At 44.6% G+C, this 60,948-nt stretch overlaps 1 protein-coding gene across 1 annotated transcript; it reads right to left on the bottom strand.

The window, feature by feature from the left end:
- Nucleotides 1-342: 342 nt before the first annotated feature.
- glra1 (glycine receptor, alpha 1) lies at nucleotides 343-30,310 on the bottom strand. Its single transcript, XM_042340149.1, has 9 exons — nucleotides 30,219-30,310; nucleotides 26,259-26,386; nucleotides 13,643-13,710; nucleotides 8,951-9,174; nucleotides 7,541-7,623; nucleotides 6,188-6,325; nucleotides 5,670-5,884; nucleotides 5,191-5,337; nucleotides 343-1,076 (listed from the first exon to the last, which is right to left on the bottom strand). The coding sequence occupies exons 1-9, from the start codon at nucleotides 30,272-30,274 to the stop codon at nucleotides 792-794; spliced, it is 1,344 nt and encodes a 447-aa protein (XP_042196083.1). The 5' UTR covers nucleotides 30,275-30,310; the 3' UTR covers nucleotides 343-791.
- Between the last annotated feature and the right edge of the window lie 30,638 nt (nucleotides 30,311-60,948).

Raw genomic sequence — 60,948 nt, 5'->3', positions numbered from 1 at the left:
AAAAATTCAAACGCGGAATGTCTCAAAAGGTCTCGCGCTCCCTTCCCCGCGAAAAGGACCGATTCCCCGGAAACGACCGTGAAGGAATCGGGAAGGATTCAACATAGGGGCACATTTCAGTACTGAAACACAACGCTAAGTTTCAGGTTGAGAAAGGAAGTCTTTCAGTGCAATTTGAAATGGGATTTAAAATGGGACACAGACCCGCATTATTGTGCAAAAACATCTCGATGTATGATAAGGAAAAGCACCACAGGGGAACAACGGCAGTATTTAAAGAGCTTAAACATATATATATATATTTTTTTTTTGGTGTGACCTTAAAATGGAAGATTTTAGATCAAGCACATGAGGTTTAGTATATTAATATAAGTCATTCCATTTTTTTTCTCTCTCTCTGATTTTATGCAGCAATCCGATGGTTGCATGGAGGAGTCTGATGAAGCTGATATATATATAATATATATATATATAATATAGTTACTTATATGAAAGATTTTTGTTTTCACTGACTGATTGACTGCATCTTCTCCTCTCGAAATCAGTGATGCGTTTGCGGTGATGGTTTCGAAGATGAATCCCTTCAGTCTGGACGTATATAGAAATTCATTCTTGTTTCGTATATTGCCATGGTTCCATTATAATCATGCTTAACTGCATTGCTCAAGTGACCAGGTGACCGTATTCTTTCTCTGGCAGCGCGGAATGCTTTGCTCTCCCTCTCACTTCCTCCCTCTCTCTTTCTCGCTCTCTCTCTCTCTCTCTCTCTCTCTCTCTCTCTCTGTTCGGAGTTAGTCTTTGTGGATATCTTCGCTCCTCACGATCTTGTAGATCACCCAGTAGAAAATATTAAAAATCAGGAAGACAAGAGGGAAAGCCACGCGTGACACTGTGTCGATCTTCTTCGCCCGTTGGATGAAGAGCTTCCTCATCTCCTCCGTCGTTTTGGCCGGGGCCTGAGAGGATTTGGACGTGTTGTTGTTGCCCTTGACTGCGACCCCGTCCTTGGCTTGGAGGCAGGCAGGTCCCATCCCGTAGGCGGTGAAGCTGAAATGACCTTCTGCCACCTCGTCCTCCTGCAACAGACGCACAATTGCTTTGAGCCTACGAGAGACTGGAGCCGTTGAAGAAATAATACACTCACCCCCCACCCACCCCACCAACCTCGACCCCCACCCTGACATCTCCGATCTGCCCCAGTGCCTACTGTCGACAGGCCGGCCTACCCCACTCTCTGGAGAAAAGAAAATCTCCCTCCGCTTTCAAAACCTGTCTTAAGTCTCTAATCGGACCTTTTTTTTTAGGTACTTTTCCAGTCTCCTCTTCAGCTTTCCTCCAGCTTTGGCACGAAGTGTTTTGAGGTTTTCGCCCACAGTTGATTCACTTTACAGTAATATCAACGACGCCATAAGGCGTTAAATCAAATCCAAGGATTATTATTATTATTATTTGCCCTGACGTGAAAAACGTTACATAAATGTAAATTGCCGGTATCATTTGGTGCACCGCCCCCTTTTTTTGGTTATAAAAATCCTCGCGTTCAATCCAGCCCCTATCACACTGCTCAACAATGTCCCACAAAACAGCCACAAAGCGATTGACCGATTTATTGCTGGGGGACTGTTGGTTAGGACATTGGGAAAAACTCCCTTCTGAATATCGTCATTGGACCAGGCAGATGGGGTCTCAGTTTAATGTCACGTCTACTACCATGCCTAAGCCTCTGACTCCAAGGCACAGACTGCAGACAGAGTAGCGAGCTGCAATGTGACATCTCGTCCTTACAAATATAGCGTAAACGTTCCAATTCCAGCCTTCTTCTCTGCTCCCGTGTCCTTGTCTGCTCCGCCAACCATTTATATCTATTGTCGATGAACAATGAGATGCCCTTGTGTTGGCGACTGATTTATGCTGCCTGTCACCTCTATGATGTGTGCCTATAAATAGCCTCAAAGCAGGCAGTTCATTTCCAGAAGATATTCATTCAGACCCTAATTTTGATGCATAGCCTCACCTTTTGATTGAAATCAGAATTAATCTACTCTGCAGCACCTGCTCTATATGACTGCCACGTCCACCGGGATAGAATTCCGCAGGAGTGTGTGGCGAAAGAAGCGGAAATACCAAAATAGAGTGGAGATACCGAGCACGGAGGCCTCAAATAATAAACCCTGCAGTTGATACAAGACCTTTCAAGACAGGGAGGGGGTGTGGGGGTGTCCCAAAGGGCTTTCCCGGGATTTACAGTGTAGTGTTGTGACTGAGTACGTTGTTGGTAAGCGTGCAGCCAATTTGCACACAGCAATGTCCCACAAAAAGAAAGATGAACTCCCTTCTCATTTTGAATGGCAACACGAGATCCTTTAACTTGAACAGGCATCTGATCCAGCAACTCCTTCCCCTCCCGCCCCCACACACAAACCCCCCCCACCCACAACCCCTCCCCGGGCCCCCCACCAGTGTCATATTGGAATGTCAGCCTAAACTATGTGGGTTCAAAGAACTGACGTGGGACTTGAACCCATAACCTTCTGACTCGGTGGTGAGAGTGCCACCAACTGAGCCGGGATGACACATCCCAGAAATAAGCAGCAAAGGATTGCAGTTGGGGTGAAATCCTGGGAAAAGGCAGTAATAATAACGACATGATAACGATCCTTGCATTGGATATAGCGCCTCATCAGTGGTTTCGAGACGTCTGAAAATGCTTCACAAGTAAAGTGAATTGACTGTACGTTTTGTGGGTACTGGAGAATATCAGGCGGAAGCTGAAAGCTTGATTCTGCTTCACTGCTTGTAGGTCAAAGTTGATTAAAGCTTTCGTTTTAACTTTCCATCCAGGCTTCGCTTTGTAAAAACAAACCAATTAAGGGTTCTTTGTCGGAAGAAAAAAAAATCTCTCATTTATTCTTCCTTTCTTTAGGCCCTTTGCCCTCGCTTTCAATTCCCCCACGAAACTTGACACAGCCCGCCAGAAAATGTACACAATTTAAAAAAGAAAGTGGGGATTGGAAATGGGAGCATTCAGCAGATTAAGTCTACTCCATCTCACCGACCGCTCAAAACTTACGCACTTAAACTCCAGCCAGTTATCCCCATGTTACACTGCATAGCGCGTTCCCCTCAAGAAATCCATCTGAAGGAGGATAGGCCATCCATCCGTCCTCTGGCCAGTTATCTCCGGGAAAGGTTTCAATCAGCAACTCCGCCCGCACATTGGTAACTTGACATCGCGGAGAAGTCAAGGGTTTTTTACTGAAGGCACGGTCAAGGAGTTTTTCATGTTGACACAGGGAAAGCAAGGGCCAAGGAATTATCGGGAGAGGTGTCCGGAGAGATCAGTGGCATCGTGACCGACAGGAAAATGGTGAACGAACACACTTGGATGAAAACGTACGGAGGTGATCTGTTGTTAACGTAACCTGTAGCTGATGTTAATTGGCTCACATTGGTCAGGTCCCATTGATGAAGGAAGGGAAGGAATGAGGCTCAGGGTTTCAAAGGTAATGTTAAAGGGCTAATTTAGAATAAACCTTCGCTCAATCTTTTTTTAAACCAGATGTAGAGAGAGAGAGAAGCCTTCATGTTGCAGACACTTCACTTACCTCCCTTGATGTGGAGATGAGTACGATATTATCATGCTTCCCTTGCGCTGTAACGCATTATTACTTATGTTGTCTCCACATCCAGAACCTTTCACGGGAAACTTTAATCATAAAAGCTGAACAAGACATCAATCACCAGAGGAAAGATGGCCTATCCTCCTTTAGATGGATTTCTTGAGGGGAACGAGCTATGCAGTGTAACATGGGGTGCCTCAAAGAAATCATTCAGACCCCCCCTGAGGTGGAAAGTCACAAAATTTCAGCTAGTCTTAGCCTTTAAGTCCTATTTCATCTTGAAACTTAACCCCAAGCTCGGGTGCAGTCCTCTGACTGTCCAGCGCCTTGGGACGTCCTCCTGACGCGAAAGGCGCTATATAAATGTAATTTGCTGTTGCTTTTGTTCAGAGCTGCAAACTCGCCAAATCCTTTCTTGACTTTGAAGCTGGTTCCTTTTTAAGGAGCGCCAAAAAAAAAACCAGCTTCAGAGAGAATTCAACATAACAATTCCGTGCATTAATTCATCTTGGTCTCATGCGCTAAGACCGTGTAGAGTTTCTGAGCCTATGTTTTTGCAGTTGTCACCAAATTACCGACAAAAATGGAAGAGGTTTCATAAATAATGGTTGCTCGGGTTCATTTTCCGCATGTATTAGGGTAAATTCTGATCAAACTTACGAAAATGCAAACCCGGGCTGCCCTACCACAGGGTCATCTATTAATAATTCTATTAATAATAATAATAATAATCTTTGCATTTGATACAGCGGCTTTTCATGTCGTCAAGACATCTACCTATTTTTAATACGAGTAGAAAAACGAACTCATCGCATCAATCTGTAGCAAAGCAGCAAGTATGAGCCCCAGCAATACTGAAATGTTAACAGACATATATAACAGTTGTCAAACTAGGAGCCAGAGGCTATGATTCAGTGACCGAGTGAGGAGTGGGTGAGAGGAAGTAAGGGAGATGGGGATGACTCATGAACATTCAATTGCAAGGATTATTATTATTATTATTATTATTCGTAAACCACAGGAGAGCTATCAGAACCTTCAGATTGAATTACTCCCGAAACTCCTTAGACAGCCAGTTTTCTAGATTTTTACTAGTCTTTCAAACACAACAGCTAATATTGTTGGTGAAATTTAGAGTTAGTGGGAGCTGCTAAATGATAATAATAATAATCCTTAAAAAATAATAATAGTCATCGTAATAATTTGGTCACTCGATCCACGACTGTTTGTGGGACGCCGCTGTGCGCAATTGGCTGCCGCGTTTCGCCCACAATATATACGGTCAATTCACTTTACAGCTTATTGTGTGAAGCGCTTTGAGACGTCGAGAAGATGTGAAAAGCGCCATATCAAATGCAAGGCTTATTATTATTATTATTAATTCCTTTGTCCTCGGTGAGAGGGGAACGACTCAAGTAAACATCTGTGTACACCCAGGCTAGGTACGGTCAGTCTTTCTGCCCTGCCTGGTAACCCAAGTTCACACCTGTACCTGTGCTGGTGTATATGTACTTACCTGGGGGTTATAGGAAGGGCAGGTAAGGGTGTGTGTGTGAGATGATGGTCATACCTTGTGCAGACGTCTTCGACGTCGTAACCTCAGCAGTTCTTTATGCTGGCGGGATACAAAGTTGACAGCTGCGTATTCCAACAGCGCGGAGAAGACAAAGAGTAAGCAGACGGCCATCCAGATGTCAATGGCTTTCACATAGGATACCTGGGGTGTGGAGAGGCAGTTGTTATTCACCGCGCTCTGGCTCATAACCTGTTTTGCTCTTCACGCAAGTGAGCAGCGGGCACACAAGCGCGCAGCCCTGAATCCGCTCTCCACTCCCATTCGAGGGAGTCTGATTAGTATGTACATGTTTCGTCAAGGTATTCAAGAGGAAACTCGATGCATTACTTAGAATCATACAGAATCATCGAATCTAACAATAATTAAATAATAATGGAGCTGGAAAGAGAGGGGTTTGGAAGAGGGGATTAGGACGCAATACGAGGCCTGTTGTTGTTGTTGTTAGTAAGTGACTCAACGAATAGCCCACTTACCTTTGGTAGGGAAGCTCGGGAGCCTGAGCTCTGAGTGGTCATGGTAAGCACTGTGGTGATCCCCAGACCAACACGAGCCGGGGCTGCGTCCATGTTAATCCAAAAGGAGACCCAGGAAAGGATGACGATAAGGAGACTAGGGATGTACATCTGGATCAAATAGTATCCCATCTGTCTCTCCAGGTGGAAACGTGCTTCTATGCAGGTAAATTTTCCTGACCGGGACAGAAAAAGGTAATGAAGGCCACATACGAGGTTAAGTTGAAGCTTGAACACTTTTGACTGGACCTCACTAGACATTATTCTAACAGCACGTTCAGCGACGGAGAAGAGACTTGAGTTTGAGACTTATATAGTTAGTGTATGCGATTTCCAAGGTGGTGGAAGGTGAGCTGAATGTCTTCTTTTGCCCAGCAAATTCTTATGTTCTTATATGGGGGGGGGGGGGGGTGCAGGAGGGAGAAACTCAACCTAGATTCTACCCTATTTTTATTGTGTTTCCAGGCGCTCCACCCCACCTGTATTGTAGTGCTTTGTGCAGTATCTCAAATCCTTTTCCTCTTTGAGAATAAACTGTGGCAAAGTTAACCCCTCCGAGATCTGCACAGCAGCCAGCTCATCCCATTCGAAAATCAGGTCGTTCATGGTGTATCCGACTGGAAGACACGAAGCAAAAGATGGGGGTTGGGAGACAAAAAAAAAAAGTTAACGCGTGTAAATGACAAACGCCAAGCCGGGGGCAGCTAACGAGTTTGGAACAATTCCCAGTGTGTGACCCGGCGATGTGACATTCCCTTTTGCTTCGCGGGCACAAGGATAAGCTTTTAAAACAAATGTCGAATTGCTGAGAGGAATGACTAACCCTGGCATCTGATACAGATGCGTCAAGATGCCTCAAAGCGCTTCAAAGGATTGAAATGTCAAGGGTAATGACTGCATGCTCGAAGGCGGCAAATAACTCCTTGCACTTGATGGAGCGCCTATAATGCTGAAACGTCTCAGAGTGCTTCACAAGAGTTGTTCGTTGTGTTGAGGCAGTCGGATGTGAAATGCTGACAAAACGCACAGTCACTGCACTTTACAGTGAATCCTGTGAGGTGTTTCGGGATGCCCTCCAGTTGTGAAAAGCGCTCTTTCAAATGTAAGGAACTCAGCCTTCCAGAACCCCGCCCAGAACTATAGGAATTAACAGAACCACAAGAAGAAAAATAGTTGAACCAAAGAGTAGACCGACATTATTAAGGATAGTAATAGTAATCCTTGCACTTGTGGAATTTGTGGAATTCTCTACCCCAGAAGGCTGTGGATGCTCAGTCCTTGAACATATTCAGGACTGAGGTTGATAGTTTTCTAAAGGATAGAGGGATTAAGGGATATAGGAAAGGGCGGGTAAATGGAATTAGGTTAGAAGATCAGCCATGATCTTATTAAATGGCGGGGCACAGGCTCGAGGGGCCGAATGACCTACCCCTGCTCCTACGTCTTAAGGTCTTATGGTCATTTGATGTAGCGCCTTATCACGTCGTCAAGACGTCTCAAAGGACTTCACAGAACACACTGTAAAGTGAGGGTGATCGGAGATGAAAAGAGACAGCAGCTTTAACAACTCTCTGATCATTGTTAGCAACGTAACGTGCTGATAAATTGATATCAACCCGACACTTTACATGCAACTGCTCAGAAGTAACACATTAATAAAATGTTTTACAACCGACGCTGCAGGAGTTGATAGAGAGAAGTCAGCCACAAGACACGGGGTCAACTTCGGTTAGATTAGTGGCTCTTGATGTCGATGTGAGAATAAAGTCATCAAATTACAAATTGTAAGCTGTAAATTTCTCCGATTCTAAACAGGAAAAAAAAGCACTTACAGCTTTCCAGCTGCATTATACATGTTTGCACGTCCATTGGGAAATTCTTGAGATCCATGGGGCAGGCTAAGACCAGGGTGATCCTGTAAAAGAGGCAAAGAATGACAGCATTTCCTATGGGTATCTGTATACTTCCTGCTCAGCCGTGTGTAGTGCTGATTATAACAGTTCTGCGACGTGAACGGTGATACAAGAAGTAAGAGATCGAAACACAGTGGCCCTCACACTGCAGATCTGCAGCTCCGCGTTAGAATCATAGAATCTTACAGCACAGATGGAGGCCATTCGGCCCATTGTGCCTGTGCCGACTCTTTGAAAGAACTGCCCAAGTAGTCCCACTCCCCCCGCCCTTTCCCCATAGCCTCACAAGTTGTTCCCTTTCAAGTAAACATCCAATTCCCTTTTTAAAAATGTTATTGAAATTAAATTTGCAATAAATCCGTAGGCAGTTAACCTCTATTGGTGTACGTTACTTATTGATGCTGCAAAGAATTCTTTTCCTCTGGCTCCCCCTTTCTCTGTCTTTAACTCGAATTTTCAGATGAAGTCCTCTTATCCTGCTTTCATCATCCCGATTGAAGCGCCGGGCCCTATTTGATTTGGCAGCACTTTATCGCAGAGGTGGAAGTATAGCACCTGATCACGTCGTCGAGAAGTCTCAAAGCGCTTCACGGATTATACCGTAAAGTGAATTGACTGTAAATTTTGTGCGCAAAAAAAACAGCAGCCAATTGCACCCAGCAGCGTCCCACAAACGGTCGTGGATTGAGTGACCAAATTATTATCATTTCTTTATTAATGTGGAAGGGATTATTATCCCCCGGAAAGCGATCCTACAATCGACTACCAACCAGGTTCCTATTTACCGCTCAGTAAACAGAAGCGCGTGTGCGTGTGGAGTAAAAAACTCTTCGCCCTGCCCGGGAATCAAACCCGGGTCACTCTCCCTTGCGAGGCGAGCACTCTGACCAACAACAACAACAACAAGATTACATTTGTATAGCGCGTTTCATGTCGGGAGGACGTCCCAAGGCGCTGGAGAACAGCATTTCAGACCCGAGCTGGGGTCAGGGGGGGAGAAGGGAGGGGAGGGGAAGGGGGGGTGGCCGATGGCACGGTCGAAGAGGAGGGTCTTGAGGCGGGACTTGAAGGAGGCTGAGGAGGGGGCGAGGCGGAGTGACTGGGGGATGGAATTCCAGAGGTTGGGGGCAGAGTGGCTGAAGGCTCTCCCGCCAATGGTGGGGGCGGGCGTGTCGGGGGACGTGGAGCAGGCCGGAGCCATTAGCTCAAACGCATCATTCGTACCTTAACGTGGCGAACTGTGCGCCGTTTACATCCCTGTACGAGGGTGCCCGAGCCGTGTATTGAGTGGCGTAATCTACTGTGCGTCCAGACTGGCCGGTGACTCACCTGATGCTGTAGAGGACGTTACCATTTTTGAAGATGCGCAGTAACTTGTTGTCGGTGGTGATCTCGTGGAAGTGAGCTCCCTTCTCGTTGGCGAAGAACAAATCCGGCTTCCAAATGGAATCCAACATGGAGGGGTCCAGATCCAGCGAGTTGTCGGGGAACTCGCTGTACGCCAGGCGGGGGTCGTTCCACTGCTGACGCAGGAAGATGTTGACTCGATAATCCTGCGGGGAGGGAGGGAGGGAGGGAGGAGGAAACGTACAGGAGTTCACCACCCAATCACTCCGTGTCGGAGCAATGCCGGGGCTTGACTGCAAACTCCTGGAAGTGGCTTGCGTCGTGTTTCAATTAATTCTCCCGGAATTATATTACGCGCTCAGTCTATCCACTCGGGTCTGCTTCCCGTGTCCACCCCACCCCCCCCCCCACGGTATTTATCTTGTTTCACCCACAAAATACACAGTCAATTCACATTATAATCTCCTGTCAAGCGCTTCGAGACGTCTCGAAGACGTGATAAGGCGCTGTATCAAATGCAAGGATTATTATTATTATTATTATATACAGTATCCGCTTCTATCTCAATGTCAGTGGGTAAGATTCCAGCCATTTTGACTCTCTCTCTGAATCTGTCTGTCTCACTCTCTCACTTACTTCTCTGGTCACCCACCTAAGCAGCAGTCTCTTTGGTTCTTCATAACACTCCTATCTCCTTTCTTATCATAGAATCGCAGAATCCTACAGCACAGAGGGAGGCCATTCGACCCATCGTGCTCTGTGAAAGAGCTACCCAAACAGTCCCACTCCTCCCTGCTCTTTCCCCATAGCTTCGCAAAATCTTTCCTTTTCAAGTAAACACCCAATTAATCCCCTTTTGAAAGTTATCATCGAGTCTGCCTCCCACCACCCTTTCAGGCCGTGTGTTCCAGATCGTAACAACTCGCTGCGTAAAAAAAAAACAAGACGCGAGTGACATTTACGATCAGGATGAGTGACAGGGGCTGTTGACCCATTCAGTCATCGATAGCTCTGTTTATTTATGAGCAAATGCATCAACGAGTGATCATCAGGCCCTACAGAGAGGCACTCAGGCCGATCTGTTAATCAGGATCCGATCTGAGCTGGATCAACCTCAGACTCGGAGCCAAAGGGCAAAATACTGCGGATGAGGGAAACCTGAAATAAAAACAGAAGTCACTGGGAACGTTTTCCTCTCTCTCCCTAGATCCTGTCCGACCTGCAGAGCGTTCCCAGCGACTTCTGTTTTTATTTCAGATTCGGACTTCGTTCCTCACGGGGGTCTAGTTTTGGAAGCTGCATCCCATCCAAATCTTTTCCTTTTCTCCCTGAACGATTATAATAATAATCCTTGCATTTGATATGGCGCCTCATCGCGTCATTGAGATGTCTAAATGCGTTTCACTGAATGTATAGTAAGGTTTCGCCCACAAAACACCCAGTCACTACACTTTACAGTGCGTTCGGTGAATTGTTTTGAGACGTCTCGACGACTTGATAAGGAGCTATATCGAATGCAAGTACAAACATTAGGTTTGTAGATGATAATAACTATAGGCATTTGATGGAGTGCCTGCAAACGTCTCAAAGTGCTTCACGATAGTTGTTCATTGTATTTATGTAATTATTATTATCACATAAAGTGGATGGATGGTGTATTTTGTGGGCGAATCATTATATAACTTTGAAAACTCTTTGAGCTTGCTCACTTCAGTGACTCACGTTGCGTAGTGAAGAGTTGGGTCATTACGGTCAGCAATAAGCTGCTGACTGACCTTCTTGTGCAATAACCTGAGCACGTACTCTATGGCAGATGACTTCAGATCCATTTGGAAATGAATTGTTCCTCTTAAGAATCTCCATTTGATAACAGGAGAAAGCCACTTCGCCAAGCGACTCTGAATCATTGTTCCTTTCTCACCACGTGGAAGCAAATCGGTCACTGTGTTCTTGGCATCAAACTTACCTTACGTCCGTCTCCTTTTCTCAATGCTCACACCTCAAGGTCGGCAGAGAAGACAATGCAAGCTTTTAAATGGGTTCGAGGAAGTAAAACCCGGCAAAAAAAAAAACTACTACTGTAATAATAATAATCCTCCCATTTAGCATAGCACCTTATCATACCATCAAAACGTCTCAGGATTTTAACGTGAAATTCAGTTACTGTGTCTTTTTTGGTCAGTTTGTACACAGCAACGTCCCACAAACATCCATTGAGGTGGTCAGTTTTAACTGGGGGATTGCTGGCCGGGACACAGTGAGAAACTCTCTTCTCTTTTCAAGTCGGACGTATAATTTCCACCTGTACAGGCAGACAGGACCTCAGTTTAATATCCATTAACACCTCCGACAAAAATACAGCACTGCTCCAATACTGCACTGGAGTGTCATTCTAGACTGTGAACTCAAGAGAGAGGATAGTTAACGGTTGTCACAGGTGGTTGGGACCAGGACACTGCTTAAGAAAACAGCTTTGACGCTGTGATGGGAGGTTGGGAGCTCTGGGAGGGTGAGATCTGAACGGGCCCAAGAACTTTCTCCATCTGAACTTGGTCTTGCGATCTTCAGTTAACCTCACGCGTGTCACTTATTCAGAACCAGCATAGCAGGTCACGGAACAAGCAACGAGTTGCAGCCGTCTATTTAGTTTAATTTTTTTTAAAAGAAAAGGTTCGGGTAAACAAGATGACGAATTTCTTGGCAAATTAAGATCAGTTGTAAAAAGAAGAGACAATAACATGACAGGTTAGGACAACGCTGATGAAATTCCTGCTGAGGTCTGAGGCACACTATACAACATGCCATCTCTCTATCAGCAAAAGGGGTTTGACACCGAGCGATGCTTTTGTAACAGAGATTAAAAATACCTCCCATCTTTCAGATCGCATATTTCTACATGTCGGGGTAAATGTTCACCTCAGGGACTCCTCATGTCAAGGTCAAATCTAACCGTTGTGATACCTCTGTGCCCACATTTTCCCATCAGATTAGAAGCAGAGACTTTTAACGTAATCGACTGATTTAGGTGACGTCAAAAGGCAAAAGATAGTTCATGAACAGAATGAGTTAAATTAGTCATTCGCCTCCGAGCTGTACGCAGATTGGCTCCTGCAGATGCCCACAAACACTACCCTTTACAGTCAATCTTGTATTGCACGTTGAGACGTTTTAAACGAAAGGACTATGAACATTAATATTATTCTCATTTATAATCTGCGGTTATAAGGTGTTATAATAAATAATAATCCTGGCATTTGATACAGCACCTTATCACATCAGTGAGCTGTCTCAAAGCGCTTCACAGAACACACTGTAAAGTGAATTGACTGTATATTTTGGGGGCGAAAAACGGCAGCCGATTTGGCACAGCAGAATCCCACAAACGGTCGCGGTTTGAGCGATCACCGCGTTTTTGGAGGAATTATTCCCCTATTTTTATAATAGTTATATATATTGGTAATTTGAAGTAACACATCAGGCTGCCTGCAGACCACAGGAGGGTATTTGTTTGATTATTACTGCAGCTTTGTACAAGCGATGCAAGTTTGTTTGCTTTCTTTCCCTGCTGGGTCGAAATACTATTTCTGGAGTGTCATGTTAGACTGTGAGCTCAAAATCCCAACATGGGATTTCGAGCGCTAGCTGCTGAGCCAGGCTGGTACCTGGGATTAATCAACCAAAACACAAGTGAATTTACATTGCAGAGAGGTTAAAACAAACTAAATTTATAAACCACCAAAGCAAAAGTTTTGCCTCTTCCGAAACCAAATCTCCTCCTTCAATCAACACCGTTTATAAAGAATATATGCGATACGTGGCTGGTGTATTGATTTTTTTCAACTCCACAAGGCTGGAAGGCTGAAGGTTAAGTGTTCATCCTGATTTTATTGGGAACCATCACATCACCACAATCATTTTGAGCGCAAGTGTCTTATAACATCATTTGAGGTTGGTTAGACTATTCAGAGGGAATAGTTCTCCTCTGCAATCCATTATTCAATGCTGTGTATTAAGTGCCTTAACTTTCCTTAACAGTGGATAGCACGAGGAAACTCAATCATTAAGCCTCAACTATTGGGCTGATTCAGTACTCTACTCTAAACAGGTCTAATGTTGAACGGAGGAAATAATCCACATAATTTCTTCCCCCCCACCCCAATCCCACCAGCCACGCACCTCCACTACACACATGAAACCTTACCCTCGCAAACAATGATAGCAAGAAAGTTAGAAATGTGCGCTTCACACTTGCTCAGTTGGTGTTTGTACACTTTCAGGCAACACTTTAATAATAATAATAATAATAATAATCCTTGCATTTGATATAACGCCTTATCACGTCGTCGCGACGTCTCAAAACGCTTCACAGAATATACTGTACAGTAAATTGACTGTGTATTTTGTGGGCAAAACTATCACACAGGCACATTCTCAAGCATCAACCGCTCTCGAGACCAGGAATTTTGGTGCAGATCAAAGCCCAGATAATTTAGCGTTGCTCTTCATCTCCGTGCATTAACTTGTTTTCAAGTTGTGCCCGATAGTGGAGAGACATTTTATCTGCGCAGCACATCTACTTTATGTTCAGTTGCCATAACACACACACACACATCATCACACTCACTTACAGAAAGGCACTTCAGTCTTTAATGCAAGGAATTTGGAAACACTTACCATGGTGGTTTCTGCTATTGAGCCAAAGCTGTTAATAAATATGTTGCACGTAACATTGACTGGAGGGCCTGCAAAAAAAACACACGTTAAAATATATTAATGTTACATGATAGAAATGAGAGCTACATATTGCACTTACTCCCACTCCTGCGGAGACAGAGCTAATGGGTGTTTTATTTCATCCTCTAACTGCAGGAGCTGTCTGGGGTGAGGGAATGCAGTGTTCTACTAAAATGGATCAAGTCTTGTTTGATGCACAAGCAGCTGAATGTCTACGCACTGCAGAGAATAATAACACGACACTTATTGATAACGGATGGGAGGATTTGCCGAGAGAGAAAGAGACAAACACGGGGAAGCATTGGGAACAAAATATTATCTTCATAAATCCTTCAATGTTACCAACCAAACCAAATTACCGAACAAACCAAATTAGGTGTAATTGACTCACGATGGGTAATCATCACCATGCTAACATTTTCCCTCTCTCTTCGCCATGTGTCATGTGCAGAAAAAGTCTCTGTCCATATCTTGCCAGATACGTCCCTATTTCAAGGTCCTTTACACTATTTGGCGAATGACTGATTGGTGGGGGGTTGGGGTGAATGGATGGATGGATGTACACGATGACGAGTGATGGTACAAGCCTAGAAATATAGTGGACCCTGAATTGGGAAAGTTCAATTTCCGTGTGGAATGGAGAAACAGTTGTATGCGGTTGTTACTGTCCAGTGTGGAGTTCTGTAGCTCAGTGGTTAGAGCACTCGCTTTGCAAGTGAGAGACCTGAGTTCAATTCCAGGCAGAGGGCGAAACCTTGGGCAAGTTTCCTTACTCTAGAGCCTAATAATAATCCCTCCAAAAAAACAAAAACAATAATAAATTGGTCATTTTCAATCCATGACTGTTTGTGGGACATTGCTGTGCGCAATTGGCTGCCGCGTTCGCCCACAAATATACAGTCAATTCACTTTACAATGGGTTCTGTGAAGCGCTTTGGGACGTCCTCTCCCGACGTGAAAAGCACTATATCAAATGCAAGGATTATTATTATTATTATTATAGATGCACTAGGCTACCAAACCATAAATTGAGTGGAGGAGCATTGCTGGTGGGAAGTGCTTGAATGAAGTCTCTCTCTCTCTGTCTCTCTCTCTCTCTGTCTGTCTTTCTCTCGGCCACTGCTCCAGTAAGGAGTGAGATAAACTGAGAATGTTCCACTGAACATGTGGATGCTGACGTATTTTATTTATATTTGTTCACTGCACGAACCAGGATTGGAGTGCCAAGGATAAAAACAATTAGATTTGGTGCTGGAGCTCACAAGGTCACCACATGTATTAATCCGAGTGCACAATTATTGCTCCTAAACAGAGAGAAAGAAAGAGAGAGAGAGAGCGAGGGAGAGAGAAAGAGACCGACAGAGACAGAAGATCTGAAATGCCGTCTAGCTTTTTCCTGTAAGACTATTTTTATCTTAAAAATTAAGATAATAATAATCCTTGCATTTGATATGGCACCTTATCACGTCCTTGAAACGTCTCAAAGTGCTTCACAGAATGTATTGTAAAGTGTATCGACTGTATTTTGCAGGCGGTCAATTGCGCACAGCAGCGTCCCGCAAACAGTCATGGATTGAGTGACCAAATTCGTGCGCAATTAAGCAAATATTTTTTAAAAATGCCATCAGTCTTAATTTGGACGTCGGATCTTGCTAAGATTGGCAGGAAACCGGCTTTCAAATCGAGACCGTATTAATTAAGAATTTTTTCCGCAACGCTATGCATCCTTACATTTTAAGATGAAATGGTTGCACAGGTTCAGAGCAGGTGGAATTTGGGTTGAATCAAGCGAAGTGTTCAGCCCGGGTTACAGTTAGCATTTGTTGTTCAGTCCTATGGACAGGGAAGCAGAATCACGTATACCCATCGTAGAACTGTAAGAATATATTCTTTCAAACTGTTTTAAGACAAGGGGTAAATGTGTGTTTAGAGGTTTCTTCATTCTTCTCGTTGATAGCGATGAAGGAGAAGAGATTATGGAAATGTAAGAGACGTATTATCCTGCCACAGACTGGCCTGGGGCTAAGATACTTTGCTGGTTTTGAATTCGATCCTCCACGGACCACGGCCATAGGGAACAAACACCTGTGACTGTACGGGCAACATTTGATTGACGCGAGCGTGAGTGACAGGAGTGGAAAGAGGTCTATGTCGAGTCCATCATTGACACATTTCCCCACTCCTAGATTTCCACGGCCTGACTGGAGAGCGATGTTTCCACTCCCCTGGCTTTTCTGCAACACCTTATACCTTGGGCTTCTGTATCGAGCCGACACAGAAATGAAAGAAATGTGTTAAGGGAACAGCGGTGCAGGAAATTAACCATTGCAGACAACCGCAGTGTCACATCAGAGGTAGCCGAGCGTGAAGACGTATAAAGTCAATGCAAATTTATGAGCACTAAGCTCTGGCTGGAGAGGGCTGGTTGGACTTGTTGTACAATAATAATTTGGTCACTCAATCCACGACTGTTTGTGGGACGCTGTGCGCAATTGGCTGCCGCGTTTCACCCACAAATACACTTTACAGTCTATTCTGTGAAGCGCTTTGAGACGTCATGAAGACATGAAAAGCGCTACATCAAATGTAAGGATTATTATTACTTTTATTATTAAGATGTGTGATTCATTCCAGTAAATCCCACGCACCAGTGTTTTGCGTGGTACAGACATAAGTTTTGATGCTAATATAAATACAGGGAGAAATCTGGGCAAATAAGAAAAGCCTGGAGTTAACTGTAAGAAAACAGCATACTTTGAATACAGATAGTTCGATGATTTAGGTTCAATTCTTGGACAAACCTGTCCCAAGAATACACTGTATTTGGAGGGAAAACTTTTGGTTAGCAAAAGAGAGAGAGAGAGAGAGAGAGAGAATGAATTAAAGGGGAAAGAAAAACGTTATATAATTAGAAGGTAAGAGAGAAAGACAGCTGTTAAAGCCACTTAAAAAAAAAAGTTCCTTAAAAATAGATATTTTCCAAAGCAGATTGCAGATTGAAAACCTATGCTGCGATCACCAGCCTGTAATAACATCCTCGTTCAGCCATCACGGATTTCAGAACATTTATTTCTGTTGTTACTAACATTTGATGTAGTTATCAGAGGTCTGAAATCCCACTATGTCTTAGCCTGCAAGCCCCCTGAAAGGCGCTATGCCAAATGTAAGCATTATAATGATTATTATTATTATTATTAATAATAATGAGATTGCGCAGGACTTCAGAGAAGTCTTACGGTCTCCCTTTGGAAGCTGGATCTTTTTGAGGAAGCAACCTCTCTCACTTACAAAAGGGATGACTTGCAGCGAATGTTTTTTGCACGTCACAAGAGCGTTTGAAGCAGGATTTAATATCTCCCATTCTATTAGACAAATTAAAATCTCCCACATAGAATTGACTGCGCACGAAACTGCTATGATTTATAGAACCATTAAGATTCATCATCATTCACCACAACACCATCACACTGGTGACTTCCAAATGACTTTTAGGGATCATTTTAAGCAATCTGGGACTTTCGTAAACTACCAACTATGTTTTGGTCGTGTTATATAATTCACCTAAGGGACAGGATCAAATTATGCCGGGCATAATTGTAAAGTATTCCTTATACAACTGTTTTTAATGAGTTATTGTGCCTAGCAAAGGGAAAGGCAAATTGCCTCTTGTAATAATAATAATAATCCTTGCATCTGATATAGCGCCTTATCACTTCTTCGAGAAGTCTCAAAGAGCTTCGCAGAATATACTGCAAAGGGAACTGACTGTGTATTTTGTGGGCGAAGCGTAGTTTATATGTTTATGTGCATACATCAAGGAAATAAGCCCTTGAGAATTTACAGCATGTGCTGTGAAGCGCTTTGAGACGTCTCGAAGACGTGATAAGGCGCTACATCAAATGCAAGGATTATTATTATTATTTTCATGTTCCACTTACAGTTGTCTTTTAGAAAAGTAAGAATCGGCTTTCTAACATTTAGGGGAAGGCAACTGTTTTTTTTATTTAGAAAGTCTTCAATGACCAAAAAAAACATTTTTTTTTACCTTCAGCCGTAACAAAAGAAATAATCAACTTCACTGCTGATCATTGTTGCCGATAAATAAGTTTGGAACAACTATGGACGTACAACTTTGAACGGAAAAATCACTGCATTGATCTTCCAGTGATTACTTCTGTGTGGTGCAGAACACAGTGCGGAGCTCAGCATTGCTCAACACTTCTACCAGACTGGTCGATAGAGCACTCAAAGGGCATTGGGGGTCTAATAGCCCGTGGACTAACCATGTTAAAACATAAACAGGTTCCCTGAATTATGTAACTAACCTTCAATGAAAAGGATTAATGTTCCTATGCATTCATTAACTGGACACGTACATCATGAACATGGTTATCATGTGGCTGTTTGGCCAGGAAACTGAGTGAGAGAATTTCGCTTCTCTTTTCGAGTAGTGCCCTGGGATGTTTAACATCCACCTGAACAGGACGTGAGACAGGACATCAGTTTAACATCTCATATGAAGGACGGGACCTTGGAGACTGCATTGCAGCATCAGCCTGGACTGGGTGAGTTGAAAGTCCGTGATTTCTAAGCGTGATAAAGAAATGGCTTTATCATTTTATGGAGGGTCGTGCAACTAAGGTACCATCCTCTAAGCTTTCTTGTTTCCTTGTTGTGTTATGCCCTCGGATGTGGGATGTATGACGCTCCTTATCTTCACCTTTCTCTTCAATCTTCCTCCGTCTCCTCTGACACAACAGTGGGATCTTCTGAAGATTTCAACCATGGATAGGGATTTGGATGAACATCTGTGTAGATATGAATATATGATTTCTGAACATGTGTCTCAGGACTGTACGTCATTTGCTGAGTTTTTTTTTTGTTGTCTTACGTCTTCCTTTAAGACATTGAACACCAGACTTTATGATGTGCAGATAAAACAGCAGTGAGCATCAGATTAATGTGCTTTTCTTTATGCATTGCATTGGCATCCACATCATGTCAGGGTAAATTTGCATAGGATTGATATCTCTATTGCCCGAAAACCGTGTTAGTCAGTGATTGTCTTTTATAGAAGGGCAAAACTTACCAACTTACAAGAAAGCAAAGACTCCTATATCCATCGGACGCATTAAGATGGCCTTTGGGACTACTTTTTGAAGCCATTAGTATTATATTCCAGTGGTACTGATCCACTATTCTACCACTATTCCTCATAGATATTTACCACACATCACTTTCAACATCTTTTACTATTGAGTCTATTGTAGTGCGTTCAGCCCAGTGGTCATTGATCACTGTCTTGAGAGTGAATGTTAGCAGGATATTTGACTTAAGAGGACATCAGGAACCCTGGCTGGTTTTGCCCTCTCTAACCCTGGAGAAAACCAGGGGTAATAATAGTAATAATAATAATAAAAATCCTTGCATTTGATATAGCGCCTTATCACGTCATTGAGTGCTCCGTCAAACATATTGTAAAAGCGTGTATTTTGTGGGTGAAACGCAGCAGCCAATTGCCTACAGCAATGTCCCACAAAACCAGCCTTGGATCGAGTGACCAACATTTTTTTTTGACAGATTATTACCCCAAGGAAGCGATCCGCCAATCGACTAACAACCCGGCTCCTAGTTATTGCTGGGTAAACAGAGGCGTGTGCGCGGAATAAGGAAACTTATCCCCGCCCGGGAATCGCACCCGGGTCCTCTCGTTTGCGAGGCGAGCCCTCTACCCACAACGCAAACCCAGCACGGATCGGGGAAATGAAGCGGCGAGCCGTAAGTTGAGGCTGTATCCGTTGCTGCCACCCCTACCCCCCCACCCCCCACTCCCTCCCATCCACCCAGCCCCCGAGCGCACACGCTTAAAATGTGGCTTATACATTTGTAATTTTGCACATCATTTGCCGACATCTGTTACCACTAGAAGTGAGGTGCCATTTGTTCCGATTCCTAGATATTTCAATTTGCAATATGACTGGTTCTGCCAAATGGCGCGTCTCCTCATTAGTGCTATATTAACGTTGAAACACAGAAAAATGACAATCTGTAGTTTTAGCACAGTAGCTGCCGAAACGAGGCTTAATATCATGCAGATGGACTGTGACTTTCAGCTTGCAATTTAAGGGCATTATCTTCCCTCATTTCTTCTATTATGTGTGGAGTATTGTGCCTCCCCCCCATCTCTCTCTCTCTCTTTCTCTCTCTTTTACTCTATCGCACCTCTCTCTCTCTCTCTCTCTCTCGAAACGCTGCTTTCTGCATTCACGGCCTGACTTCCCCAATTCTCTGCCCCTTCCACTGAGAAGGTGAAGCGGTGTGTAACAGATTGTCGCGATGGTGTCGAGACGTCTCTGTTTCTGTACGTCTAATCTAGCTACTTTATGCCTCAACAAGCATCGGAGGATAAGAATTAACATCAGAGGGATAGTTAAAGGCTATAATCGAATTCCAGGGTTCAAGTGGTTTGAGATGTCGAATAATGGATCGCCAGGAATCAGCTACAATCTGATTTCAGAGGATAATAGATGATTTAATGACAGGCACTGAGAGCAATACAACAATGTCTTATGAGCATCCTATCAATTGAATTACAGCTTGGGAACTCATTCCCAGGCAAACACGCTTGCCACGCTCTAATTTACTCCCGTGCCTTGCATATTCTGTACAATAATATTTAATTGCTTAGTTTGTTCCGGCTCAGAAAAAAAAACTGCCTTGTGTGTTTTTTTTTTATTTTCAGGAGAGTACCCTGTTCGTGTCGTTTCTTGGCGAGTTTTTTTAGTATCGCAATGCTGGGCCGGGCAGCAGTCAAAGAGGGATACTATCACGTCGTTAACATGGGCCGACAAGACAACAGTTACAGGGGAATATTCCACACTTTCTGCATCTGGCAGAGAGAGCAAGACACAGGCCACTGCTGAGCAAAACGCACGAGGCATTGCAAATCCACAAACCAATTTGGTTCAGTTAGTTGACCCCTTGTCATAGATGCTGAGGTATTTTTAAACCAGCAGCCCTGAATAAGAAGTGGCAGTTCCACAGCCCAATTCAGCAGTCTGACCAAAGCCTGTGGGCAAAAAACATCCTCACATCATATCCGCAGTCCACAGAGGCTTCCGTTTGCAAGATCACAGCATTTTACATTCGTGCGTGTGTCTGTGTGTGCTTTCGCAGCAGATCTCTTTGAATGTACTTCTATATCCTTTTTTTAAAAAAAACAAATAGACAAACTACGGCACATCCTGAAAATAATAATAACAATCCTCGCGTTTGACACAGCGCCTCATCACGTCGTTGAGACGTCTCAAAGGGCTTCACAGAATATGCTGTAAAGTGGATTGATTGGCTGTGCATTTTGTGGGCGAAAAATAATAATAATAATAATAATTCCTTGCATTTGACATAGTTGTTAGTCGATTGGCGGATCGCTTTTCCAGGGGTAATAATTCCTTCAAAAAAATAATAAGAATAATAACTTGGTCACTCAACCCACGACTGTTTGTGGGGACGCTGCTGTGCGCAATTGGCTGCCGCGTTTCGCCCACAAAAATATAAAGCCAATCCACTTTACAGTATATTCTGCGAAGCGTTTTGAGAAGTCTCAACAGCGTGATAAGGCGCTCTATCAAACACATCGACTATGATTATTATTATACAGTGTCGTCCATCTCGGGAGGACGTCTCTAAGCACTTCAACGGATAAGATCAGACGGGCGAAAGGGTCTCGCTCGTCACAGCCAACCTTGTGATCTTGTGATATTCCAACGTATTCGGTACCAAGAAGTATTATCGGATGCTACGAGAGAACCACACAGGTCCAGGCATGAACAGAGTGTGGGACATTTACGTAGGCCTGTGAGAAAATTCGCACAGTGCTTTCCGAGCAATAGTTTTCTGCAGGTGACAGAAATGAGCAACCGAGCTGACGCGAGGGTTTCTCTTTGCCGGTAAACAGAGTGAGATTGATGGCTTTTTTTTTTAATGTGGCTTCGCGGAGATGGAGAGAGTCGGTGTCTACGCAGAATCAGCTGCTGCAAGGAGGAGAAGTGCAGAGTTGCAAAGAAAATGGAAACTTGCACCTGCAGTGACTCTCGTTCGACACACAGCCGGCGTAGGAGTTGGTCTTTGTGAGAAAATGACTCGCGAAACACGGCAGCAAACAGCAGTGTCCCACAAACAGCCATAGCGTGAGTGACCGATTGTATTTGAGGGTAATAATAATAATAAATAATAATAATAATAATAATCCTTGCATTTGATATAGCGCTTTTCACGTCTTCGGGACGTCTCAAAGCGCTTCACAGAATAGACTTGGAACGACGGAAACAGTCAGAGAGCGGTGTCAGCTAACCAGGCCCTGTTGCGGAGGAAGGAGAGTGAGGGAAGGAGCGACTGAGCCAATTTAAACAGACAAGAATCTAAAGTACCGCAGATGGCCGGAAGCCAAATTCGAACCCAGTCTTCAGACCATGAAAGCCATTGTGAAGATTTGACGCTGAAATTTATAAATGGGCAAAAAATGCAAAAACGCACCGCTTCAATTTGATTACACAGTTTACTCCCAGCCCGTAACCCAAGTCCTGACGCCAGGTAAAAGATATTAACACAAAAACAGTCATCAGTGAAAGGCAAAATGAGGAATGCTGTATAATTTATCAGGTGCACATACTGTAGCAGAGTTGAGCTCTGGGATTTCATCGCTGGGTGTAACCTTAATGATCAAAACCACAATGTATTATCTAGACTCTGCCGGAACAGATTTAAAAAAAAAAATATGATTTGTTGCTTTATTTTTAGATGCCCCACAATCCGACCCAAATAGAATTTCATCAATAAGCGATCAATTTTTTTTTACAGTGTCGGGAGAAATTTAAATGAGCAACGACAGCGTTTACTCAGCGTTCTTATAACAGTGGCGGAGCTTGAGCCCGAGCCCGAGCCTGGGGGAAGGAGGAGGTGACCGTAGGCACGGTCAAAGGGGAAGGACTCTGATCGTGATCCAGATAAGAGGTGAAGGAGGGGCGAGAGTTCCAGATCTTAAGGGCGAGGCCGCTTTCATTAAAATGAATTAAAACACGGCATGGTGTTATGAATTAAAACACGACACAACACAAGGTGTTATATCAAATGCAAGGATTATTATTATTATTATTAATATTATTCCACGCATTTGTGGTTTCGGGGAATACGCTGCATAATGGATGATGCCATCATCGATCATTTAGTGGCCGTAACTCGGGTCGTTGCAAATTTATTTTGTTTTGGGCTCTTTCTCCGATTTTTGGTGGATTATTTCGACGATTAGTTTTATTTTTTTTAAACCAACTTTTTTTTATTTTCTACCACAATTTGAACCGCACCGAGGCGCTATCCTGTGTGGAGGGCAAATGGCTGTGGTGGGTAGGAGTCTAAAAACATGCACGGGTAGTGAGAAAAACTCACCGCGTGCCCGACACGTCATGTTACAGTCAATTTCATTTAGTTTTAATTCAATATTTTCAGCAAGACAGCAAAGAGCATCTGTGCCGATTGCTGATTGATTCCCTGTATTGTGACCTCCCAGAGCATTAATTACAACAACAGCTACACCAGCACCAAACACCGACAACAACTTGCATTCATCTGGCGCCCACCTTATCATGTCGTTAAAACGTCTCTAAGCGTTTCCCAGAATAAACCGCGAAGGTAATCGACTGTATATTTTGCAGGTAAAACGCATCAGCCAATTGCGCGCGACGGTGTTCTGATTATTGTTACGATTATTATTACTGTTGTTATCTTCACACAAACAGCCAGCCCTTCTCCGTGTCTCGCAGTTATAGATATATATATATATTCTTTTTTTTTTTGTCGGTTCTACAATGCTAGAAAAACGCACGTTATTTTATGTGCATCTCCCTGAATATCAATGTGACGAACGTGGCAACTCTCTCGCACGCACCCGCACACGTGTGCGCACACACACACACACACACACACACACATCATTTAGACCCTCCGAGGCACTCCATCAGAATGCTGATGTGAAAACTTTTGCTCCGTCCATCACATGCTTACGCATTACGATTACCGTCTGTTTCTGCCCATCTGTGATTGTCATTCCGAGTTCAAACGCAGACCATTTCATCTCTACAGCTGGATCTTAATTTTAAAGCAGTGATTGATTTTTAAAGATCGCTGAACAGTGTACGTGATAATAATAACAATAATAATCCTTGCACTTGACATAGCACCTGATCACGTCTTCTAGACGTCTCATAGCGCTGCACAGAATATACCCTAAAGTGAATTGACCGTGTATTTCGTGGCCGAAACGCGGCAGCCAATACCACACGGCAGCGTCCCACGAACAGTCGTGGACTGAGTGACCAAATTATAATTTTTTTTAAAGGAATTAATGGGAATAATTTCGGTCAACACATTGTTTCCCCCCCCCCCCCAGGCCAGTGATTGTTTTAAACACGATGCAAAACAGACCTGGACTGCCACGGTAGTCTCAGTCCCCCTCACTTCATTGATATTTGACTTCTAGTAATCCTTGCGTTTGCTCCAACAGTTACTTTGCAGTTAATTAATTACGATAATTCTTGCATTTGATTCAGTACGTCATCGAAATGTCTCAAAGCATTTGGCAGGAATATTGTTTTTATTATTATTATTATTATTATTGACACTTGCATGGACAAAGCCCAATTACGATCCTTATATATAGATCTGCAAAGTCAAGCTAAAGTGATTCAAATGATTTCTGGCTTTCACATGCGCTACAAGTGAAGATCAAAGTCATTTCACTGGATTGCTAATGAAAAGCGACGGAAACACCAGTGGCTGAAAGAAATGGTAAATTCACCTCGAACATCTTACTGACGTTGAGTGGCTGAACCATCTTCGCTACATCCCTTGACGGAGAGAATATATCTTGACAAGAGATGGAGGGAAGTGGATAAGATGCCAGCATTAAGATTATTACCCCTGAGGAGAAGAAGAGCAGCAGCCACCCTCACAAAAAATGTCTCTGGTAACGTGTGTCGCACTAAGCCAAACTGGGTTCCCTTATGCACAAAAGTATGGCAATGTTACTCTTATAATGGTTCCTTGCAGAAACATAACAGGCAGTGTGTTGGTAATCAGTTACCTGGGATTGAAGAATGCCAGTCGAAATATAGAGTAAAACCTTGTATAAGACACTACTCCCTTATAATGCTGGTTAGCTAATAATAATAATAAACTGTAAAGTGAATTGACTGTATTTGTGGGCGAACCGCGGCAGCCAATTGCGTACAGCAGTGTCCCACAAACAGTCGTGGATTGAAGTGACCAATTTATAATTTTTTTTCTTGAGGGACTATTAGCAGGCGTTTGGCGTAAGGTGACTTGCCCAAGGTTTCTCCCTGCCGGGAATCGAACCCTAGGTCTGTCGCTTGCGAGGCGAGCGCTCTAACCACTGAGCTACAGGACTCCACGTCCTGTGGAGGATTATGACACTGAAATCACAGTGGACTTGAGGGAGCAGGCGTTTAGGAAAGGCCAACTTGCAAGTCAACAAGCTGCTGCAGTGACAATGCTGTGCAAGGGCTGCCAACGATCCATATACTGATCGTGCCTCATTATAAGGCTGGTTGGGATTTTATGCAGCTGCAACTGCCACCTTAAAGGGGTTCCTAAGGTATTTGCCATGATCTCCGTTGCAATGACTAAGGCACATTACAAAGAGTATGAATGGATGTCGTTGGACCTACAAATGACAAAAATATTCAATCAACAAAATCATCTCCAATTATACTGTGTTATAAATAGAATATTTAATTCTGCCAAAACCAGTGCTGATCAGATGCGACAACCCATATCATAACATATCATAACAGATCATGTCATAGCATATCAACAGTCCAGAGGACAGCTATGAGGATAATCCCAGTGTCAGATGAATGAGCTATGAGCAACGATTGGACAAGATAGGGCTCTTCAGTCTTCAAAGATGTCACCGAGTAGATCTCAAGATGCTACAGGTTTAGAGTTGCAAAGGGTAATTTCGGGACAGACACCAGGAAGTATTTCTTTCCCCAGGGTGGAATTTAATGGCTGGAGCAGGTTACAGGGAAGGGTGGTTGAGGCCAGCACACTGGGACTCATTGAAGAAACAGCTTGGTGCTGTGTCGGGAGGACGCTGGGGTGATTATTCTAGAACAACAACAACAACTTGCATTCTTATAGCGCCTCTCAGGAAGGGCAACATCCCAGAGCGCTAGAGAGACGAGATCAAATGGGTTGAAGGGCCTTCTTTATCGGAACCAATCTTGCGATATCATGTGCCGTGCTGCCACCTAAACCTTTCTTTCCCTCCTGAGTAAAATATTCCCCAAAAAGTAGCATTGTTGAGAGGAATGAACTGTACAGTTAAGCTTAATATATGGGATATAGAACTCAGTCCATTGGTGACTGATCGGTCAGGTCAGGCCTTTCTGAGTGTCTTTATTTTGACTGTGTCGTTTTGTGATGTGCCATCATTGCACTGCAATCTATACATCATCCAGCAGCTGAACCAAAAAAGTACCTTTAAAATTCGGTCTGATTCTGGCATCGTATCCCGAAGTCCTGCCCATCAGCTTGTCCAGGAAGTCGGAAGGTGACGTGAGTTTGTCTGTGGCTCTTGCGGCCTCCACTTCCTTAGACGCTGCCAGGCTGAGGAACAGTGAGGGGAAACGGCAGAGAAATTAGGGGGAAACCACGGAGCAAAACACTTCCTGCCGTCAGGAAATTTCAATGCAGGATATCTTTAAAAACATCAGAGCGTGAAGAGATCCCAAATTTCGTCCACCAAATACACAGTCGATTAACTTCACAGTATATTCTGTGAAGCACTTTGAGGTGTCTCAAAGGCATGATAAGGTGCTATCTCAAGTGCAAGGATTATTATTATCATTAATAATAAAAGAACAGCCTCCAAATTAAAACCAAAATGAACAAAGAAATACGTCAGATTATTAGTTGATAAGCGAAAGATACTGTAATCAATTAGACAGCCCTTAAGTCCGTGGATTGGTTCCATTGCATTATTACTGATTAGTATAATATTATTAATATTAAATAATTAAACTAATAAAACAACTAACATTTGATGTAACGCCTTTTATATGAGGCCGATGTTTCAAAGCAGGATTGCAGCTGTGAAGTGAAGTGTAGTGACTGTGTATTCTATTTGCGTAGGCAAACATGCATTTATATAGCGCCTTTCGTGTCAGGAGGGTGTGCTTCGGACAATTGACTGGGTACCGGAATTGGAGGGTGGGGCTTTGCTATGGAGCGTGAGGTGTGTGTGTATGTGTATATGTGTGCGTGTGTTGGGGTGATGCTGACCGGATGCAAAACGGCAGGTCTTAAGGAGGGCTTTAAAGGTGGGGAGGGAGGGAGGGAGAGAGGGAGGGAGGGAGGGGGCGAGGTGGAGAGATTCCAGCATGGAATTCCAGAGCGCGGGGGGAAAAAAGGGTAAGAGCTCGGCCACCGATAGTGGTTTTGGGGGAAGACATGAAGCAGGTCCCTGTTTGAGTGGAGGGAGCGGGTGAGGCGGTGGGGTAACAGGGGGTAACTGAGGTGATTGGGTGGGGGGGGTGGGGGGGAGGGCGAGACCGGGGAGGGATTGGAACATGAGGATCTCGAATTCGATCTGCTCGGGGGAGCTGGAGCTCACACCCACCCACCCACCCACCCACAGCAACACAGCAGTCAGCTTCTTGAAGGGCTTTGAGGCATCCTCACGGCGCGAGCGGCGCCGTGCAGTCCAAATGCAAAGGGGACATGGCAATTGTAAAATCGTCAACCTCAGCTGGGAATCACACGGGGATCTCCAGGGTCACGGCAGAGCGCAAACGGTTTCGGGAGCTGAACTCACAACCCGTAAAAAAAGATTAAAAAAAATAAAAAAATCCTCTCTTGCCATCCACAAACTGACGCTGCATCAAAATGCATCAGCGTCGTAATGAAGGAGAATGCATTTCATATACAGCTGTCTCTTAAATGTCTATCAGTCTTGTGGAATGATCCCAGTAACTCACTTTAGCACGTGAGCAAATGACAGCACATTTTGCCTTCTCTAACCTTACGCGTTTCACCAATTTTCCAGCTCTTTATATACACACACACACACACACACACATATATATATATATAAAAACCCAACCTGCTCCCCTAAACCCTCTCCCCCTCTCCCCTCCACTACACGTTTCACTGTGAGTGAACTCCTCGCTTGCAGATAGCATAAGAGAAAAAAAAAAAGTTTGATATAATTGCCAACTCGCAACACCGACTTGGCCAGTCTAACAGATGTGTGTGCGTGCGTTTGTTTACTGCTCTGATCGGAGACATTATGGTGCGTTAGCTGGGCCAAGGTTTAGTGCGAGAGAGAGAGAGGGAGAGGGAGAGAGAGACACACAGAGAGACCTGCCGGGATAAAGAACTAGATCTTTTCCAATTTGTATTCCTGAGGCACAGTGCCTTTGTCAAAGTGATCAATGTTCCCGCTACCAAAATCTCCATTCCAAATGAGAAGCGCTGTTGAGGGATGGTTTGTGGGGATAGATTTCAATTGGAAAAGGGTAAGTAAGTAAATAAGTAAGTAAGTAAGGGATTATGCAGATGGCGGCAGTGTATGGTTGAGAGAGAGTGTGTGTGTGTGTGTGTGTGTTGCAATTTCTTGACCATTCACAGCAACTTAAGCGCGTGCAATAAATATCTGTGTGCGTGCAATGCGTTTTCTCTTGTGATGCACCATTTGCTCCTTTCAAGTCAATATCACACCTTTTAAAACAACACTGAAAGGAAAGAGGGTGTAAGAGAACTGAGCAGTCATAATCTGCAACTTTCTTCTCACTTCTTCGCAAGGCAATCACTGCATTGACCACCCCCCCACCCCACCCCCAGTCAATGAATTAAACCCCAGTGTTGATCTGGCACATCTGTCAGCACCGTCTAAGTAATATAATAATAATCCTTGCATTTGATATAGCACCTGATCACGTCTTCGAGACGTCCCCAAGCGCTTCTCAGAAAATACCGCAAAATGAATTGACTGTGTATTTTATGGACGAAACGTTACCACGGCAGGTTCAACGGACAGGTCTAAATGCTGAGCAGGTATAAATCCCTGTCTACCCCTCCCCAAATACACACACGACACACACACACACACAGGAGATATCAAACCAAACCAAGCGCGACAGAAATAATTAAGCAGCAATTTCACACCATCTGCCATTGCACTAAATAATAAGAATAAGAATATTTCTTGCATTTGATATAGCGCCTTATCAAGTCGTTGAGGGCGCCTCAAAGCGCTTCCCAGAATATACCGGGAAGCGGACGGACCGCAAAGCTGATTCGTTGGTGTGTTTTCCGGGCGAAAGGACAAGCGATAACATTCCGCCGAGATGGATTCACTTAGGACGTGGATACGCAACCAGCGAACGATGGCGGTTGGGGGGGTGTGTGTGTGTGGTGGTGGGGCGGGCGGGGGGGGAAACTTGCCCACAGCAGTTGCTAATCTAGCGGTCGGGTCAGAGACACAGAGCTAAGAGGTCGGGTAAGGGGGCGCCGTGGAGGGTCTGGAGCGGAGTGTGGATGAGGGTAGTGTTGGATGGTGAGTTGGGTGGGGTGGATTGGTGGGGTGGGGTGGGGTGGGGTGGGGTGGGTTGGTGTGTTGGAGCTTGTCATCACCTCTAGTTGGCAGTGTGGACACATTGGTGCTGAGCCACAGAGAATGCTAAGTTTCTAACCAAACACAGATCACTGCGGTCTCACCCAATGCAGCACAATTAATATTGTGGATGGTTACAGTCATCAAACCCCAACCACATCAGCAACGTCTGTGCAATACTTTCCAAATATATATATATATACATATATGCACACACACACACATACACACACACATACATATATATATATACACACACATACACCCCCCCTTCTCTCTCTCTCTCTCTCTTGCAAACTGCACCCATTTCTCATCACCCACCAAATGCACAAATCCTTTTATTTCTCTCTTCCCTCTCTCTCTGTCTCTCTTTCTTTCTTTCTCTCTCTCTCTCTCTCTCTCTTTCACATTCAGTCTCTGCATCTCTCGTCCGTCTCTTTTTTTTGTAAAACACACATACCCAGATAGACAGATACACACATATATATATATAGATAGAGAGAGAGAGAGAGAGAGGATTTTTTCAAATATATATATGGGTCCAATTTGCGCTCAAAATGCGCTCCGCAATAATATCAATGCGTTGCCTTTGCATCCAGTGAGAATAAACCAACAGCAACCACTGCAATAGCAAAAAATCATTCTATACATCTGTATTAAAACATAGGAACAACAATAAGAAGCAGAGAAACTGACCTCCTGAAAGCCACAGACACACACAGACACAGTCACAGAGAGACAGAGAGAGAGAGAGAGACACAGAGACAGAGACAGAGACTACACTACACACTACACACTACACACACACAAAAAAAATATTCTTACCTGAAAAATACAACTGTCTCCCACAGGTAGAAGCGTAGAGCTGTTAAACTGTACATGGTCGAAGCAGACACTGCAATGGTATTTTGAGAAAGTGCTTGTTTTTTTTTGTTTGCTTTTGCTTTTTTTGTTTTGCTAAAAGGGGGTTTGGGGGGTTGGGGTTTTTTTTTTGGGGGGGTGGGGGTTTGGGGGTTTTGGGGGGTGGTGATGGGGGTGGGGAAAAAAAAAGCTGGCTCAAGGAATCTGCAATATTCCTCTTGTTTTTCTCCTTCCCCTCTTTTTCTCTCTCTCTCTCTCTCTTTCTCTCTGTGTGTGTGTATATCTGTCCCTCTCTTTCTCTCTCTGTGTGTGTCTCTCTCTCTCTCTCTGTGTGTGTGTGTGTGTCTCTCCCCCTCTCTCTGTGTCTGTCTCTCTCTCTCTCTCCTCTCTCTGAGATCTGGAGTCTGTTTAACGTCCTGAGGACTCTGGAGGAACCAGGGGTGATATTTCCACTGCAAAATCCACTCACTTCCCAGATTGTGCTGTCTGTTTCAGGGGTCTCAGAGCCAAAGGATGCAACTGTATGTTATTGCCTTCTTCCAATTATTTACCCCCTTTTGCCCCCCCCCACCCCCCTCCCTCCCTCCCTCCCTCCCCCCCCCCCTCCACACCCCCACCCCACCTGCCCCCACTTTGCACAGACACACACACACACACACACAAAATATATATTTTCTTAACAGATCTTCCAAGTTTTCTGCTGCCAGGATAGTTCCTTCAAATCCCACACATCCATAGAGAGACAGAGAGACCAGACAGACCAGACCAGACACACACACACACACACAGAGAGAGAGAGAGAGACCTCCCCAGCTCCAATCTTAACGTGGGGAGAGAGATCCAAGGGTTCTGCATCCAGACAAAGCTACCAGCTGTTTCCAGGTGAGATCTGGTACTTCAGGGGCACAAGAGACAACCCCTCTGTGGATGCTGAGATCCAAAATTCCCATCGCCCAGTGTTATTGCAGAGAAACAACCCCAGAGGAGCCTTCAATGCATTTGGAGATGTTTCAAGAGAAGGATGTTCTGCTGCTCTCCTTTTGCCCTACATTACTGTGTTGGCAGTTGAGTTATAGGGGACTGTTTTTTTCTCTCTCTCTCTCTCTCTCTCTCCAACACTGCAGTAATTCTAAAACTCTCACTCTCTTCCCATCCTCCCCTCATCCCAACCCAACCATCTCTCCCCCCCCCCCCCCTCCCAAAAAAAAAAGCCTTCAACCTGCCTCAAAACCCACCTCCCAACAGCAGTTATTGGCTCTCAGACTTTGCCTGACATCTCTGGCCACTGAGCAGGCTGGGAGTTGCAGTTGTTTCGCTGCTGAACGAATTCCTTTGCGCATTTTAACACCAACCACATCCCAAGCCACCTCTGCTCCTGAGACCCCCGAAATTGCACCCCATTCTTTGGCCCCCACCCCCAAGATCTCCCCCCCCCCCACCCCCACTCCTCCCTTAAATAAGCTAAAATGTAAGATTGTGCAGAATTTTGGAAGATAATAATAATAATAATAACGCTGTGCATTTGATGTAGAGTTTTATCACATTGTTGAGACGCCTCAAAGCGCTTCGCAGGCTATACTGTAAAGCGAATTGACTGTATATTTTGTGGGCGAAACGTTGGCAGCCGACTGCGCACGGCAGCGTCCCCGCAAACAGTCGTGGATTGAGTGATCAATTCTATTATTATTTATTTTGAAGGGATTATTACGCTCAGAAAGCAATCTGCCAATAAACTAGCAACGGGGTTCCTACTTACTGCTCGATAAACAAATATTTAATACTAAAGACTATTTCAGTGGCACAGGGACGCCAGTTCAAGTCATTTATCAGGGAGTAGACCTTTTTGCCTGCGCAAAACACGCTCCACATGTGCATGCGTATGAATGCTAACATAGTAGAACTGTGGACAATAGGACTATAGCGTTATAAATAGAACGTAATTCAATACCAGAGGCATTTGTATTTTTTTTGTGAAAAAGTTTTTCTCTCTGTTAATCTTATGCTGTTAATGTGTTGGTAACAATGGGGATTATTGTGCTGCGTTCACTAAGTGTGGCCGAGGTTTTTGATTGATGGAAAATCCTATTATAAGCACGTTGAATGATTAGCTGCGCTAATGCCGCTTTTATACTGTGGCAAGTGAACCCGTTTCGCTGCTGGCATGAATGGATAAGGAGCAGACAAGTGTCTGTTACCTCCAATCACTTTCAACAGGGGTCAACTTCCACCCACACCCCTCCCAACCCTCCCCCCCCCCCCCCCCCCCCACCACCCCACCACCACCCATAGAGTCTAAGATGGCACTCCAATGCAGCGCTGGGAGTGTGCTGCATTTTCGGAGGTGCCATCCTTAAACCAAGGTCCAATCTGCCCGTTCAGGTGGATATTAAAGATCCTGTGGTGCTATTTGGAAAGAGGAAGGAGTTTCCCAAATAAAAATTGGCCACTCACTGCTTGTGGGATGCTGCTGTGCGCAAAATTGGCCTCCGCGTTTTGCCCACAAAATACAAAGTCACTCCACTTTACAGTACATCCCGTGAAGCGCTTTGCGACACCTGAACGACATGCCTCTCAGTCCTAAAATTTCAGTCCTAAAATTTCAGTCCTAAAAGGTAATCCGGTAGCGTTTCGAGCTGCCAGTTGCACCATCTGTGACACAAAAAAAGTTGTTAATATATTAGTTTAGTGTATTGTGCTTTTAGATGTCCTGCGGAGGAACATTGAACCAGCTTTGTTCTGGAGCCTTGACTTAACCAAGAAACTTATTGAGAGTGATTCAATTTGGCTGCAGTCACAGCCCAGATATGTTCGTATGTTTCCAGCAGCCCCTCAACATGTGGTCATGGATGCTATTCAGAGATGCTGGTGGGAATGGGCTAGACCAGTGTGTTTGTAGCAGAATTATATCTTAAGCATCAGTAGCTTATTCCGCCAAGTAATGGACCGTAAGAACCAAGGTGTGCTGTCACGTATTGTAAAAGGCTTGTTTCTTGTTGAAAGCATTTTGTTCTGATATTAGTCAGGCCGGCTTGAGTTATATGGATTAGAATGTCACATTAATTACTTCTGAAGAGAGAGAAAGGTCGTTTTGTTTCATCAGTGAGAGATAATGTCCCAGATTTAGGACTGTTTACCTGACAGCTATGTTTTGAGGGGTCTTGGCTAAATGGCGTAACATTTGGCATCAGAGAGAAACATTGTAGGAAGACAGGAATGAGCATGACTGTAACAGACCAGTGCATTTCCTGCCATAATAATAATAATAATCCTTGTATTTGGTATAGAGTCTTATCACGCTGTCGAGATGTCTCAAAGCGCTTCACAGAATATACTATAATGTGAATTGACTGTATGTTTTGTTGGTGAAACGCGATAGCCAATTGCGCACGGCAGTGTCCCACAAACAGTTGTGGATTGAGTGACCGATATTATTATTATTTTTTTGAGGGATGATTACCCTTGGAAAAGCGATCCACCAATCGACTAACAACCGGGTAACTTCTTACCGCTAGGTAAACAGAGGTGCGTGGGGTAAGGAAGCTTAAGGTTTCACCCTGGCCAGGAATCAAATCCAGGTCCTCTGATTTGCGAGGCGAGAGCTCTGGGTCTCCTGTAGGGTATTGGTTAGCAAATGCAAACAGGCTTTACTGTGACCTTAATGGGCTAAATGGACCGAATAACCTGCTTCTGAGCTGAAACTTTCCATAGGTTCTCTCTTTCTACGATGCTGTGGGTTCTAAGATCCCTTTTGCCCAGAACGCTAGACATTTTCATGCCACGCTCACTGCAGCTTGAAGAAAACACCGTGCAGAGACACTTGGAGAAACCTTGAGCCCTGTCTCAAACGCCTTGTATTAATCATAGAATCCTACAGCACAGAAGGAGGCCATTCGGCCCATTGCGCGTCTGCGGGCACTTTATAAGAGCCCATCCAACTTGTCCGACTCCCAACGCTCTTATAGAATTTATAATTATAATTATTATCATCAATTTTAAAATTAATTAAAATGAAACATCTTCAGCAATAGAGTGGCGCATAATGAATAACGTTCGACAAGTTGGATACGGAAAACAATTTACTCGTTTAATTATAACCCGAATGAAATACCAATGATAATTGTGCAACAATAAGTTGCGGATTGCCAAGTGCTTTGCTTTCCTTATGTCATTTTGAAAACATTAGTGCTGTGTTGTTCTCATTGCGCAGCACTTTTACTTCTTTTGAGAGGGACGAGTGTTAACCCCAGGGTGTTGTGAGCACTCGATGCCTTTGCTTAGGTTGAGGAGCTCATAATCCAATCGTGACTTTAACAGCATCAATTTACGCACAGCCTTTCATGTCAGGACATCTCAAAATTCTTCGCACTCATTTGCTCTCAAAGGGTTTTCTGCATGTCGGTCATTTTCAAGGACTCTCTCACCTACAACAGCAACAACTCGCGCTCATCTGTGGCACCCTCCACGCAGGGTAGTCTCGGAGCACCTCGTCACCGAGGATTTCTTAAGAAATTTCATTGAATGAATTCTGAAAGGGAATCAGATCTTGATTTCGTGATTAAGAAATATTGTTAAGAAATATTGCAAAATAACTGTTCCGAGTCCAAATTGATCCCTTTCATGTGAATTGACACCTAGTCCAATGAATGTGGACCTCATCTAGGAATGTAATGGCATAGAGAACATAATAATGATAATAGAATAATAATCCTTACATTAGATAGAACGTATAATTATTGTGTCTTCGAGATGTCTCAACGCGCTTCACAGAATCCACTGCAAAGTGAATTAACTCTGTATTTTGTGGGCGAAACACTGCAGCCAATTGTGCACAGCAGTGTCCCGCAGACAGTCGTGGATTGAGCGACCAAATTATAATTATTTTTTTGGAAGGGATTGTGATGGCTCTGGCAAGTGTAGAAGCGAGCGAGGCTACTTCTGCGCTGGGCGAGGCTGATCTCAGCTGGGGTGTCATTAGAGGCACTGCAATTGGCACTCAGTTAGGGAAAATATCAATCGGCAAAGGTTCCCAGTTGGTTAGAACCACCCTTACTGCTAACACATGGGTATCAGGTGAAGATGGGGTCAGGTCTGATTGCAGTGTCTACCACAGTTACAGAGTCTGCCTTCACTCATTGACTGAAGTCACATTGTCTCTGTCGTGCTGTATTAGAGCAGTGGTCCAACTGGCAATAGATTTCACCCCCCACCCCCGGCCTCCTGTTTGTCCCTCGTCCCCTCTGTTTCCACCATCAGCGGCCGTGCCTTCAGCCCCTAAGCTCTGGAACTCAATCCCTCTGCCTTGCCCGCTTCCCCCCCCCCCCCGCCCCCACCACCAACCCGACTTTCAAATCCCACCTAAAGACCTTCCTTTTTGATCGGTGCTTACGGTCACCTCTCCCCTCACTCTCCACCCGGGCTCGGGGTCAGACTCCGCCACTGACAAGCGCTCAGGGACCCTATCCCGCGAGAAAGGAGTTCTATAAATGCGAGTTGTCGTTGTTGCCTAACGTGAGTCACAAGTTTAATGAAGAGCGAAAACACATCTGAAAAACGTGAGATCATTGACTCAAATAATAGAGGTAAGGAGATCAGCAATAACCTTCACGCATTACACATATTAAGCACCTAATTGCCATTCTTGTCAGAAGTCTTTAAGTTACTGCTGTGCTTGTGGCATTTTCACTTGAGTGTGTTCGTTCTTATTAATATCCGTTTCGGGGGTGATCCATCGTGTCTTTTCAATCTGCTGGGTGTGTGTGCAAATAGCTGAATAGGAGCGTTGTAAATCTGCAGTACTATCAAGAAATCCTGAATAATTTTTAAGCAATTATTCAATGCCGGATATTGGGTCGTAGATAGGAAACTTATTCCCGCCCATCTGTGGTTCATATATTTGCAAAATAATAATAAAAATAACCACTTGCATTTGATATAGCGCCTTTCGCAGTTGGGAGGATGTCTCAAAACACTTCACGGGATTTTTACTGTACTGACTGTATTTTGCAGGTGAAATACTAAAACTTATGAATAACTTAACTACACATTCAGACAAATCCGTATTCCTTTGGATAATTGTTAAATGTAACTATACTCTGGAATTGGGGATTTGGCTTCACAAAAGACTTTATTTTTTTTTATATTTGAATGTGAGGAAGTTATCTGCTTCATCGGTAATAGGTTCTGCATTTCGTTTTGTGGCTTGAAACCTACCTCGTAAACACGGAGGACTAAAATGCCACAATATTGCCTCCCAACAATGCCCAGTGGGCGACTGCCACTGTTTCAAGTCCTCACTGGGCTTTCAGCCAATCTGCCCCCGCTCTCTGAAACTCCATGTTACAGTCCCTCCGACTCGCTCTCTCTCCCTCACCTTGTTCAAGGGTCACCAGGTACGGGTTTGGAAGGGGTTATCAACGAAGTCGGAGGCCTGTTTCTCAGTCTCGGGGCACAGCCACAGACGGCGCTGTTTTGATGGCTTTACGGCCGAATGCAGGACTGGACCAACAAGAGATATGGAGACGAGAGAGAAAGGAATGACGAAAGGTCATTCAGCTCATCAGGACAGCACCTTCCACAGCACACCCCAAACTCACCTGTAAGGAGGTGTTCCCCGGTGCAACGCAGGAATGTCAGCCCAGACTATGACCTGAGCCACGCACAATGAGGCTTCATTGCTGTTTATGGGAGATTGCAAATCGGCTCTCATGTTCGCCCACAAAATACACGGTCAATCGTCGCAGTCATTGCAGCAAAACCCTGTGAAGCGCTCTGAGACGTCCCGACGAGATAAGGCAAATGCAACGATCATTCTTATTACTTTGCGTCATTTGCAGTCCACAACGGAAACTTTTTTTTGCAACGAATTTTCCACAGGTATGTATCTATTTATACTGTGCAGTGTAGTTACTGTGGGACAACAACAACAACAACAACAACAAGATTCCATTTATAAAGCGCCTTTCACATCAGGAGGACGTCCCAAGGCGCTGCACAGTTGGGTCATGACCCGAGCGAGGGGGGAAATGGTCAGGGTGAGGGGAGGGAAGGGAGGGAGCGAGGAGGGGGAAAATGGTCAGGGTGAGGGAAGGGAGGGAGCAAGGAGGGGGAAATGGTCAGGGTGAGGGGAGGGAAGGGAGGGAGCGAGGAGGGGGAAGAGAGTCGAGAGGGGAGCTGAAGGCACGGTCAAAGAGAAAGGTTTTGAGACCGGCCTTGAAGGAGGAAAGGGAGGCAGCAAGGCGAAGGCACTGGGGGATGGAGTTCCAGAGCTTCCAAATGAAGGTGGGCTACTTATCATGGACTGTGACATCTCAGTGACAGGATGTCTTTGCCAGTTAGTTCACCAATATTTTGACAGGGAGGCAAGACAAGGTGGTGTTTAGAAAACCGTTGCCTTTCAGTTGTATCGAGCTACACGGGAAAACTCCATGAAAGAAAAGTAGGCATATTTGTGGTATGTGATGTCTTAATCATCACCAGTGTTAATTATCAACCCCCCCCCTCCCACCGCCGCCCCCACCAAACATAGATAAATGCTCAGTCGTTATCACTTGGTGGTGGTATGGGAGGGGAGGTGGTGGTGTGTTATTTTCTGATTTCTTTTGTTAACTCCTGACTTTATTCCATGAACTTGTGAGTTGTCGTTTACCCTTTTACTTGAATCGACTTTATTCCACGATGGTTTGGCCGCGCACGTAAGACTGAGGCAATCAATTGTGGCCAGCCCAGCGGAGTGTGGGTGGTGGGGGTGGGTGGGCGGATAACGAATGATGTAATATACAAGGGACAATTTAATAACGTCTTTTAGGCTTGCAAAGCCACAAGGAACGAGTTGGAACTCACTGCGTCTTCACGTAGGACATCCAGATGTTTCTTAACCAAATGCCATCTGTTCTGCTTATGCAGTACCTCTCATTGTCCCCTCCCGTTGTTGATCTCTACACCCTTGTCGCTGTTTGCTACTGTAATGACTTGGCTCCATCAAAGGCCGTTACTTTCAAAAGGTTGTTCTGCAAGTATATCCTTCGCCTTGTCTCCCCAGCTCCTTCATGTTCCTGTTAATCTCCCCACCGTGTTTAGTTTTGCTGGCGTCCTTTGAACCATAATCGCAGCAGATGCTGCAAACCGTGGCCCTGCTCTCACTGCAGTGAATGCCAAGTACACGCCGTATTTTAAAGTGAACCTGATCTCTAGCATTTCAATCTCCATCTGTACCATTTGCGGATTGCAAGCTTCTTTGGCGTCACCACTTGTGAGCACAAGTATATCTGAGCTTTGTTAAAAAGCCAGTGACGCAGATAATAATAATAACAATAATGATCCTTGAATTTGATGTCGCGCCTTATCATGTCTTTGAGACGTCTAAAGGCGTTTCAAAGAATACACTGTAAAAAATGAATTGACTGATTATTGTGTGGGCGAAACATGGCAGCCAATTGCGCACAGTGGTGTCCCGCAAACAGTTGTGGATTGAGTGAACAAATTTATAGATTTTTTTTTGTTTTCAGGGATTATTACCCTGGGAAAAGCAATCCGCCAATCGACTAACAACCGGGTTCATACTTGCTGCCAAACAGAGGCACATAGAGTAAGGAAACTTGCCTACGGTTTCGCCCCGCCCGGGAATCGAACCATGGTCTGCTCGCTTGCGAGGCGAGTGCTCTAACCAATACACCATAGGACTGAACAATGGAAAAAATTTCACTGACACTGCACATGGGATCTGCGCTGCTATTATTCTGACTGACAAGCTCTCCGCGTTTGAACTAATGGACTCAACCTTACACTTAATGTTGTGTGAAACAATGCGGAATTCATCTTTCTCCTGTTTTTGTGAAGGACGGCATGTGTGCAGCTATTCTGGATTTAATTAAAAGGCAAGCTCGACTGGTTGACTGCACATAAACCACCATAGGACCACTTCTCTCCCCCCTTCCCCAAACTGTGTCTATCCTCCAGCTTCTTAATGATTCCCATCGTCTAGTATCTTCACGAGAGCAGCTCAGAGACAAATGGTAAATGGAGTGCGTAACAGTCGATGCCCAATACTTTGAGATTCACAGTTGAACAACCCACCACTGCCGTTTGTGAAAAGGTTATACAAAAGTCCTTGCCTTTGATATAGCGGCTTTCACGTTGGGAGGACATCTCAAAGCGCTTCACAGGACTTCCTGTGATTATTTTGTAGGCAAACGCGGCAGCCAATTTGCATGGAGTAGTGTCCCACAAATAGCCATGTGCGACCAATTTTATTTGGTGGATCGTCAGCCATGACACCGGGAGAAAGTCCCATCACTGTTTGGATAGTAGCACAGAATCTTTAACATCCACCTGAACTGACACAGATGGGAACTGGGTATACCATCTCATCATTTTCTCATACATGTGCTGGAGAGGTGGATGCTCCCAGCCAGCGAATATAGTACTAATAATCATGATAATTCTTGCACTTGATATTGTGCCTTATCATGTCGTTGAGACGTCTCAAAGCGCTGCACAAAATGTACCGTAACGTGAATTGACTGCATGTCTTGTGGGTGACCAATTGCGCACAGCAGTGTCCCACAAACAGTCGTGGATTGAGTGACTTAATTATTATTATTAATATAGTTATTGAAGGGATTATTACCCCAGAAAGAGCTCCGCCAATCGACTAACAACCATGTTTCTACTTACTGCGAGCTAAACGGAGGCGTGTGGAGTAAGGAAACTTGTTTAAGGTGTTGCCCTGCCCGAGAATCAAACCCAGGTCCTCTCGCTTGCGAGGCGAGCGCTCTAACCACTACACCACAGGACTCCGCAAAATGTGCCGTATCTTCAAACCCTCCGTTCTCCGCACTGTGACAGACATTAGCAGAACAAGTTTCAATTTCTGTGCAATTGGGTGCAATCGATTTCCAATGATTGAGAATAATGTCTTTGGATTCAATCTTCTTTTTCCGTAACATTTAATGTGTACAATTATTTTCTCCCGAGTCCCTTTTTTTTTTCTTTCAAATGCAGTTGGACAGAAAATGTTTTGAGATGTACCCGAAGCCATGGGAACAGGAACCTCCTGATAACCCGTCTCAAAAGGAAGATTGACGAGTTATCCAGAGTGGCGAGTTAGGCATATGTATAAATATATGTAAATAAATGCGGTCGGGATATAGGCACTCGCAAGTGAGAGGACCTGGGTCTGATTCCCGGTGAGGGCGAAACCTTGGGCAAGTCTTCTTACTCCATATGCCTCTGTTTATTCAGCAGTAAGTAGGAACCCGGTTGTCAATCGATTGGCAGATCGCTTTCTGGAGGTAATAATCCCTTCAAAACGAATAATAATTTGGTCACTCAATCCACGACTATTCATGGGACATTGCTGCGTGCAATTGGCTGCCCACAGAACATGCAGTCAATTCACTTCACAGCGTATCCTGTGAAGCGCTTTGAGACGTCTCATCAGCGTGATAAGGCGCTGTATCAAATGCAAGGATTTTTTTATCATTAGAAAAATCTTTGATTATGAAAATTATTCTATTATTATAGTGTGAAGAACCCCTCCACCCCCCCATCCGCATGCCCACCCCCCCTTATTCCCTTCTCCTCCCCTGTTTATCATCGCGTTCTGCCGCCCATTGCTGAACCAGTTCTCACTCCAGGGAGATGATTTATCTCGAGCCTTGATCTTTCGAGCTTCACGTGCAGAATTCAAATGCCTTCCGAAAGTCCAAGAACATTTTATTCACTGGAAAGCCTTCATCCACTGATTTAGTTACCTCGAAGAATTCCAGCGGATTTTATGAGGTGTGACCTATTGCTTCGTAAAACTGTGCTGACAGCTCCTTATGGCTTTTCCCACTCTTCAGATGCACTTTGATAGTAGGCTGCACATAGGAGGCTCTTGTAACATATCTTTCCGCTGCAGATGTTGTTTAGCCTGGGTGGACCCGATCTCCCAGCTTTGTGTCACACCAGCCACGGGCAAATTTCCATATAATAATCATATAATAATAATCCTTGCATTTGATACAGCGCCTTATCACGTCTTCACCACGTCTCAAAGCACTTACGTACACGATGTGCATATGCGGGACTCGCCCACAAAATACACAGTCAATCCGCTTTGCAGTATATTCTGCGAAGCGCTTCGAGATGTCTCGAAGACGTGATAAGGCGCTGTATCAAATGCAAGGATTATTAACTCCTGGCTTGGATAATCTTAAGGACGGCGATGGGGTTAGGTCTCTGCGCGTGTCAGACACTCGGCTGACCAACAAAACAAACCGATGTGTTTCAGGTGATTGGGGTCGCAGGGAATATGGCGTCTTATAATTATCGTGTGTTAGAGAGAGAACTGCAAGATGTGTATGGGCAAATAGAGGAAAAGTGACATATTAAGAGCTTCTAATGAGTCTATAAACCAAGCAATTTGGCAGAATGTCATCTCCACCTTGAGGTGAGTTTGCTGCTGTTAGAACAACGCTGTTAGAAGGGTTGTGTCTTGGAACAGATTAAAGGACTGCTCTTATCTACGAACTTAACTAATACGTTTATTTTTCCATTTTTTTCCTGAGCTTTGTTTTGACCGAGTTGTGCAAAGTTTAACCGCTGCTTTGAGTCAGTGATTGTCACCGTTGCCTGATGTCAGCAATCCTCCTTAACTACATTATTGGGATTAAATCAGGAACAAGGTGAGTTCATTGATGCAGGTCTTTTTTCGGTGCTGTTCACATCGTGCAGTGAATGCAGTAATATTCTGTCTCAATTCAAGTGATCGCTTTTTATTATTACTTCCACACATTTATCGGAGCTTCATGAATTATTATTAATGATTCCTTAATAATGATTAATAGAACAACTTGCATTTATATACCAACAAGGGCGCAAAATCAGGATAATGGGATAACTTAAGACCTCTGAAAAATTATGATTCAGCGATAATTTGGCCAAATCTACAACAACAAAATTGCATGCATATAGCGCCTTTCACGTCGAGAGGACATCCCAAGGCGCTGGACTATCAGTGTTTGGGACCTGAATTGGGGGTCGGGATCGGGGAGGGTAGAGGGCAGGGGAGGAAATAGGTTGGCTGAAGGCACAGTCAAAGAGGAGGATCTTGAAGGAGGTAAGGGAGGGGATGAGGCGGAGGGACTGCAGGATGGAGTTTCAGAGGGTGGAGGCAAAATAGCTGAAGGCCCGCCCACCAATGGTGGGGCAGTTGAGGCGGGGGACGTGGAGCAGGCCGCAGCCCGCCGAGCGGAGGGAGCAGGCAGGTTGGTTGGAGGTTAGGAGGTCATGGAGGTATGGGGGAAGCAAGGCCATGGAGGGCTTTGAAGGTGAGGACCACGATCTTAAACTGTGTGAGGGGAAGCCAGTGGAGTCCGGCGATGATGGGGGTGTTAGGGTCATGGAACCCGGTGCGGGAGAGGTCACGGGCCGCAGAGTTCTGGCTGATCTGCAGCCGGTTGGAGGGAGGAGTTGGGGAGGCTGTCAAGCAGAGAGTTTGCATAGTCAAGACTGGATGTTATGAATGTGTGTACGAGGGTCTCGGCGGCCGATTTACTTTCCCAATCATGACGGATTTGTCTGTATAGCCAGCACAGGCCGGTGTGATGTTATTAATCACTGTGTTTCCAGTGGAGGGGGTAAGTGGAGAGTTCAGAACATGCTTTGCCTATTCTTTCAAAGGAAAGGTTGCTCAGATCAGAGTGAGACGCAGAAATGCCAAACACAAATCCTCTCCTCCCATTTATCAAACCCACCATCGCTGGCAATACACCATAAACTCCTCGGTGTGTGAAATTGCATTAGCTGTGCTTCTGGGATGGAAGCCAAGGAAAGATAGGAGAATCAAAATCCGTCATATACGACACCTAAATTGACGTACGGCAAGAAAATGAATTAGAACAAGACGGTGCCTTGTTTAGCTTCTTAAAGGGATATTTCATCTCTGAAGCAAAGCGCTTAATTTTTGTGGTAATTATTATAGTCTCCTGAGTTTACATCACTCTGACCTGGGAGAGATTCACTCTGACGCAATCTACCACCACAGCAGATTCCCAGAGAGTTGAGGGGAATTCTATCAGGCTTCCTTATTCCATTGGGAATCCCCCTAAGAAATCCCGCAAATTAGACCCCGAATAACTTACAGTGTGGACGTTCAGGTCTCAAGGAAGTGTCAACCAGTGCAGAATCTCATGACATTTGTCTTGTCAATTTTTTCCGAGGGTCTGATAAGATTAGCACAAGGTTAGGTTCATTAACGCTAATCTGGGTGCTCAATCTTGAGTGTCGCAATCATCATTCCTCAATTAAACGCTTCTCTTTGACCGAGCCTTCAGCTCCCCTCTCGACTCTCTTCCCCCTCCTCGCTCCCTCCCTTCCCTCCCCTCACCCTGACCATTTCCCCCTCCTCGCTCCTCCCTTCCTCCTCACCCTGACCATTTCCCCCTGCTCGGGTCATGACCCAACTGTGCAGCGCCTTGGGACGTCCTCCTGACGTGAAAGGCGCTTTATAAATGGAATCTTGTTGTTGTTGTTTCTGGGGGGGTGGGGAATGTAACTCGAGGAAACCAGAGTGACATCCAACCTTCCCTTTTTTTTCCTTCAATGAATCTCAGATTGATCAGATAATAATAATAATAATAATAATAATCCTTGCAGTCGATACAGGACCTTTTCATGTCTTCGAGACGTCTCAAAGGGCTTCACAGAATATACAGTGAAGTGAATTGCCTGTGTATTTTGTAGGCGAAAGATCTACCTGTTTACTCTCGTTGCCCTGAGACAATAGAACAAGAGGACACGGGTTTGGAGTTGCAGGACAGACCACCAGGAAATATTTCTTTACCCAGGGGGTAATTAATGAGTGGAACAGGGTTGAGGCCAGGCTGCTGGGGCTCATTTGACAAAACAGTTTGACACTGGATGGGTGGATGGTGAGGTTGTCGTTCTGGAAGGATGAGATCAAAAGTGCCGAAGGGCCTTCTTCATCTGAACTGATCTTGTGCAGTGCGATGCATTGAGCAACAGAGGTTCACTGGTGCTGAAGGAATACATCAGCAACGACGATTTGAGGCGTTATCTCCAAGTCACTCCCACTGTTCCCATCCTGGACTTGTGAGTTCAAAGAATATTGGCCTCTCTTCCTGCGTGGAGTCCTGTAGCTCAGTGGTTATCGCGCTCGGGCAATAGGTTTGATTCCCGGGCAGGGCAAAACCTTAGACAAATTTCCTTACTCCACACCTGTTTACCCAGCAGTGAGTAGGAACCCATTATTAGTCGATTGGCGGATTGCTTTCTGGGGGTAATAATCAGCCATTTGTGGGACACTGCTGTACGTAATCAGCTGCCACGTTTCACCCACAAAATACACAGTCAATTCACTTTACAGTATGTCCTATGTAGCGTTTTGAGACGTCTCAACAATATGATAAAGTGCTATATCAAATGCAAATATTATTATTAATATTATTAATCTAATTTCACATGCTGGGCATTTCCAGCCTTTCTGTTGCAGTATTTGAGGATTTGGGACAGGTCTATTTATTGCCTACGTGTTGCGAGACTGTCCGATATCATCCACTGTGGCTATCTGTGAGTTTGGGCCTCCCAGTCACTGTTGATTTCCAGCAATCCTGTTCAAACAACACATTAAGGATTATTACTTAGCTGGGGTTTGTACGTGTTCAGCAGGTTGGAGGGCGCACAACATTTAACGAAGGATTTTCTGTTCATTCAACAGGGTAACCATTCTTCGCTGAGCAACTATAGAATTCCTGTTTATTCAGCAAAGATGATGACTTAACGTGAATGTGGTTCAGTTGCACAGCGAATTGTGTTGATTCAGCAGGCCAGGGTTTATTTGTTCTGTAACTATATGAAGCGTGGCATGTTTGTACAATATATGGAGCCTCACTTATTCAAGACTGCTGGGTTAATATGACACTCACAGTATTTATTGTGTAAGCATATTGAGCACCTATTTTTGGCGAAAGGTTTGAACACTGAATCCCCATTGGATTCAATTCACTTTCTGTTGTTAAGGCTGGAGCTCAGAAAGCACTGTTGTTGCGAAGTTCATTTAAACATTGCTCACGTCTCCTTTACTAACCCAACTCTTTGTATAGCGTGTTAACTGTGCATCAACCACGTTGGTTTCCGTTTCTACTTGAACGAGGGAGTTGTCCGCCGATCTGGACACGATTCACTGGTAGATATTACTGTTTAGCTCAATGTTCTTGCAGTATTTGCTAATGTCTTGTTCTTAGAACCCGAACGGAATAAATTAGCAAGGCATCGAATAACACTTGTAGTTTGACTTTGGAGGTTAAGATTTCGATAGAGAGGGTTTTTTTTTGTTTGCAGAAAATGGAATTTTCATCAGTCGAGTTTTTTTTTCCCTAAGGGAAGCAGCAGGAATCTTTTCATGTTCTTTTGGACAGACTTGACAAGAACTGCGCGTTTCTGTCTTACTGAATGATTGATGGTGCCCAACCTGGTGCATCAGGGTTGGTAAGGTTACCCGTCGAGAACAGACAGCTTTTGTAGTCAGGTTTGACTCATCTTTCATCGCAGCACCGTGTTTGGTCAGAGTGCCCTGTGACTGAGCAGGGCTACTCATAGTTGGGCAGATTAGAGAAGATTTAGCCCACGTAGAATAACTCGTGCTGTATCTACTCGAGCTGCCTTAGAGTTGATCCATTTTCATTCCGAGCTCCATAATTACTCTTAAAAGTCAACAGAACACAGAGTTAATTTACTTTACAGTATATTAACACTTTGAGACTTCTCGACGACCTGATAAGGCGCTATAGCAAATGCGAGGATGATGAATTTCAGACAAGCAGATCAATATAGACCTGATCCAAGCATAGAATTAAACGGACGAATCCAACCTGTTTATCCGCTTGTGGACTTCACAACTGCATCGCCAATCATCTCAACTCCAAATCGCTTCCCATTCACTCATGTTCTAAACCAGTGATGGTCAACCTGTGGCCCCTGGGCCAGGAGCGGCCCCCGAACATTTGCACTGTTAAATCAACATTTTGTTTCCAGTAGCTATTGAGTAGCGGACGTTCACGGTGTGGCCATGAGACAAGAAATATTCAATCAAGAACACTTGATTTGTTTGGCCGACCAAATCGATTGACCACCACTGTTCTAGACACCGTCCACGCCACGCACCACATCAGAACCCCTTCAGATTCACTCTCGGCATAAATTGCTGGGCCAGAAAGTTGTGGGTTCCAGCTCCATATCTGGTCTTTGAGCTCCTTCATGGCTGTTCTGGGTGTGTGGGAGGGGAGTGGGGGGGAAGCACATTGCGTCTGCAAATTGGCTGCTGCGTTCACCGTGCAAAATACACAGTCACTACACTTTCCGGAAACTTTGTGACGCTCTTCAAGACGTTCCTGACCTTAAGGAATCGCAGCTGTCATCATTTTTTAGAGTATACAGTTTACAAAGCTACATCCATTTAATGAAACTTTTACAATCTAAACTTTAAACCGATAAAGCGCGGTAGCAAGCACATTGCTCATACTAAACGAGGTCGTTTCATATATACTATATTCTTAGCTAAATGTTTTTTTTTTTTTGCGTTTGTTAGCGGTGACCTCTGTGCGGCAGTTGAGAGGCTGGGTATTTTTATTTACCCCGTTTGAAAGAATCCTTCTGCACTGTGTCGACGGAGGTCGTGTCTGCCAGTTCAGTTGGACGTTAAACGTCCTGTTACGAAGGGGAAAGGAGTCCTGGCCAACAATCTCCCCCCCCCCCCCCCCGAGCAACGTATGCAGTCACTACCCTTTACTGAGGTAACGTAAGGCCACTCAGTGCAGATTTTATTAAGACACGACAAATTCAAATAATAACAGTTGAGGCTGAAATTCAACAATTTGCCAAAACCCTGGACACTCTGAAATCCTACATAAATAGAACCAATGTAGACCCAAGTGAATATCTCCCTCGTGAGGTCCCATCTGCCAGTTCAGGTGGACATTAAAGATCCTGTGGCACTATGCCACAAGAGAAAGAGAGTTTCGGAAGCCACCGAATAAAATTGCTCACTCGCTCCACGACTGTTTGCGGGCCTTCAGGGCACAAAATATCCTCCCACAAAATACACAGTCGCTCCTCCGCTTTACTGTATCTCCTGTGAAGCGCTTCGAGACGTCTCGACGACATGATAAGGCGCTGTATCAAATGCGAGGAGAATTGGTCATTGTAGCTGCAATTCTAGAATGATCCAAAATGAGAGTCCTTTTTGGTGTGTGTTTTTTTTAAACTGTTTTTCTCAGACGAGAGGAACAGTGAGTGACAGGAGATGGCTGGAGGGATTCTATGAGTAGAGAGAGCCCTGTTGTTCTTATGTTGAGATGAAGCAATCTTAACCTAGTTTTAATAAAAAAAAATTGCAGCTTACTCCCTGCTCTCTCTCTCTCTCTCCAACGAAAACTCTGCATACGTGATCTCTGGCTGTCAGGAACGTTGGCTTTGAGCCCGGGACATCCAGGCTGCTGTGAGAAGCAATTTGATGGGAACTTACATCCTTATTTATATCCACAGCCTCAGCCAACCTACTTTCATTAACAATCCATCTGAAATTAGTCACATTAGCAACCCAGGCTCCTCCCAGTCCCATCATATAATAATCATAATCCTTACATTTGACACAGCGCCTTATCACGTCTTCGAGACGTCTCAAAGCGCCTCACGGGATACGCTGTGAAGCGAATCGACTGTACATTTTGTGGGTGAAATTCTTAGCGTTATTATTTTTCAGACATTACGGAATAGCAACGTTCTGCAAACACTCAGGGATTGAGTGACCGATATCTAATTTTTTTGGAAAGGAATTATTACCCCTCGGAAAAGTGATCCGCCAATCGAATAACAGCAGGGTTCCAGCTGTATCAGTTGAGTTTAGTGCTCAATTTTCTATGTGATCATAATTCTGTTTAAGACGAGATGGTCTGAAGGCTGAGACTGAAATTCTTATCAGCGTCACGCAGAAGACTCTTTGAAGATATTGGCCATTGATCACATTGCCCCATGCATCGTTGACGAAGCTAAGCAGAACGCTGCACAGAACCAGTGTATTTTGGGCCGTGATTCATAAATGGTAAGATTTGAGGAAGTAAATATTTCATAATATGAAATATTATAACGCTATGAAAAATAATAACGCTAAAAGTAAGAATCCTTGCATTTAGGGAATGAGTCAGTAACTGGGAGCGGGAAATTGCTGGATTGGACCCTGGGAGAAAGTCCCTTCTCTTTTTGAGTGACGCCACAGGATCTTTATATGGACAATTTAATCCGTACAGATATAAGAATTGTACTATATATCATTTTTATAACTGCCCAAAAATCATTTGGCTTTTATTTGTAACGATTGATTGAACTGATGTCGTGTTGACATTTCCAACTGTGTTCTCTAATAATAATAATCCTTGAGGCGCTTTGAGAGGTCTCGAAGACGTGATAAGGCGCCATACAATTGCAAGGGTTATTATTATTATTTGACATAGCAAGGCTGCAAATTGTCCTGAAAATGCTCATTTTCAAGGCGCTGAGGTTGTTTTGAATGATACAATGGCACTGGTACACTCTATAGGCTGAATATTTGGGTTATATAAGTGTTTCCTCTGTCACAGACTCTGCCTGGCAGAACTCCTTATGACAGGCCAGTGGCTCAAAGCAATACTCTGACAGTGTGTTGGTCGCCTCTGATTGTGACAAGGTGATTTCACACTGGCTGAGCACGCAGATCAAACTCCTTTACAAAATCTCCGTACTCAAAGTGAATTGACTGTATATTTTGTGGGCGAAATGTGGCAGCCAATTGTGCACAGCGGTGTCCCACAAAACAGTCGCGGTTTGAGTGACCCAATTACTCGTATTGTTTTGCAAGCCCGAAGCTTGAACGCAACAGGTTTATTTTGCCAGATAAATGCTTTGCTCAAAGCGCAAGCTAGTTTTCAGTAAGGTAATTGGTTTACGCGATCTCTCGCACCAGGATCATTGGCGTTGTGGCTGTTTGGGGGCATTGCCTCTTTGTGGGACGTGACTGTTTGCGGGAAACTGCTGTGTGTAATTGGCTGCTGTGTTTCATCCACAAAAAATATACAGCCAATTCACTTGATAATGTATCCTGTGAAGCTTTTTAAGATGTCTCAACAAGCTGATAAGTTGCTGTATCAAATGCTTATGCTTATTACTGTATTTGCTTGCAAAGTGCAGTCACTACGCTTCGCAGTGAAGCGCTTTGAGATGCCTCAACAGTTGTGAGGGAATGAATTCAATGGATTTGTAATCCAATCTAATCAAAGGGAACTCACATTACGTACATTAACCACTCAACTTTGTAGTCACAGTTTGTGACGCCATCTGAGGCCACTAAAATAGATTACAGCTTTGTAATTCACCGCTGAGTATCCATGGTAACAGCCTTTTACTTTGCTGTGTAGTATCCAACGTTTAGCGATTAACAAAGTCTGGGTATAGATAGGAAAGCTGTCACTTTACTAGCAACGTCCAACAACTTGTGTTAATGAATTATATCTCTATAACATGTCCTGTATTGCTCTATTCCCATCTCCTGTGTGTGTGTGTGTGTGTATATATATATATACATCAAGTTTCTCCTTAAATATACTGATGCTTTCTGCTTCAACCTCTGCTTGCGTTCCCTTCACCTTGTGTAGCTTAAGACTTTAACACGTTCCCACACAGTAATTAATAATAATATTAATAACCCTTGCATTTGATATAGCGCCTCGTCACTTCTTCGAGACGTCTCAAAGCGCTTCGCAGGAATATACTGTGAAGTGAATTGACTGTATATTTTGCGGGTAAAATAAACCAACAAACTGGACGCTATTCATAGGCGCGTTCTGAGAGTTTAATGATTTAACGTAGTTGCACGTGCTGTTTGCTGCTTGTCTAATATGTGCACATGGATAATGTGCATCTGAAATTGAAAAGAATTTGGAATAAGCCCAGGTGAATTTTTTCAGTTCAATGGTTATTCCTGAGGGATTGAAGGCTGTTTTATGTTTTGCTCAATTTCCTAACTTTTGCCAAAAAAAAAGAAACAAACGAGGGGGAGAAAAATGCAATATTTTCCACAAGAATAGACAGGAAGGAAGAGAGAGAGAGAGAGAGAGAGGGGGATAGAGAAAAATGTGACGAAATATCATCTTATAAGCTTGCTGTACAGTAGAGGGCAACGAGAAAAGATGAGTGTGTGTGTGTGTGTGAGAGAGAGAGACAGAGAAGGACACAACAGGGAGCAAAAGGACAGATGTGTGTTGGATAAGAATAGAGGAAAGATAGATTGTGTAGCTGGGATACTGGTGCGGAGTGAGTGAGAGAGAGAGAGGAGAGAGAGGGATTGAGAGAGAGAGAGGGGGAGAGAGACGGTGACTTTGATTGTTTGAAACACAGATGCTCATCCCTTAGATCCTTGTACTAAAAGTAGTTCCGAATAAAAGTCACCCACCAGAAATAGCCCTGGGTGAAATTCACGAGATATCTGTCCTTGTTTGCAGTGGCCGCCTAATAACGGTATCAAACACGACCATGTTAAAAGCCGGAGATGTGGTATTACATGAGAGATGTACTGTAGCAGTTAAACCTCCACTGCCACAGGGCAGGCTAATTATTGTACAGCTCTTGCTAATACCCCATGGGAGTAATCCAGTCGCATCTGTTCATTAACTAATAAACCGCACAAAGGCAAATCAACTGTTTCTGCTTATTAATAACCACGTCCACGTTCTCAAACTCTGGACTTTACTTTCCGATAACCAATCTATTTTTTTTGTCTCAATATTCGTTTGACCTCGCTCTTGCCTCTCTCCGAGTAGGTCTGCGATTGGGTTTCCCGTTAGCCGAAGGGCCCCGCGGAAGGCCCAGCGAAAGCTTGTTTGGAAACCGCTTCAAATGAGGCGAATCAAAATGGCAGATAAGAAGAATTCGGACATTGGATACAGCGCCTTTCGGGCTGGGAGGGTGTCTTGAAGTGCTTCACAGGATTTAAAGTGCACTGACTGTGGGCTTTGTAGGCGAATGCAGCGGCCAATTTACGTACAGCAATGTCTCGGCATCAGTCCGGAAGTGAACGACTTATTTTACCCCGGGGGAGCTTTGAGCTGTCCCCCTGACGTGAAAGGCGTTGCATCAGATGCGAGGGTTACCAATTGCTGGCCAGGACACCGGGAGAAACTCTTCAGCTGAAGAGGTTGGTATGACCTCGGCTCATGCGAAGGATGGCATCGTCAACGGTGCTTGCTCCCCCAACCCCCACCCCTCCCCCAGCACTGTGTGAGTTCAAAGTCCCAAAGCGCGCAACTTGGAACCCACGACCTCCGTGATGGAAGAGCCAAGAGTGTTACCAACCCAGGAGTTGCAGCCCCGTTTCGCCCACAAAATACAGTCTCAGCTTTGAGCCGTCCCAATGAGGGCCAATAAGGCGTTATATCAAAAGTGAGGATTATTATTATTATATTGCCTTGCGAAACCCGTGTCCTTTGTGCCAGTCTTTTGCGGGTTCGTTTGCTCGAACCTTCTCTGAAGCTCCATATGGTTTAGACCTATTGCACTGTATTCCCATGTGCTGATTACCATGAGCTGCCCTTCCATTTTTTCTGATCGAATAAATAGTCCAAACTGTTAATCGCTGGCATTTCACTCACTGGACTTCTTAGAGCTTTTGGGGATAATATCCCCTCCTCCACCCCCACGCCCCCCCCCCCCCATTTTGATTTTCAACTGGAAAAATTACATTGATATTCAAGACCTAAGAACTGCAATGCAGCAAAGGTTACGGAGTTTAGCAAATTGCTGTGTGAAATTTTAATGTGGTGAGCGTCTGATGTCATTGTAATGTCGCGAATTATAAGACGGTTCATACACAAAGATTTCCTTCCGTGTGAAATATCCTTCAGCTTTTACAGACATTGTAAAGTACAAGATCATGTCATGTCATTCCTGTACTTGTGTTTTCGGCTGAAAGTCTTTAGAGAGACAGTTCTGTGGCATTAAAAAGTCTTCCGAGCGCTACCATTTCAGAACAATACCCTAACACGCACATTACACGCATATGCACTCTCCCTCTAAATGACTGTCAGCTGTCATTTCTCTACATGAACGGTTGCTGCAATGCGGTATGAGACAGACTAAGGACTGTTTCTGAATATGAAGGGAAGTTGGGGGAGAAAAAAAGTTCTTAGCAATTAATTTTTCGATCTTATTGTGCATCATGGTCATCTTTTCTCACCTTCCCCCGCTCAACAACAATGACGACGACAACAACAAGAGTCTCGGAGTGCCCCCACCCTTAGCTTGGGTGCCCATCCAGCGCTATCAAGTGCTTTGAGACGTCCTCCCAATGTGAAATGCGCTGTATGAATGTAAACTGTATTGTATTGCACCAAATAGCCTTGAGTTACTCAAACTGCACACAGTATACTCCCAAAGGGAAGGTCATTCCCAAATCGCCTATTTATACGCAACTTTAATAGGACCTTTGTAGAGTGCTCCTTTACACAATACAGATGTGACATTTCCAAGGTAGACTTTAGCTCCAATGTCCAGGACGTGGGAGGAATCTTGGCTCCAATATTTCAACAGTAAATTAGCTACGTGTCAGGTAAAATCACATTTTTAGAGTCTGTTGCCCTTGGAGTCCCACAGGATCCCTTTGGATTAGACCATTACCTTGAGCTCTGATGCTCTTTATTATTTCCTTTGCGTATTTCTTTTTAGGCTGGATAAATCCTTGTGGAAATTTGACGGTCTTGATTTAGCATCTCTCGATGGACTGTTTCTGTGGAGAGATAATGTGGTGCCAATGAAAGTGTCTCACTGGAGACCTTTTAGTCCTTCCTGTGTGGAATGGGTATCGCGGAGGCTTAGACCATTTCCCTGATACAATCAAAATGCACATTACCACCAAACATACAATCAATCCACTCTACAGTGTATTCTGTGAAGCGTTTTGAGACGTCTAGACGACGTGATAAGGTATTTTATCAAATACAAGGATTATTATTGCTTTCGCTAGTTGCAAAGATTTGCTGTGATAAACAGTCGAGAGAGAGATGTTAAATTGCTCCAAAAGGGTCAATTAAAACTTTTGGAAGCGAGTATGTTTTTTACTGGATTGTCACTGGATTTGCCCTTGACCGAGATCTTCGTAGAGATCTAAAGGCCAGAGAGAAGGGAGGTCTATCCGTGCATCCAGTGCCTACGGCAGGTGATGTTCCCAACGCCAACCATCTCAATGGATTAGCTGCAGAAAGAGCGCTCGGTTTCCCTGGGGGGCCGAGAGCTATCACAAGATAAGATTTTCATCGCAAAATAGGCTGAAATTATTTCCAGCAAAGCCACTCATTTTTCTGTCCCTTTGTCAAGGTCACACCCCAAAGAGAATTTGGTCACTCAATCCACGACTGTTTGTGGGACACTGCTGTGGGCAATTGGCTGCTGCGTTTCGCCCACAATATGCAGTCATTTCACCTTACCTGTATTCTGTGATGCGCTTTGAGACGTCTCGATGACGTGACTAGGATCTATATCAAATGCAAGTATTAGGCCATTATTAAATATTATTGTGGAGTCCTGTAGCTCAGTGGTTAGAGCACTCGCTTTGCAAGTGAGAGACCTGAGTTCAATTCCAGGCAGAGGGCGAAACCTTGGGCAAGTTTCCTTACTCCACACAGAGCCTAATAATAATCCCTCCAAAAACAAAAACAATAATAAATTGGTCATTTTCAATCCACTACTGTTTGTGGGACATTGCTGTGCGCAATTGGCTGCCGCGTTCGCCCACAAATATACAGTCAATTCACTTTACAGTGTGCTCTGTGAAGCGCTTTGGGACGTCCTCCCGACGTGAAAAGCGCTATATCAAAAATGCAAGGATTATTATTATTAAATGGGCTGTAGCCTTCCTGGTATGAACATTGCTTGAGCAAATGTAAGGATTATCATTATTATTATTATAATTCAATCTTGACTGATCGTCTGAGATGACATGACAACAGACCCAACAGAATTGGAGAAAAATATACTTTTAGTAACTATCTACATGATCCCAATGACCTTCAATGCCTTTCGCAATTAGGTATTCACCTACATCCGAGTTAAAAGATTCACAAAACGCATTGTAGTTTTTTTTAAAAAAATAAAGAATTCTTAACATTTGCTTAATATTCCACGGGGTAAACCAGTGCCACAAATTTCTCGTCTCACTTAAAGCTGGATAATTTCATACTTGTGCCCTTTAGTCTTACCATCACAATTAAACTGTGACTAATCTAGTTATACCCAATGCCTTTCATTTATGTAAAGACCTGGATTATATCCTGTAGGATTTGGCCCCAGACGCATTAAGCTTTTGATGCGCTGGTCCCAACGACAGCAGGTAATGGACTGGTGTGTGAAGGAGAAACACACTCAGCCCTTTATAATGTCAACAAACTTCAGAAACTGGAGTATTTGCATTGCCAGCACTGCCTTCTGTTCCGACCGTGCACTAAATCCACTGTGGAGTCAGTACCATGGTATCACTGGCTTCTCAGTACGAGCAGAATTAACTGCGCAAAGGGTTTCCGTGCCAAGATACGTCGCGTGGAGTTACCTGGCATTGGATCCGATGGTAGCAATTGAAAACCTAAGCACAGAGGAATGTCTCTGTTTAGGTTTCAAGCGCTTTGAGAGGTCTCGGAAGACGTGATAAGGCGCTATATCAAATGCAAGGATTATTATTATGTCCTGGCCTCGTGAGGCGGCAAAGTAGTTACAGCATGGCCTTTCAATCAGTTGAATTGGCTTCTCTTCTCTTCCAATCCAGTGGTTTATGCTAAAAGGCCTCAAAGACAGAGAAACCATCTCTCCCTCTGCTGATTCTCACAGTGTCGAGCTTGTTCATTTGTTTCGGATTCAGACGGGTGTCTGACACATGCGGAAACCCATCACCGTGCTTAAGAATATCCAGACCAACCAAAGAGAGTTCCATGCATCCCACCTACACAAGGGATTCGAGAGCGAGATTGTTGTGCACTCTGGCCATCCTTTTTGCTTCAACCTTTTTGCTCACAGCCTTTGGAACTCCATCTCACAGTCCCTTCGCTTTGCTCCCTCCCTCGTCTCCTTCGAGGTACATCACAAGACCCTCCTCTTCGACTGCGCCTTTGGTCACCCTCCTTACCCACCACCCCCTTCCTCCCTGCCCTCCACCCCTCCTGCTACCAACTCCCTGCTCGGGTCCAAATCCTTGACTGTCCAGCGCCGTAGGGTGTTCTCCCGACGTGAAAGGCGCTGTACAAATGGAAGCTGTTGCTGTTGTTCCGTCCGTCCCTTGCGCTTTAAATGAATGGGTTGCATCGCCTTCCCTTCACTCCGTGCTGTCTCGCCGGAGAGGCTGAGCAATCTAGCGTTTAATGAAATGCTGACTCGGCAAAGGTCATGTTCTAACAGTAAACCTGTTTGTAATGCATGCCTGTGTCTTCTGTTAATTACTGTAGCTGTTCGTGCCAGGGCAGTGGCTGGCAAGGTTACTTAGTGGAGCTGAACATTTTAAAGTCTCCTGACTGATTGCTGAAGCAAGGCGGCTGCAACCTGTTGCTATCCCGACAGTTTCACTCCTTCAAAAATAATTATTTGTTCCCTCAATCCACGACTGTTTGTGGGGACGCTGCTGCGCGCAGTTGGGCCGCTGCGTTTCGCCCACAGAATATACAGTCGACTCACTTTACAGTGTATTTTGTGGAGCGCTTTGAGGAACCTCGATGGCGTAATAATCATGTCAAATGCAAGGATTATTATTAAGCGGCAATTGTCACCACAGTGCAGATTGACGCGCAGTTCAATTGATGTCTGTATGAGCGCCTTTCGCCTCAGGAGTGTGTGTGCGCGCGAGAGCGTGTGTGTGTGTGCGCGCGTGTGTGTGTATGTGCGCTCTCAAAGCGCTTTACACAGCTGGCTTGGGCACCTGAGCCATGGTCGTGGGCGATGGGAGAGAAACCGCAGCGGAAGTGGTCTGAGCACGGAGAACTACACCTCGGGAAGGGAAGTTGCACACGGAACGACAACTCGCGAGATCCCGGCTCCGATCGGCTCGGCGACAGAATGTCATTTACAGCCAGCCTCGCACCGAATTCACATTTCATCCGATCTAACGCGCCAAATGATCATCATTGCATTCGATGCGATTCCTTTAACAGGTCGGAAAATCCCTGCGCAGTGCTGCACAGAGTTTTCTGTGAAATGCAACGACTGTACGTTTGTAGGCGAGTGGCAGGTAACACACATTTGTACTTAACGCAGGTCGCTTACTTCACCGGGTGATATTTCTTGACGCAGCGAGAGTTCGTTTTAATTTTGTTTCGAGAGTAAAGCACTCAGCAAATAACACACTAAATAAGCATTGATGTATGTCCCTGCTCTCCTCTGTACTCGGTAAAGAGCTCCTTTCTCCTCTTGGCCCATTATCTGATGACTGACACTCTCGTTACTTTGGCTAATCTCTTCTTTGATCAGATAAGGAGCCATGAATACAATTAACAGTTGTGTTCATGATTCTCCTGTGGTAAGCCCCAGATTCAAATTCAAGATCTTTATGATAGTGCGTTCAGTTTCGGAGTCTCAACAGCAACCAGGCTGTGTAAAGCCAAGTAGATAGTAATCCTTGCATTTGATACAGCACCTTTCACATCAGGAAGACATCTCCAAACTCTTCATAGGAGCTACTGTAAAGTGCTGTGACTGTGTTTTGGAGCTAATTGATGCACAGCAACATCTCACAAATAGCTACGAAGAGAATGACCGGTTTTATCTGGGACATTGTTGGCCAGGAGAAATTCCCTTCAAGAAACCCCGAGTCTATATTTCGTCACTCACTTTTATTGCTGTTTGTGGGACGTTGCTGTGTGCGAATTGGCTGCTCCGGTCACCTACAACATGCGGGTCGTTGTATAATCCTTGCATTTGATATATAATGTGTTATCATTATCACAGTGTTGTGACGTCACAAAGTGCTTCACAGGAATTTTTTTTCTCTAGTGGGTTAATCAATGAATAGAACAGGTTGCCGGGAAGGATGAGTTGAGCCCAGGACCCTGGGACTCATTTAGGAAAAAGATTGATGCTGTGATGGGAGGTTATGGTTAAGGTGGGTGTTCTGGAAGGATGAGAGCAGTATGGGCCGAAGAACTTTCTTCATCCAAACCGGTGGTGTGACCTTGTGAGTGCAACAACAACAACAAATTACATTCGTACAGGGCCTTTCACGTCGAGAGGATGTCACAAAGCGCTGGACAGTCAGGGATTTGGACACGAGCTGTGGGTTGGGATCAAGAGAGACGGAGGGCCGGGAGGGAGGGAGGGATTGGGAGGATGACCGAAGGCACGGTCAAAGAGGAAGGTCTTGAGACGAGCCTTGAAGGAAGCAAGGAGGGGGCGTGAGACGAAGGGACTGTGGGATGGAGTTCCAAAGGGCGGAGGGCAGAAGGGAACAGACTAAAATAAGTCGGTGTAAGGTTTTACCCGAAACATTAACGTCTGGGCTCAGTTAAGGAACACGTGAAGCTGATTAGCCGTTGTCTGAGTGGGAGCTGTGCGGCTCGAGGCTGTTATTGGTGAGTTTGCTTGAATTGAATCCATTTGGCAGCAGGTACCTCAGAGCAGCAGGGAATTATACAACGAGGAGGAGCTTGACTTGAGGGACACAACCCATACAGTGGCAAACATCAGCGACTGTGCTGGATTAAGTCCAGTTGAGAAATTCTCCTAGATGCTCACCATCTGTTTCCAACAGACTCCAAATCACGCTCGGATGGCACCTGCATCGCGTGTAGTGGTGAAGGTCAGTCTCCACAGTGAACCTCTGGCTCCCGGCTCTTTTCAAAGCTCGAGGAGGGTGATTAAGCAGCCGTATTCCAGTCAACCGTGACCAGCTTTCTACACAGCAGGTCATTGATGTCCTGAAGCAATTGTTTGAGTACTTACTGCTCATTAAAAGAGAATTATAATTCAAAGCGCTTTCCTATGGAGATTCGATGTTAAAATAATAATAATCCTCGCATTTGATATAGCGCCTTATCATGTCTTCGAGACGTCTCAAAGGGCTTCACAGAATATACTGTAAAGTGAATTGACTGCGTATTTGTGGGCAAAACGCGGCAGCCAATTGCACACAGCAGCGTCCCCTCAAACAGTCGTGGATTGAAGCGACCAAATTATTATTGTTGTTGTTGGAAGGGATTATTAACCCCAGAAGGTGATCCGCCAATCGAGTAACAACCAGGTCCCTACTTACGATTGGATAAACAGAAGCGTGTGGAATAAGGAAACTTGCCTAAGGTTTTGCTCTGCCCGGGGATCGAACCCGGATCTTCTTGTTTCCGAGGCGAGTGCTCTAACCACTGAGCTACAGGACACCATTGCGTAACTGCTCAGTGTGTGAGAGAGTGGAGGCTTCAGTGCCTTTGAGATATACTGTACTGCACTTTCCATTACTCAAAGCCTGTGGCACAACACTTATTGGAAAGGTCAAATTTCTCTCCACCTAAGTTGTACATCAGCATCGAGATTGAGTTAAAGAGAGCGACAGAACCTTTTACTGTTGGAAGCCAAGCGATGAGAGTGATGTAAAATTTATAAGCACACAAACTAAGGACATGAGTCACTGACGACAGAGCTGGGCACAGAATGGCTAATTCAATAACCTGCTGTTATAGAAATAGCATCACACAGCTCGGGTTTTATATGGTCAACTCCGACACCAGTCGAACCGAAGACCAGACAAGCCAAAGTCAATGCCTATCAATCATACACCGCAAATCGTTCACTTAGTATCTAATCCCAGAGCCAGATATTGGTTGTTGCATTGCATGTAATCCTAAAAGATCTGCGCCCGATCTCTCCAGCAACAGGTGTTGGTGAGTGTAAGCGTCAAAGCAATACATGCAAAGAAATCACCATTACTAAGGAAATTTGAAAGATCCCCAATGGAGCATTTTACTGTGAGTTACCGCAGATGGGGAATCGCTCTATCACTCCTGGGCCAATGTGTCCGCTTCTTGGGAGAGTTCCAATGCACATTCCATGGATCGATTTTTTAAAAATTTTCTGCTGAATATTTATCCTCAGCCAATGTTTGGATGATGTGCTTAGGGAGGAATTGGCAGCAGGTGGAAGATTAGATTATAGGAAGAGGCCATTCAGCCCATCAAGTCTATTGCCATCGCTGCCAATTAGATGTTGGCAGATTGTTTATTCCAATTTCACCCTCTTTTCCCCAGATGCCTTATGTCGCACGCGTGTGTGTGTGTGTGTGTGTGTGTGTGAGTATCTGTGTGTGCACGTATACAGAAGGTGACTTGATTCTGATATTCCATGGCCAGGCTCTATCTGTCTCCAGCATCCTATCCCTTCAGGCCTCTGCATTAGAGAAGATATTCTGACATCCACCTTGTGCTTAGCTCCTTTCTCATTATAGTACATTGCCAAGATTATGATCCCAGCGTCCTTAGATACGTCAGTTTATGTTAGACTGCGTGCTGCTTTCCAGAGCTGTTCTACATTGATTGCCACAATACTGTGCTTGTGTCTACGCAGAGCCTAGATAAAGATCTCGGGTTAAAGATGAGTTATTTCGGGAAGTTGTGCTGACACCCGGCTGACATTTCAGACAATCAAAGAGGAAACGTTTCTTATATTTTTATAATAACAATCCTTCATTTGATGTTGCGCCTTATCACAGTGTTGAGCTGTCTCGAACCGCTTCAATACGCAGAATATTCTCTAGAGTGAATTGACTGCATTTTTTGTGGGTGAATTTATGGGCGGGGGGATAGGTTGGGTGGGGGTGGAGGGGGGAGGAAAGAAAAGCAGGGATATAGTAGGTGATGCCTTTACCACCTCCTGCGGCGGTGGGGAGGATTAATTTAGGGGAGGATTCATTTAAAGGAAGATCCCAGGAGAAGGGAAAGAGATTCCTAGTTGGTGAAATCAGGGAAGCGATTAACAGTGATTATTCAGCCTGTAAGGAGGAATGATAAGGTGCCTATATCAAACCCTCTAGAAATGAATAGAGCGTTCAATTAGTTTGGTTTAAAGTGCATACCCTTGCGAGATAGATGCCACCGAAATGCTGGAAAAGCACTACGACAAAACAAAGTGCTTTGAGCAGTGTTGTTGGATCAACCCCGTTCTTTCAAGGAACTGAAACAGGCAATTACATCGAGTCTACACAATACGTCTCTTGGGATGGAAGACTGTGCAGCCGATTGCATTCTTACACTTGATATATCGAGCTGTTTTACGGCAACGCACCCTGATCCGCGTATTGGGCACAAAAGAAGCTTTGACAGTCGAAGAGCTTTCGAAAGGACCACTGCTCTTATTCGACACGCGGAGCTTCCTTTCGCAGCACATGGTAACTGCATTTCATGTCAGCCCACTTTCTTGAAGCCCCCTGGGCTTTAGTCCCTAACAGCCGGTAGCACCCCTTAATGCCTGCTACTCTAATAAAAATATAATGATTATAATAATCCTTGCATTTGATTCAGCGGCTCTCGTGTCGGGGAGGACGTCCCAAAGCACTTCACAGGTTCCAACCCGGTGGTTGGTCGATTCGCGGATCGCAGATTCCTTCAAAACGAAAATAAATTTGAAAGAAATTATACGAATTTGGCCACTCGATCCA

This window comes from Callorhinchus milii, unplaced genomic scaffold, assembly GCF_018977255.1.
Source record: "Callorhinchus milii isolate IMCB2004 unplaced genomic scaffold, IMCB_Cmil_1.0 Scaffold13, whole genome shotgun sequence".
In the NCBI taxonomy this organism is placed as follows: domain Eukaryota; kingdom Metazoa; phylum Chordata; class Chondrichthyes; order Chimaeriformes; family Callorhinchidae; genus Callorhinchus; species Callorhinchus milii.
Note: the sequence above shows the minus strand (reverse complement) of the source record. Positions and strands in the feature narration are given on the sequence as shown.

Excerpts from the sequence above, each read along its gene's own strand:
- glra1 (XM_042340149.1), bottom strand. The coding sequence starts at position 30,274 with ATGTACAGTTTAACAGCTCTACGCTTCTACCTGTGGGAGACAGTTGTA. Across the intron at positions 5,338-5,669 it reads CCCGAGCTTCCCTACCAAAG|GTATCCTATGTGAAAGCCAT; the intron begins GTAAGTGGGCTA and ends TCCACACCCCAG. Across the intron at positions 1,077-5,190 it reads GTCGAAGACGTCTGCACAAG|GAGGACGAGGTGGCAGAAGG; the intron begins GTATGACCATCA and ends CGTCTGTTGCAG.